Consider the following 72,089-nt stretch of genomic DNA (forward strand, 5'->3'; position numbering starts at 1 on the left):
TACTTTACGTTTCGCTACGTGTACTTTTGTCAAAATATAAACGTACATTACCAATAACTATATTACCTGAAGTGTATCTTGTACGTTCGAGTGTTTTGGTCATTTGCGTCTATAAATCAACTTCTCGTTATTTATTAAAAATATATTTAATAATATCGAAACGTTTTATATCTAATTTAATTCTATACATTATCACATTGTAAAATATATATTTTCATTTAAAAAAATATAAATTTGTATATAATATTTATTTATCAAACGGAACAATAAACGGGTGTTACTATCGTTTACAAAAATAATTTCGAACCTTAATATATATAATTATTTTTTATATACACGTTGCAAGTTATTTATATATTTAATTCAAATATAGTTAAAAAGGAAAGATTTCTTAAATCAAGGTGGACCCTTCAACAAAGACTTATCACAATACTTACAGGATTTATAAATGTTGAAATATCTACTAATCCAATCATTGGTATTATCTTCTAATTCCATAGATGAATATATTAAGCATATATTGAGACAAATACGTTTAATGTAAAATATTATACATTTAATACTTTGTTAACGTTTTCAAGTTATAATATATATACATATATATATTCATATCCATTTATATATTCGTTCGTGAATCATCGAAATTTGGTCGAGGTTAAAAGAATACATGAACATAGTTCAAAATTTTTGAGATTCAACTTAACAGACTTTGCTTATCGTGTCGGAATCATATAAGATTAAGTTTAAATTTGGTCAAAAATTTCCGGGTCGTCACAGTACCTACCCGTTAAAGAAATTTCGTCCCGAAATTTGATTGGGATCGTCATGGCTAACAATAAGTATGTTTTCATGACTCATACGAGTTGAAAATTAGAGTTTTATCATCATTGAGTAATATGGATAAAACAAATCGTTTATGTGAAGAGTACGAGTGAAGCTATCGCAAAAGAGTGAAATAAGAAAATAAAGTTTTGTCATATCTTTTGATGTAGATAGGGTTGATTTCCGGAGTTCAAGGGATTTAGAGAAAATCTTCGTAATAAGATTTGATTCTTTGGTAATTAAGGAAATTAGAATCCTCTTTGGTTAAATGCGATGATCTGTCTCGATTGCCCTATCTGATACTTCACTATAAATCCACCCTCTTTGTTTCCTTATTTCCACAACTCATACCTTCTATTCTTTCTCTCTCAATTCATACTTTAAAGCATTCGTCAATATGCTCCATCCAGTTCTGATTCTTGATATACTCCTAACTTTCATATCTGTCATTCTTCTTTTTCATCTACCGCCGGAAGAATCTATTTACTTCAACTATACTCTTGGTTTTATAGTGTTTTTAGTTATCCCGTGTCTTTATATTGCTATATGCATCGATATACATGGTTTGTAATTTCTGAGTTGTTGTTAGGTTTTATATCTTCCCTTATATTTCGATGTCCCTGGTTCTGTCTTTCCATAATCATTGACATCCACAGTTAGTGCTCTCTCTTATTTGCTGCAATTTATACTCCCATTTCTATTTCGGAGCTTCATGCTTTTGTTTTCTTTTTGCAAGTAATGGTCCAGAATTCGTAGGTATGGAGTTTCGAATGATCATAATATATAAAGCAGAAAGAAAAGATAATAACATGATTTGATTTGTCAAATTACCAGAATATCCGGAAAAGACCGAATCATCAAGAAAAATATTTTCTTGATATATTTAGAGGTTAAATAGAATGAAAGAGTTATGTAATATGGTTCATGATGAGGGTATGATCTGTGAATCATCACATTCCATTAGAAACTCAGCATGACTTACTGTAATATAATCACGTTGATCAAGTGTCATTATATTATAGTAACTCATGCTTCAATTCCCAACACTACTTCAAAAACATTCATATTTTAAATTCAAATTTTTCAGAATTTAGAAACAAAAACAGTTTCCTTTATGATATAACACAGATATCGCGAAGAGATAAATGATTTTAGGTAAGAATAGTTATGAAAATATCTTCAGAAATATCGAGGATATTTATAATAAAAGATACGATGATATCTTAGAATTTTTAATATCGAAGGATGATGAAGAAGTTTTGTCGTTAAAGGTTTAGAGTCAGAAGTAAGGTATTTGTTAATGACTTCAGCAGATACTGAATCATTTAGATTCTTTGAAGGCAGGCTTAGTCTTTGTGATTTTTCCACAGCCTCCTTCATATTTTGCTCAATCCGTTTTCCAGTACCAAACCTTCTCTTTTTTTGAGCTTTGCCAACACACTATTTTTTATCATTAAACTTTTGGCTGTTAAGGTCGTTTACAGTTTTTGCTGCTTCATCAGCATTTTTCAAAATTCAGGGTATTGATTCGTAGACTGGGTGCTTTTCAGAATTTCAGAATTGAAGATCATGATTCTAGGAGATAAATGTTATATGTATACATATAACTGTTGATGTAGAAATGCTGCGAGATTCGAAATACTAATTGCTGATTCTCGGTAATTGGTATGACAATTATCATTACAAGATGCAGATGAGTAGATGATGGGTTTTCAATGAGTACATATAATAATTTTTCGGAGAGGTTTACGCCAAAGAGTAACGAAGTTGCTGGTACATCTGCTGATAATGTGGTGGAATATAAAAGGTTTTCCGGTAACGATGACGAAAGAGCAAACGTGTATATCAAAGTTATAATGAGGCTTATTCGAATGAAAAATTGAAGTTGATTTACTGAATCAGAATCGAAGAATGTAATATATTAATTGTGAATTTATATATCTCTCGGGTATTACCTACCCGTTAAAAGTTTTACAAGTAATATTTTGTACCAGAGAATTTTATTACAGTCTTTATGAAAATATATATATGTATATTTTCTTCAGGTGTAATACATATTTGATGAGTTAATATTAAATTAAGCTCATTTGATTTTCGGCTAGAATTAGAAATGAATAATCTCTAAAACAATAGAGATTACATAATCTTCGCGGAGTATTTTACTAATGTAATCAATACTTTATTATTTATTCTTCTTGGCATTCCTTGGTGACGGATGTTGATGCTCGTGGAATGCTTATGAACTTTGTAGAGTACGAATAATGTTTTCGTAGAAAGTTTCGGGTACATCGAAGATGAAAGTGTAAAATCAAATATATAATTGAATAATACACTTGGTTTATTATAAAATGTAATTCATTGAGTTGAAACAGAGATTGTGGTTAACGATGGTTAAGTCGTTAATCGAAGGATTATAGCATATTAGTAATATGAATTTAACTGAGTAGTATCTACCTGTGACGATCCGGAAATTTCCGACCAAATTGAAACTTTAATCTTTAAATGATTTAATGTTTCCGACACGATAAGCAAGGTCTGATAAGTTAAACCTCAAACATTTTTGAACTGTGTTCATGTATTCATTTAAACTCGACCAAATTTCAACGATTCACGAACGATATTATATATATATATATATATATATATATATATATATATATATGTGTGTGTGTGTGTATGTGTGTGTGTGTGTGTGTATATGTGTGTGTGTATGTATTATAACTTGAAAACGTTAACAAAGTATTAAGTGTATAATACTTTACATTAAACGTATTTGTCCCAATATATGTTTTATATGGTCATCGACGGAATTAAAATATATTATCAAACGATCGAAGTAGAAGATATTTTGATAGCATCTAACAATCACATAACTATTGCGATTGTTACGGGTCTATGTTGTAAGGTCCACTTCGATTTAGAAAATCTTTCCCTTTTGACTATATTTGGAATTGGATATATAAAATAACCTGCAAGGTGTATTTAAAATAGATTTATATATATATTGTGTATATATATATATATATATATATATATATATATATATAGATTCAAAAATACTTTTGTTTGATAATAGCACTCGTTTATGGTTTTATATTTAAATAAATATTTCAATTACATATAAGATGTACAAAACTTATATTTTTTCTAATATATATATATATATATATATATATATATATATATATATATATTACAACATATAATAGTAACTTAGATATAAAACATTTCGATATTATTAAATATATGTTAATAAACAACGAGAAGGTAATTTAAGGAAACAAATGACCAAAACACTCATATGTTTAAGTTACATTTCATGAAATATAATTTATGAATGAATTAAGTCTATTTATTGATAAGAGTACATGTCGCGAAATGTAAAGTTTAAATTTTCTTAGCATACGAAAGGACGTTCGAAAAACCGGAACCGGGACATAAGTCGAGCGTCAACGTACAAGTTATCGGAACTAAAATTACAAGTCATCTTTACACGAGAATATAATACAATATATGTATATAATTAATATAAATTATATATATTATAATAATATGTCGACAAGAATAAAAACAAACAAATGTGAGCTAGAATAAGGGGCCATGCGATCGCATGGCCAGTGGCCTTCGAAACCATGCGATCGCATGGCCAGTGGCCTTCGAAACCATGCGATCGCATGGGATGGCTGGTCAGGTCAGGTTCTATAAATTCAGTCGAATTCGTTCCGCTTTTCACACACATACATATTGCACTCTCTGTAAACATATTTATATTATTATTATTATTATTATTATTATTATTATTATTATTATTATTATTATTATTATTATTATTATTATATAATTAAGATTAATATTATTATTAATCTTATAGTTAGGAGTATTATTATTAGTATTATTATACATAAAATATTACGACGAGGTTATACTCAAATGATTTCAAAACAAGCTTTTCGAGCGGGATAAAGCTAAGGAAAATTATGGGTTATAGCCAATGAGATTATGAGTATTGCTTGGGGGTTATGATCATGAGTCAAAGGTCAACCTAGCGTTTATCATCTCCGTTGCGTCTACGTACTTTCCTGCAATATTGAATCACAATATTGATACGTGAGCATTCATATCTTATCTTTTATATATTTAATAGTGTATCCATGTCTAATGCTCGAGTATATATGTTTATACATGCTTGTATGCTAAATTTTGTCGTTAGATAGTTTTACGATGAATCACGAATTTAATACATATACTACTGATATAAGGTATATGATATGCATGTTATTGGAAAGCTGGCGAAAAATTAATAACTTTTCATTTAGAGATCGCGTGATTTCGATGAACGGATTAAAAGATATGGTCAACTGAATTATGGTTAACGTTAATTGAAATTGTGTTTGAAACTGTAAATTAATATTTAAACAACTTGTCTATGAGATTGATAAATGAGATTTTTATATATTACTAATCGAGTAAATGAATTTCTATATAAGGCACGTTTTGTTTTGTTGATTAATTGTCAAAATTGACTGTCTTATCATGTTTTAAAGCTTTATAAACACTATAATTTGATTTTACAAGTGTTGAAAAACTATGTGAAATAATAAAATATATTCGATTGCCATAATAATTCAAATATAATATAGCTCCTGAAATAAATAATGTTTTGAGTTTGTTAAACTGTAAATTCGTTCAACTATCAAGATTTATACTATGTTAATATAATAAACATGTATAGATTTAAAGATCATATTGGTCAGGTGGACTTTTGAAATAACTTTTGTTAACTTTTGCATGTCGGTCTCGAGCATTAGGATTGTGATACACTATGACCTGACCTAGCTTGTTAGACATGTATTGACCAACATATGTTCTCTAGGTTGAGATCTACGGTTATTTTGCATTCCGAGTTTCGGTCATATTTTGGTGAATGACCTTATGTGCTGCTAAGGTGAGTTTCATATGCTCCCTTTTTAATTGCTTTTGCAATCTATATTTTTGGGCTGAGAATAAATGCACTTTATTTTAAACGCAATGGATACAAGTACATACTAAATTCAACACTGAGTTTGAACCGAAAATCCCTTAACTTTGGTAACTAGTAACTGCCAGTTATAAGAACTGGTGGGCGCGAATAGTGGTATATGGATCCATAGGGATTGACATCCCCGTCTGTTCCAGGTATAGAAACCCTAACCTGAACTATAAAACAGACATATGCTATTTGAGTTTAGTACACATTGGTTTGCGTGTATTGTACATGTTGGTTGCATGTATGTTAAAATAGGGGTACTTATTATATAGACGTTAAAGTTTAGTTACCAGGGTGCTCAATCTTGTAGAATATTTTGATAAACGTTTCTGGATGAAACAACTGAAATCTTGTGATCCACCTTTATATACAGATTATGCGCAATATTAAAACTATGAACTCAGCAACCTTTGTGTTGACACTTTTAAGCATGTTTATTCTCAGGTTCCTAGAAGTCTTCCGCTGTTTGCTTATATGTTATACAAGCTATGTGCATGGAGTCATACATGCTTTATTCGAGAAAACGTTGCATTCACAAAATCATCACCATGTATCTTATTTTGACTGCATTATCAACGGATGTAGTATTGTAAACTATTATTTACGGTGATTGTCTATATGTAGAAATCATCAATCGTCAAAAACCTTGGAATTTGATATTCAATTATGGTGTGCCTTTTCAAAAGAATGCAATGTTTACAAAACATATCATGTAGAGGTCAGTACCTCACTGTGAAATCAATGAATGATGGATTCGTCCAAAGGGATTTGGACGGGTCATCACACTACCCTTTTTCAATTCATACATAATAGCTTAGTACAAAAAGATTTATGATGGTTTCAAAATTTATATATATAAGATATACATATAAATTCTTCAGAGGAATTGAGTTAATACTTCATAACTCATTGATACAATATACTCGTTGATGATTCGTAATGATGTCCACGGTGATTCTTGAACTGGCGAAGCTTGTGATGTTATAGGTGCTGCTGATGCTGACGGTACTGTTGATGCTGTTGGTAAAACAAGTCTAGCTTGTAAATCGTGCACCATCCCTTGCCAGGGTTTCTACTCTTCCTGTATCATCTCTATCCATCCACTTATCTTGGTTTACGGTTATGATTAGAATAAATAATCTCTAAAACTTTAGAGATTACATAATCGCCGTAGAATATTTCTCCAATGAAGTTATGAATCAATACTGCATCGGTTATTGTTGTTGGTACTCCTTGGTATCTATGGTGAGTATGACGTTGATGCTCGAGGTACAGATTGTGATGTTGAGGTGTGGGATGCGGATGTTGTTGTTGGTGGTGGTAATGGTACTGTTGGCGTTGATGATGGTGGTACTGTTGATGCCGGAGATGTTGCTGGTACTTGTAACCTTTGCACCATATTCTCCAAAGCTACTACCCGAGCGCGAAGCTCGTTAACTTCTTCTATTACACCGGGGTGATTTTCGGTTCGGACGAGCGGATAAATAAGATCCAAAATTTGAGATATTATATAGTCATGACGAGATACTCTAGAAATGAGAGAGAAAATGGTATTATGAACAGGTTCGCCGGTAAGTGCTTCAGGTTCCTGGCCAAGAGGGGAATGTGGTGGATGGAAGGGATCACCTTCTTCTTGTCTCCAATGATTAAGTAGACTACGAACCCATCCCCAATTCATCCAGAATAGATGATGGTTAATTGATTGATCCATTCCGGTCACACTGCTTTCGGAGCTCGAGTGAAAATCCATATCGGAATAGTTGTCAGAATCAAAGGAATTTGAACTAGATACGTGATCCATCTTGTATAATCAGGGAATTGATTTTTGATATGAAATAGATTATATGACTTAGATTGGTATTATTCAACACATAATTTACATATGTATATATAATACCAAAATTCCATAAATTACGGAGAAATTTTTGGAAGATGTCAGGAAAATCTTACAGTAACAGATACGCTAAGATATGAATTTTGTCTATACACTATTCATGCAATAAATAAAGGCAAACGTGTCTAGACTTAAGAATGATAAGCATGTAATTTCCGACAAGAAATGATAAGCAAAACTCGGTAAAAACAGATACGGTCATAGTCCAGACTCACTAATGCATCCTAATAATTACCAGTTAAACACACTAATGCAAATTCTGGTTCCCTATGACCTCAAGCTCTGATACCAACTGTGATGATCCGTCCAAATTCTTTTGGACGAATACATCATTCATCGATTTCACAGTGAGGTACTGACCTCTACATGATACGTTTTGTAAACATTGCATTCTTTTGAAAAGACACACCATAAATGAATATCAAATTTCAAGGTTTTTAATGTTTGATGATTTCTACATATAGATAATCACCGTAATTAATAGTTTACAATACTACATCCGTTGATAATGCAGTCAAAATAAGATACATGGTGATGATTTTGTGAATGCAACGTTTTCTCGAATAGAGCATTTATGACTCCATGCACATAGCTTGTATCACATATAAGCAAACAGCGGAAGACTTCTAGGAACCTGATAATAAACATGCTTAAAAGTGTCAACACAAAGGTTGGTGAGTTCATAGTTTTATTGTTGCGCATAATCTGTATATAAAGGTGGATCACAAGATTTCAGTTGTTTCATCCAGAAACGTTTATCAAAATATTCTACAAGATTGAGCACCCTGGTAAATAAGCTTTAACGTTATAATAAATACCCATGTTTTAACATACATGCAACCAACATGTACAATACACGCAATCCAACGTGTACTAACCTCAAATAGCATACGTCTATTTTATAGTTCAGGCTAGGGTTTCTATACCTGGAACAGACGGGGATGTCAAACCCTATGGATCCATATACAACTATTCGCGCCCACCAATTCTTATAACCGAAGTTACTAGTTACCAAAGCTAAGGAATTTTTGGTTCAAACTCAGTGTAGAATTTAGTATGTACTTGTATCCATTGCATTTAAAATAAAGTGCATTTATTCTCAGCCCAAAAATATAGATTGCAAAAGCAATTAAAAATGGAGCATCTGAAACTCACCTTAGCAGTACATAAGGTCATTCACCAAAATGTAATCGAAACTCGGAATGCAAAATAACCGTAGATCTCAACCTAGAGAACATATTGTAGTGACCCGAACTTTTCCATGTTTATATATATTAATTGAGATTGATATTTACATGATTAAATGTTTCCAACATGTTAAGCAATCAAACTTGTTAAGACTTTATTAATTGAAATATGTTTCATATAGACAATTGACCACCCAAGTTGACCGGCGATTCACGAACATTAAAACTTGTAAAAACGACATGACGATATATATATGGATATACATATGGTTAACATGAGATTATGATAAGTAAGTATCTCCATAAGTATATTAACAATGAGTTATATACATATAAACAAGACTACTAACTTAAGGATTTCGAAACGAGACATATATGTAACGATTATCGTTGTAACGACATTTAAATGTATATATATATATATATCATATTAAGATATATTAATATATCATAATATCATGATAATATAATAATTTAACATCTCATTAGATATAATAAACAATGGGTTAACAACATTAATTGAGATCGTTAACTTAAAGGTTTCAAAACAACACTTACATGTAACGACTAACGATGACTTAACGACTCAGTTAAAATGTATATACATGTAGTGTATTTAGATGTATTAAAATACTTTTGGAAGACTTCAAGACATATATCAAAACACTCATACTTAACGAAAATGGTTACAGTTACTTTTCCATTCTTTTCTTTCATCAAGAATTCTAGTCGTATTCTTACCCGTATTATACACAGCTTCAAAACGTACTTACTATGAGTATATACCAATAGGAACTAGCATGGGATTCCACTCTTGATTATGTCATGTATGACTAATCAATTTTAACTTCTACCATGAGCTAGTCAACTAACTAGAACTCCTTTTAACCCCACTCACCACTCACCAATTACCACTCATCATTCACTCCATTTCACTTCCAATTCTCTTTCTAATTCTCTCTCAACACACACACACACTATTATGAACGTATTTTTCCAGTAGTTAATCATCATCTTCATCAAAAATCACTTCAAGAATCAAGCTATAATCATCATAGGAAGAACACTTCAAGAACACTTCAAAAATCCCTTCAAGTTTACTAATTTACTTCCAAGCTTTCTAATCCATTCCAAGTAATCTTCTAAGATCAAGAAACCTTTGTTATATACAGTAGGTTATCTTTCTTATTCAAGGTAATATTCATATTCAAACTTTGATTCAATTTCTATAACTATAAACTATCTTAATTCGAGTAAAAATCTTACTTGAACTTGTTTTTGTGTCATGATCCTACTTCAAGAACTTTCAAGCCATCCAAGATCCTTTGAAGCTAGATCATTTCTTGTCACTTCCAGTAGGTTTACCTACTAAACTTGAGGTAGTAATTATGTTCATAACATCATTCGATTCATATATATAAAACTATCTTATTCGAAGGTTTAAACTCGTAATCACTAGAACATAGTTTAGTTAATTCTAAACTTGTTCGCAAACAAAAGTTAATCCTTCTAACTTGACTTTTAAAATTAACTACACACATGTTCTATATCTATATGATATGCTAACTTAATGATTTAAAACCTGGAAACACGAAAAACACCGTAAAACCGAATTTACGCCGTCGTAGTAACACCGCGGGCTGTTTTGGGTTAGTTAATTAAAAACTATGATAAACTTTGATTTAAAAGTTGTTATTCTGAGAAAATGATTTTTATTATGAACATGAAACTATATCCAAAAATTATGGTTAAACTCAAAGTGGAAGTATGTTTTCTAAAATGGTCATCTAGACGTCGTTCTTTCGACTGAAATGACTACCTTTACAAAAACGACTTGTAACTTATTTTTCTGACTATAAAATTATACTTTTCTGTTTAGATTCATAAAATAGAGTTCAATATGAAACCATAGTAATTTGATTCACTCAAAACGGATTTAAAATGAAGAAGTTATGGGTAAAACAAGATTGGATAATTTTTCTCATTTTAGCTACGTGAAAATTGGTAACAAATCTATTCCAACCATAACTTAATCAACTTGTATTGTATATTATGTAATCTTGAGATACCATAGACACGTATACAATGTTTCGACCTATCATGTCAACACATCTATATATATTTCGGAACAACCATAGACACTCTATATGTGAATGTTGGAGTTAGCTATACAGGGTTGAGGTTGATTCCAAAATATATATAGTTTGAGTTGTGATCAATACTAAGATACGTATACACTGAGTCGTGGATTGATTCAAGATAATATTTATCGATTTATTTCTGTACATCTAACTGTGGACAACTAGTTGTAGGTTACTAATGAGGACAGCTGACTTAATAAACTTAAAACATCAAAATATATTAAAAGTGTTGTAAATATATTTTAAACATACTTTGATATATATATGTATATATTGTTATAGGTTCGTGAATCAACCAGTGGCCAAGTCTTACTTCCCGACGAAGTAAAAATCTGTGAAAGTGAGTTATAGTCCCACTTTTAAAATCTAATATTTTTGGGATGAGAATACATGCAGGTTTTATAAATGATTTACAAAATAGACACAAGTACGTGAAACTACATTCTATGGTTGAATTATCGAAATCGAATATGCCCCTTTTTATTAAGTCTGGTAATCTAAGAATTAGGGAACAGACACCCTAATTGACGCGAATCCTAAAGATAGATCTATTGGGCCTAACAAACCCCATCCAAAGTACCGGATGCTTTAGTACTTCGAAATTTATATCATATCCGAAGGGTGTCCCGGAATGATGGGGATATTCTTATATATATGCATCTTGTTAATGTCGGTTACCAGGTGTTCACCATATGAATGATTTTTATCTCTATGTATGGGATGTGTATTGAAATATGAAATCTTGTGGTCTATTGTTACGATTTGATATATATAGGTTAAACCTATAACTCACCAACATTTTTGTTGACGTTTAAAGCATGTTTATTCTCAGGTGAATACTAAGAGCTTCCGCTGTTGCATACTAAAATAAGGACAAGATTTGGAGTCCATGTTTGTATGATATTGTGTAAAAACTGCATTCAAGAAACTGATTTCGATGTAACATATTTGTATTGTAAACCATTATGTAATGGTGATGTGTAAACAGGATATTTTAGATTATCATTATTTGATAATCTACGTAAAGCTTTTTAAACCTTTATTTATGAAATAAAGGTTATGGTTTGTTTTAAAAATGAATGCAGTCTTTGAAAAACGTCTCATATAGAGGTCAAAACCTCGCAACGAAATCAATTAATATGGAACGTTTTTAATCAATAAGAACGGGACATTTCAGTTGGTATCCGAGCGTTGGTCTTAGAGAACCAGAAAATTTGCATTAGTGTGTCTTATCGAGTTTGTTAGGATGCATTAGTGAGTCTGGACTTCGACCGTGTTTTCTTTAAAAAATGATTGTTTAACATTTTTGTTGGAAACTATATATTTTTAACATATGAATATTATGTGATATATTAATCTCTTAACGTGTTTGATATTATGTGATAGATGTCTACCTCTAGAACAAGTCCCATTAACTCACCTAATAATAATGAAGAGTCAAATGTGAATTGGAATGATTCGTGGACTGATTCACAAGTTCCCGAAGAGGAACCGGAAGAAGAGTCGGAACCAGAAGAAGAATCGGAACCGGAAGAAGAATCAAAACCGGAAGAAGAAATAGAACCGGTGGGGGAAATAATAAAACGGTTAAGTAAAAGAGAATCCTCAACCAACCGACCAAGGTTAATTATGGTCAATGGTGTTTCCGCCAAGGAAGCAAAATATTGGAAGGATTACCAATTCTCCGATGAATCGGATTCGGACGAGAATTCCGATGATGTTATAGAAATTACCCCAACTGAATTTAAAAAGGCAAAAGAAAATAATAAGGGAAAGGGCATAAAAATAGAGAAATCTAATTCCAACCTCGATGAACTTTATATGTATCGTTAACCCCCGAAGTCCTTAAGTTGTAACAATGACCCGGGAACCTCTAAACCACCAGGTTTTTCTAAACCAATGTGGACAACGACGGCTCGTATTAGGGGAACATCATATATCCCTAGAAACTTGGCAAAACAAACCAAAACCGAATAAGAAGAAATGAGCGAGTCGGAATAAGATAGTTGTATTCGTGTGGTGTAATATATGTAATATAGTGTGCTTATGCTTTATGATATATGTAAAAATTGCTTGTATTAATAAGAATTTTTTTTATGAATCTAACTCTTGTTTATTTTACAGTATAAAAACACAAAATGGATAGACAACCCAATATTTTAAGAGACCTACCCGGAGACATGATTGATGAAATCTTGTCTAGAGTCGGTCAGAATTCCTCGGCACAACTATTTAAGGCGAGATCAGTTTGTAAGACATTCGAAGAACGTTCCAAGAATGCCTTGGTTTATAAAAGGCTTTCGTTCGAAAGATGGGGGATATCACATTGGGAAATCCATAAGTTACGGTGTTTTTACTTTGACGCATATATTGCGGGGAACCCAAATGCTATTTTACGCAACGGGTTAAGAAATTATTTTGACTCAGCATATCCGAATATAGGACTTCGTGATTTAGAAAAAGCGGCTAACATGCAACATAAAGAAGCATGTTATGCTTACGGGTTAGTAATGTTCGCTTCTCACCAAAGTGAGAACAAGAACATCGGGCTACAACTATTAAACAAAACGTTCCCACAAGTGACGGAGTCGGTAATTGGGGTAAGAAATGAGGTTTTTAGGTTATTACGAGACTGTTGGTCATTACGTAACTCTCGTCCCTTTGACGATGTTACAACACGCTGTCTTATCAACGGCCATAACGGTTATGTTCCACAAGACCAAGGATGGGAAGTAGTCCTAGTAAAACCAGAATGCATGACTTGTTTCTGGACGTATGAATTACGTGTCTTTATTGCCTTTGCTGAACGACTTATGTACTAGCTAGAATTATCTTCACAACTATCTTGTATCAAAGTTATTGTGTGCTATATTTCATGCTTTATGTAAAATAAGCGGTATTGTAAGTTTGTAAAATATTGTATAAAAGTTTGAACGCGAAATATTATTACAATCAGTTTTTCATATAGAATTGTAGTAGTTGAATTGTATATTAGCTACTAAGTATGAACTTAACGGGTAGGTACTACCCGAATTTAAACTTATAAAACGCTAATATGAAGAAAAAGCTTTTATAAATGAGTTCATATTATGCTACGAAATACTATTAACTACTCTTAATATTCTGTATGATTAACTTGTTCCATTTGACTATTTTGAAGGAAATGGCACCGACTACTCGACACACCGTGAATATGAATGAAGAGGAATTCCGTACTTTTCTAGCTTCAAACATAGCCGCAGTACAGGCTGTGCTACATACCAACAATAACCTTGGATCTGGCAGTACAGGAAATCGTGTAGGATGCACCTACAAAGAATTCACTGCCTGCAAACCTTTGGAATTTGATGGAACCGAAGGACCGATCGGATTGAAACGGTGGACCGAGATGGTCGAATCGGTGTTTGCCATAAGTAAGTGTACTGAAGAGGACAAAGTGAAGTACGCTACGCATACCTTCACAGGTTCTGCGTTAACATGGTGGAATACCTATCTAGAGCAAGTGGGACAAGATGATGCGTACGCACTACCGTGGTCAGCATTCAAGCACTTGATGAACGAGAAGTACCGTCCCAGAACCGAGGTCAATAAGCTCAAGACAGAACTTAGAGGGTTACGAACCCAAGGATTTGATATTATCACGTACGAAAGACGATTCACAGAATTGTACCTATTGTGTCCGGGAGCATTCGAAGATGAGGAAGAGAAGATCGACGCATTTGTGAAAGGATTACCGGAAAGAATCCAAGAAGATATAAGTTCACACGAGCCCGCCTCCATACAACAGGCATGCAGAATGGCTCACAAACTAGTGAACCAGATTGAAGAAAGAATTAAAGAACAGACTGCTGAAGAGGCCAATGTGAAGCAAGTCAAAAGAAAGTGGGAGGAAAACGGTGATAAGAATCACCAATACAACAACAACAGCAATTACAACAATAATCGCAACAATTATCCCAACAATCGCAACATCAATCGCAACTACAACAAACGGCCCAACAACAACAACAACAACAACAGCAACTACAACAATCATCCCAACAACAATAATAACCGCAACAACAACAACAATCAGAAGCAGCTATGCCAAAGGTGTGAAAAGTATCACTCGGGGTTCTGCACCAAATTTTGCAACAAGTGTAAAAGAAATGGTCATAGCGCGGCGAAGTGTGAGGTCTACGGACCAGGGATTAATAGAACGAAAGGAACAAATGGTGTCGGAACGAGTAATGGCGGAGCAAGTAGTGTCGGAGCAAGTTATGCCAATGTAGTTTGTTATAAATGTGGAAAACTGGGCCACATTATTAGAAATTGCCCGAACCAGGAGAACACGAATGGACAAGGCCGCGGAAGAGTTTTCAATATTAATGCGGCAGAGGCACAGGAAGACCCGGAGCTTGTTACGGGTACGTTTCTTATTGACAATAAATATGCTTACGTTTTATTTGATTCGGGTGCGGATAGAAGCTATATGAGTAGAGATTTTTGTGCTAAATTATGTTGTCCATTGACGCCTTTGGATAGTAAATTTTTACTCGAATTAGTAAATGGTAAATTAATTTCAGCAGATAATATATGTCGGAATCGAGAAATTAAACTGGTTAGCGAAACATTTAAGATTGATTTGATACCAGTAGAGTTAGGGAGTTTTGATGTGATAATCGGTATGGACTGGTTGAAAGAAGTGAAAGCAGAGATCGTTTGTTATAAAAATGCAATTCGCATTATACGAGAAAAAGGAAAACCCTTAATGGTGTACGGAGAAAAGGGCAACACGAACTACATATTATTAGTAATTTGAAGGCACAAAAACTAATAAGAAAAGGTTCCTATGCTGTTCTAGCACACGTCGAGAAAGTACAAACTGAAGAAAAGAGCATCAATGATGTTCCCATTGCAAAAGAATTTCCCGATGTATTTCCGAAAGAATTACCGGGATTACCCCCACAGCGATCCGTTGAATTTCAAATAGATCTTGTACCAGGAGCTGCACCAATAGCTCGTGCTCCTTACAGACTCGCACCCAGCGAGATGAAAGAACTGCAAAGCCAATTACAAGAACTTTTAGAGCGTGGTTTCATTCGACCAAGCACATCACCGTGGGGAGCTCCTGTTTTGTTTGTCAAGAAGAAAGATGGTACATTCAGGTTGTGTATCGACTACCGAGAGTTGAACAAACTTACCATCAAGAACCGCTACCCACTACCGAGAATCGACGACTTATTTGATCAACTACAAGGCTCGTCTGTTTATTCAAAGATTGACTTACGTTCCGGGTATCATCAAATGCGGGTGAAAGAAGATGATATTCCAAAGACTGCTTTCAGAACATGTTACGGTCATTACGAGTTTATGGTCATGCCGTTTGGTTTAACTAATGCACCAGCTGTGTTCATGGACCTTATGAACCGAGTGTGTGGACCATACCTTGACAAGTTTGTCATTGTTTTCATTGATGACATACTTATTTACTCAAAGAATGACCAAGAACACGGTGAACATTTGAGAAAGGTGTTAGAAGTATTGAGGAAGGAAGAATTGTACCCTAAGTTTTCAAAGTGTACATTTTGGTTGGAAGAAGTTCAATTCCTCGGTCACATAGTGAACAAAGAAGGTATTAAGGTGGATCCGGCAAAGATAGAAACTGTTGAAAAGTGGGAAACCCCGAAAACTCCGAAACACATATGCCAGTTTTTAGGACTAGCTGGTTACTACAGAAGGTTCATCCAAGACTTTTCCAGAATAGCAAAACCCTTGACTGCATTAACGCATAAAGGGAAGAAATTTGAATGGAATGATGAACAAGAGAAAGCGTTTCAATTATTGAAGAAAAAGCTAACTACAGCACCTATATTGTCATTGCCTGAAGGGAATGATGATTTTGTGATTTATTGTGACGCATCAAAGCAAGGTCTCGGTTGTGTATTAATGCAATGAACGAAGGTCATTGCTTATGCGTCTAGACAATTGAAGATTCACGAACAAAATTATACGACGCATGATTTGGAATTAGGCGCGGTTGTTTTTGCATTAAAGACTTGGAGGCACTACTTATATGGGGTCAAAAGTATTATATATACCGACCACAAAAGTCTTCAACACATATTTAATCAGAAACAACTGAATATGAGGCAGCGTAGGTGGATTGAATTATTGAATGATTACGACTTTGAGATTCGTTACCACCCGGGGAAGGCAAATGTGGTAGCCGATGCCTTGAGCAGGAAGGACAGAGAACCCATTCGAGTAAAATCTATGAATATAATGATTCATAATAACCTTACTACTCAAATAAAAGAGGCGCAACAAGGAGTTTTAAAAGAGGGAAATTTAAAGGATGAAATACCCAAAGGATCGGAGAAACATCTTAATATTCGGGAAGACGGAACCCGGTATAGGGCTGAAAGGATTTGGGTACCAAAATTTGGAGATATGAGAGAAATGGTACTTAGAGAAGCTCATAAAACCAGATACTCAATACATCCTGGAACGGGGAAGATGTACAAGGATCTCAGGAAATATTTTTGGTGGCCGGGTATGAAAGCCGATGTTGCTAAATACGTAGGAGAATGTTTGACGTGTTCTAAGGTCAAAGCTGAGCATCAGAAACCATCAGGTCTACTTCAACAACCCAAAATCCAGGAATGGAAATGGGAAAACATTACCATGGATTTCATCACTAAATTGCCAAGGACTGCAAGTGGTTTTGATACTATTTGGGTAATAGTTGATCGTCTCACCAAATCAGCACATTTCCTGCTAATAAGAGAAGATGACAAGATGGAGAAGTTAGCATGACTGTATTTGAAGGAAGTCGTCTCCAGACATGGAATACCAATCTCTATTATCTCTGATAGGGATGACAGATTTATTTCATGATTCTGGCAGACATTACAGCAAGCATTAGGAACTCGTCTAGACATGAGTACTGCCTATCATCCACAAACTGATGGGCAGAGCGAAAGGACGATACAAACGCTTGAAGACATGCTACGAGCATGTGTTATTGATTTCGGAAACAGTTGGGATCGACATCTACCATTAGCAGAATTTTCCTACAACAACAGCTACCATTCAAGCATTGAGATGGCGCCGTTTAAAGCACTTTATGGTAGAAAGTGCAGGTCTCTGATTTATTGGAGTGAAGTGGGGGATAGACAGATTACGGGTCCGGAGATTATACAAGAAACTACCGAGAAGATCATCCAAATTCAACAACGGTTGAAAACCGCCCAAAGTCGACAAAAGAGCTACGCTGACATTAAAAGAAAAGATATAGAATTTGAAATTGGAGAGATGGTCATGCTTAAAGTTGCACCTTGGAAAGGCGTTGTTCGATTTGGTAAACGAGGGAAATTAAATCCAAGGTATATTGGACCATTCAAGATTATTGATCGTGTCGGACCAGTAGCTTACCGACTTGAGTTACCTCAACAACTCGCGGCTGTACATAACACTTTCCACGTCTCAAATTTGAAGAAATGTTTTGCTAAAGAAGATCTCACTATTCCGTTAGATGAAATCCAAATCAACGAAAAACTCCAATTCATCGAAGAACCCGTCGAAATAATGGATCGTGAGGTTAAAAGACTTAAGCAAAACAAGATACCAATTGTTAAGGTTCGATGGAATGCTCGTAGAGGACCCGAGTTCACCTGGGAGCGTTAAGATCAGATGAAGAAGAAATACCCGCATATATTTCCAGAAGATTCGTCAACACCTTCAACAGCTTAAAATTTCGGGATGAAATTTATTTAACGGGTAGGTACTGTAGTGACCCGAACTTTTCCATGTTTATATATATTAATTGAGATTGATATTTACATGATTAAATGTTTCTAACATGTTAAGCAATCAAACTTGTTAAGACTTGATTAATTGAAATATGTTTCATATAGACAATTGACCACCCAAGTTGACCGACGATTCACGAACGTTAAAACTTGTAAAAACGACATGACGATATATATATGGATATACATATGGTTAACATGATATTATGATAAGTAAGTATCTCCATAAGTATATTAACAATGAGTTATATACATATAAACAAGACTACTAACTTGAGGATTTCGAAACGAGACATATATGTAACGATTATCGTTGTAACGACATTTAAATGTATATATATCATATTAAGATATATTAATATATCATAATATCATGATAATATAATAATTTAACATCTCATTAGATATAATAAACAATGGGTTAACAACATTAATTGAGATCGTTAACTTAAAGGTTTCAAAACAACACTTACATGTAACGACTAACGATGACTTAACGACTTAGTTAAAATGTATATACATGTAGTGTATTTAGATGTATTAAAATACTTTTGGAAGACTTCAAGACATATATCAAAATACTCATACTTAACGAAAATGGTTACAGTTACTTTTCCATTCTTTTCTTTCATCAAGAATTCTAGTCGTATTCTTACCCGTATTATACACAGCTTCAAAACGTACTTACTATGAGTATATACCAATAGGAACTAGCATGGGATTCCACTCTTGATTATGTCATGTATGACTAATCAATTTTAACTTCTACCATGAGCTAGTCAACTAACTAGAACTCCTTTTAACCCCACTCACCACTCACCAATTACTACTCATCATTCACTCCATTTCACTTCCAATTCTCTTTCTAATTCTCTCTCAACACACACACACACACTATTATGAACGTATTTTTCTAGTAGTTAATCATCATCTTCATCAAAAATCACTTCAAGAATCAAGCTATAATCATCATAGGAAGAACACTTCAAGAACACTTCAAAAATCCCTTCAAGTTTACTAATTTACTTCCAAGCTTTCTAATCCATTCCAAGTAATCATCTAAGATCAAGAAACCTTTGTTATATACAGTAGGTTATCTTTCTTATTCAAGGTAATATTCATATTCAAACTTTGATTCAATTTCTATAACTATAAACTATCTTAATTCGAGTAAAAATCTTACTTGAACTTGTTTTTGTGTCATGATCCTACTTCAAGAACTTTCAAGCCATCCAAGATCCTTTGAAGCTAGATCATTTCTTGTCACTTCCAGTAGGTTTACCTACTAAACTTGAGGTAGTAATGATGTTCATAACATCATTCGATTCATATATATAAAACTATCTTATTCGAAGGTTTAAACTCGTAATCACTAGAACATAGTTTAGTTAATTCTAAACTTGTTCGCAAACAAAAGTTAATCCTTCTAACTTGACTTTTAAAATTAACTACACATATGTTCTATATCTATATGATATGCTAACTTAATGATTTAAAACCTGAAAACACGAAAAACACCGTAAAACCGAATTTACGCCGTCGTAGTAACACCGCGGGCTGTTTTGGGTTAGTTAATTAAAAACTATGATAAACTTTGATTTAAAAGTTGTTATTCTGAGAAAATAATTTTTATTATGAACATGAAACTATATCCAAAAATTATGGTTAAACTCAAAGTGGAAGTATGTTTTCTAAAATGGTCATCTAGACGTCGTTCTTTTGACTGAAATGACTACCTTTACAAAAACGACTTGTAACTTATTTTTCTGACTATAAACCTATACTTTTCTATTTAGATTCATATAATAGAGTTCAATATGAAACCATAGCAATTTGATTCACTCAAAACGGATTTAAAATGAAGAAGTTATGGGTAAAACAAGATTGGATAATTTTTCTCATTTTAGCTACGTGAAAATTGGTAACAAATCTATTCCAACCATAACTTAATCAACTTGTATTGTATATTATGTAATCTTGAGATACCATAGACACGTATACAATGTTTTGACCTATCATGTCGACACATCTATATATATTTCGGAACAACCATAGACACTCTATATGTGAATGTTGGAGTTAGCTATACAGGGTTGAGGTTGATTCCAAAATATATATAGTTTGAGTTGTGATCAATACTGAGATACGTATACACTGGGTCGTGGATTGATTCAAGATAATATTTATCGATTTATTTCTGTACATCTAACTGTGGACAACTAGTTGTAGGTTACTAACGAGGACAGCTGACTTAATAAACTTAAAACATCAAAATATATTAAAAGTGTTGTAAATATATTTTAAACATACTTTGATATATATGTATATATTGTTATAGGTTCGTGAATCAACCAGTGGCCAAGTCTTACTTCCCGACGAAGTAAAAATCTGTGAAAGTGAGTTATAGTCCCACTTTTAAAATCTAATATTTTTGGGATGAGAATACATGCAGGTTTTATAAATGATTTACAAAATAGACACAAGTACGTGAAACTACATTCTATGGTTGAATTATCGAAATCGAATATGCCCCTTTTTATTAAGTCTGGTAATCTAAGAATTAGGGAACAGACACCCTAATTGACGCGAATCCTAAAGATAGATCTATTGGGCATAACAAACCCCATTCAAAGTACCGGATGCTTTAGTACTTCGAAATTTATATCATATCCGAAGGGTGTCCCGGAATGATGGGGATATTCTTATATATATGCATCTTGTTAATGTCGGTTACCAGGTGTTCACCATATGAATGATTTTTATCTCTATGTATGGGATGTGTATTGAAATATGAAATCTTGTGGTCTATTGTTACGATTTGATATATATAGGTTAAACCTATAACTCACCAACATTTTTGTTGACGTTTAAAGCATGTTTATTCTCAGGTGAATACTAAGAGCTTCCGCTGTTGCATACTAAAATAAGGACAAGATTTGGAGTCCATGTTTGTATGATATTGTGTAAAAACTGCATTCAAGAAACTGATTTCGATGTAACATATTTGTATTGTAAACCATTATGTAATGGTCGTGTGTAAACAGGATATTTTAGATTATCATTATTTGATAATCTACGTAAAGCTTTTTAAACCTTTATTTATGAAATAAAGGTTATGGTTTGTTTTAAAAATGAATGCAGTCTTTGAAAAACGTCTCATATAGAGGTCAAAACCTCGCAACGAAATCAATTAATATGGAACGTTTTTAATCAATAACAACGGGACATTTCACATATGTTGGTCAATACATATCTAACAATCTAGGTCGGGTCATAGTGTATCACAATCCTAATGCTCGAGACCGACATGCAAAAGTTAACAAAAGTCATCTCAAAAGTCAATCTGACCCAATATGATCTTTAAATCTATACATGTTTATTGTGTTAACATAGTATAAGTTTTGATAATTGAACGAATTTATAGTTTATCAAACTCAAAATATTATTTATTTCAGGAGCTATATTTGAATTATCATGGCAATCGAAAATATTTTATTATTTCACATAGTTTTCCAATACTTGTAAAATCAGACTATGGTGTTTATAAAGCTTTAAAACCTGATAAGACAGTCAACTTTGACAATTGTTCAACAAAATGAGACTTGCCTTATATAGAAATTCATTTACTCGATTAGTAATATCTAAAAATCCAATTTATCAGTCTAATAGACAAGTTGTTTAAATATTAATTTACAGTTTCAAACACAATTTCAATTAACGTCAAACAAAATTCAGTTGACCATATCTTTTAATCCGTTCATCGAAATCACACGATTTCTAAATGAAAAGTTATTAAATTTTCGATAGCTTTCCAACGACATGCATATCATATACTTTATATCAGTAGCATATGTATCAAATTCGTGATTCATCATAAACTATCTAACGACAAAATTAAAGCATACAAGCATACATAAACATATATACTCGAGCACTAGACCTGGATATACTATTAATATATAAAAGATAAGATATGAATGCTCACGTATCAATATTGTGATTCAATATTGCAGGAAAGTACGTAGAAGCAACGGAGATGATAAACGCTAGGTTGACCTTTGACTCATGATCATAACCCCCAAGCAATACTCATACTCTCATTGGTTATAACCCATACTTTTCCTTAGCTCTATCCCGAACTCGAAAAGCTTGTTTTGAAATCGTTTGAGCATAACCTCGTCGTAATATTTTATGTATAATAATATTAATAATAATACTCCTAACTATAAGATTAATAATAATATTAATCTTAATTATATAATAATAATAATAATAATAATAATAATAATAATAATAATAATAATAATAATAATATAAATATATATTGAGAGCATAGAGAGATGAGAGGATAGAATGTGAAAGAATTCGACCAAAATGATCGAGCTTTATACAACTCCCCTGACTTCAGACCCCATGCGATTGCATGTGACTGAAGGCTAAATGCCATGCGATCGCATGACTCACCTATCCAGCTCATTTTCGTTTTGTTTGCTAGTTCGTCGACATATTATTTAATTATATATATAATATATATATAATATATATTAATTATATATATATATATATTATATTATATTCTCGTGTATAGGTGTCTTGTAATTTTAGTTCCGATTACTTGTACGTTGTCACATGACTTATGTCCCGGTTCTGGATTTTCGAATGTTACTTCGTATGCTTTAATAACTTGTACTTTACGTTTCACGACATGTATCTTTGTCAAAATATAGACTTACATTACCAATAACTATATTACCCGAAGTGTATCTTGTACGTTCGAGTGTTTTGGTCATTTGCGTCTATAAATCAACTTCTCGTTATTTATTAAAAATATATTTAATAATATCGATACGTTTTATATCTAATTTAATTCTATACATTATCACATTGTAAAATATATATTTTCGTTTAGAAAAATATAAATTTGTATATAATATTTATTTATCAAACGGAACAATAAACGGGTGTTACTATCGTTTACAAAAATAATTTCGAACCTTAATATATATATATATATATATATATATATATATATATATATATATATATATATATATATATATATATATATATACACACACACACACACAATATATATAAATACTTTTTATATACACGTTGCAAGTTATTTATATATTTAATTCAAATACAGTCAAAAAGGAAAGATTTCTTAAATCAAGGTGGACCTTTCAACAAAGACTTATCACAATACTTACAGGATTTATAAATGTTGAAATATCTACTAATCCAATCATTGGTATTATCTTCTAATTCCATAAATGAATATATTAAGCATATATTGAGACAAATACGTTTAATGTAAAATATTATACATTTAATAATTTGATAACGTTTTCAAGTTATAATATATATACATATATATATTTATATCCATTTATATATTCGTTCGTGAATCGTCGAAATTTGGTCAAGGTTAAAAGAATACATGAACATAGTTCAAAATTTTTGAGATTCAACTTAACAGACTTTGCTTATCGTGTCGGAATCATATAAGATTAAGTTTAAATTTGGTCGAAAATTTCTGGGTCGTCACATGATTACTGAATTATCAAAATTTAAATATTAATAGTTAGATAAATTTATAATTATAAATTTCAACTATTGATTCGAATTATGATGTTATATTTGTCTTTCTTCAAATCAATAATAAATTTAAAATTCAATTTTTAGAATTGATTTAAATTGTAGTTATTGATTTGGTAATTGTTAATGCAGATAAAATGGATTTATTATCCTTATTATTCATTTTCATTTATTATTGTTATCTTTTGTCAAATATTAATATTAATTATTCATTATAATTATAAAAGGTACATATATAACTGACTTCGGAGTCCCGCCCAATGGTGGCATGCAACCGGAGGGTTTAAATTCTGATCGTTTCTTACTCTTTCCTTCAATCGGAGAACGTTTTCGGTCTTCTTCGCTTCTCCTTCTCCGTTTTCCCTCTTCAATCTACGTTTCTAGCGATCTATTCTCTTAATTTCTTTTGTCTCGCGTAGTAACCCCAACCCTAATTTCATACTCAACATGTCCGATACAATTTTTATTGAAAGATTGTAAAGGATTTCTCACAATTTGCTCAAAGATATCTTCAGTAAGTTTGGACCGATCAAGGAGATCAAATCGTGGTCGTTCAGGAGTTTTGCTTTCATATCTTTGAAGAAATTGACGATGCTACTTCACCAATTGAAGAGATGAACGATTCGAAGATTTTCGGTAAACCGATTTTTGTTGGACGGACATGTAAACAATACAGTGGTCAGTCCGGCCGTGGAGTTAGGTCTGAATCGTTTGTGACGATTGATCCCAATCGTTCTGTTGTCGATAGGATGGATTTGTGTGTTCTAATTGTTGATTCAACTCCTCTGTTGGAGGATAAGGTTTTGAATTTCCTCTTAATTTGTAAGGCTGCTATTTATAATTTCAAGAAGTTATGAGCCTTTGTTGGGGTGATTGAGCGTAAAGATTTAGAATCTTATTCCAACATTCTTACAAAGGGGTCGAGGTCAGGTTTTGACATGGTGATCCTTTTTTCTCCTAAGGCGGGTGAGTTTTTCAGGTTTGTTTGAGTGGAACTGAGGGGTTTTCCAGCCAAATTTGTCTCCGAGGAGAACATTAGGACTATTACGGGTAGGGTGGGCACGGTGGTTAAGGTGACTCAGCCTTCGTCTGGATGTTTAAGCTATGGTTCTGTTTTTGTCTTTGTAGAAACTTCACGTGTTAAGCATATCCATAAACTTATTCCGGTGACGATGATTTCAGATTCTCTTGCTAAAGGGCATATTTGGGTCAACGAGATATCATACGTGTCGGTTGTAGAGAGAATTCAAGCGATGTCTTTTTCACGTAACTTTGTGCAGGTTTCTAACGATGCGGTTTTGAAAGTGGGTCCTTCAGGTGGTGGTCAAATTGAAGCGGTTAATCAGAATGGTCCCTCTGTTTTTGATGGTAGTGTTGGTTTTGGTCAAAATGATGGAGGTATGGGAAATGGAGTGTTTGAGTTTGGTTTTGCGTCTCCGGTGATAGCGGGTCCGAAGACGGGTGGCAACGACAACTCCTCGGTTAAAGTTGGATTGAGTTTTGTTAGGGCACCATCGGTTTCTTTCTCTTTAGATAAGGTACAAACTGCTCTTGATTCTCATGGTTTTCGTAATCGTAAACGGGCAAGGGTTTTAAGTTCAGATGACGGGTCGGAGGGTCTTGAGAAGGGTAAAGGGGTGTGTGGGTCGGATCGAATGGTTGATTTGGGGAGGTCAAGGGTGGTCAAAATGTGGATGATGAGTTGGATGATGATGGTGTCGTTCGGGTCGAGCTAGATTAAAGAATAGATGGGTTGAAGACGGGTCGTGACGCTGTTTTGAGTTGTGACAGGGCTGTTGGGCCTAGGCCTGGGCCTGTGTCGGATGTGGGTTTAGGTGAGGGTAGCTCATTGGGTAAAGCTTATAGTTTTTTTTAGGAGGCGCTTGAGGGTCTTGAAGGTTTGGTTAGGGTGGAGGGCAAATTGATTGGTTCGAAGATGCAAAAAGAGTGTAAGAGGTCTCAGGCAAAGAAAGGTAAAAGGGTGGTGGTTCAAAAGGCTAATGTCGATGGTTCGTGATGTCTTAGTTTCGTTTCTTCGCCTTTTGGTTGGTTAAGTTCGTTATGTTATTTTAGTTTGTGTGATTGTGTTTTGATTGCATTTTGTGTTGGTGTTTGTTTATTTGCTTTTGGGTTTTTAGGCCTCGTTGCCTTTGTTTGTATCCGTGTTTCGAGTCTTCCTTTTTTTTGATGAAGTCCTCGTGTTTTTATATAGTTTCAATTTTTGGCAAAAAAAAAAAAAAAAGTAATCATTAATCATTAATTTTGCAAAATTACAAGTTATAAACTAATTAAATGATGTTTTTAAATAATACTAATTGAATAAAAAGCATAAAGAATAAGGGATGAACTATATAAATGTGAATCACCATGTATGAATGCAAATGACTCCAAGTTGTTTTCTAGATTAAATATTGAGTTACCGGGGTTTAAGAGTATTCCAACCCGACCGTAAAACATGTTAAGATAGAAGTTAAAGATATAAGTTGCTAATTCAAAATCATCAACTCGATCCAACCTAAATTGCCACTTCTACAATTACAATTACACCCGCATCATGTTACTAGAAAACTGTGAATGAGTTTTTTACGAAAATATTTTCTAGGGGTCATAGTTGTCAATGTCGTAAAACTGAAGTCAAAGTAAAGAAAAGTGAGTAAAAATACAGGGATGTTAGGGCAAATACATATAAACATGTAATGTATAGTTGTATACTACTATCCTCACTGGTGCGTAGTTTATTTCCTGTTGCCCTTTCCAAACAAACAAACAAACCCCTCATTTTCTCTCTCTCTCTCATACACTTGCTCTCTCTCATGATCAACCATGTTTACAGTTCGTCACTCCAGGTATGCAAAAGATACTATTTTTCATACCCCCTTTTTGATTTTTATGCTATTTTCATTTGGTTACAAATCTTTAGGGCTTCTAATGTCAGCTCTATTATGATGCTACATTCATCTTTAATTTGGGTAAATCAAGTTTCTATCTTTTTTCATATTTGGATTTGAATGTGGGAAAGAACAATACCCAGTTGCCAAAAGTTTGATTTTGAAACTCAATACAATGTATCTTATTTGAAAAATGGTGTATTTTGCTGTGTATGTGTTTAATTTACCTTTTGATATTCATTCTGGATCTATGAGATGGGACTAATTGCTTTTGAATATATGAATTATATTCTAATCTATTGGTGTATTTTGAATTTGTAGTAGCTTTTGTACTGCTGCAACTTGGATCTGGATTTGAGTTGAGTTCACCTAATTAGGTGAGAATTTGCCTTTTCTGCTAAAAAGGTCAAAAAGGTTCTAAAATTTCTGATATCATATGATTTCTAGTTTTGTTAATAAGTTTTCATTAATAAGACTAATATGTAGTATTTGTTAGGAATCTACTGTACATTTTAAAAAATATTTATTTTAGTAAATTATTTTAGCCCTTCTTCTTGTTTGAATCTGTGAAGTATAATCACTCCAGTGAATGTAATACATTGTAACACTGATTTATGGGTTGTTTAAATGTTCAAGAGCAATGCTTATTATGTAATATTATTGTGTAGGTTTGATCATACATAGAAACTGTAAGCTCCCTAATTCCAATCGTCTTTTGCTACCCAAGATCTTCAACAATGAGTTCTAGATTTCCGTCTCATCAGTTAAGCAGTGGCTTATACGTATCGGGCCGACCCGAACCGCCAAAAGAAAAGGCAACTCCGACATTGTCCTCCACTGCGGTTCCTTACACTGGCGGGGACATAAAAAAATCCGGTGAACTAGGCAAGATGTTCGAAGGGCCAAGAAAATCTGGACAGCTAACAAGTGGGCCCTTAAGATCAGGGCCCATTACCAGTGGTTCCACGGCTCACTCGGGCCAAATATCATCAAATTCCATGAACCGAATGGGTTCTTTATCAGGTGGTGTTCCCGGGTCAAATTCAATGAAAAAGACCAATTCTGGTCCGTTAAATAAACACGGTGAACCGATGAGAAAATTGTCTGGGCCTCAAGGTGGTGGGGTAACTTCTCGACAAAATTCCGGGCCTCTCCCTCCGGTTCTCCCTGCCACGGGCTTAATAACATCCGGGCCAGTTTTGTCTGGCCCACTTAACTCATCAGGTGCACCTCGAAGGTCATCGGGTCCTCTTGACTCATCCGGGTCAATCAAATCACGCAGCACATCGATGGTTAAAAACCCGGCTGTTACTCATTTGAGCCAAGAGTGTTCACATTCGTTCTTCAGGAGTTTTCCAAGGATAGTATTTTGGTCAATGGTTCTGTTGTTTTTGATGGGTTTTATCGCTGCGGTTTTTATACTTGCAGCTGTTGGTAATCCAATTCTTCTTGTTGTTGTCGTCGTTCTTTTTGCTATTGTGAGTCTTGCTTTCTCTTGGAACGTTTATCGAGGTAAAAAAGCTGTCATTAAGTTTATCGCGCAGTATCCCGATGCTGAGCTTCGAACCGCAAAAGATGGCCAGTTCGTCAAAGTTTCCGGGGTAAGTTACATTCACACATATGGTTATGGCAATCAAATATATCATATTCTTATTCATTATCTTCTTATATATAGGCTATGTTTGATTTGAACTTAATGAGCTTAATATAATGGAACTTAATTTGGAGAGTAGTAAAGGGGTCTTTGTTTTTAACTTATTAAATAAGACGTGTCTTAATAATAAAATATTCGAGCTAATTAACTTATTGTTATTATGGTAGTTGTAACCGCTTTTACAACTACCCCACATAGAGGTTAATTTGGTAATTTCAGTTATTCAGACGGTGATTCAACACATAAAACAAAAAATAATTATTTATTTATCACTTATTCGTCACAGACATTTCTATATAAATTCAGACAACATGACCTAATAACTGAAAAAACAAACAAGCGAGCCGATAGTATAACAAAAACAAGCTAATGGATACTAAATGTGTACATGTTAGTAACATTTGTGTAAAGATACTTATGTTTTTTAAGTAAATCTTGGTTTCTTGAAGGTTGTTACTTGTGGAAATGTACCTTTAGAGTCATCATTTCAACGGGTTCCTAGATGTGTATATACATCGACAAGTTTATATGAATATCGAGGATGGGATTCAAAAGCTGCTAACCCGACACATCGCCGTTTCACCTGGGGTGTTCGTTCTATGGAGGTGACTAAAAAGATCATATTTTAACGTTTTTTTAAGTACGAAAGTGACTCATACTTGTTAAATTTTTATCTTTTGAATGACATTTTGTTAATATTTGTAGAGGCATGTTGTGGATTTCTATATATCTGATTTCCAATCTGGGTTGAGGGCATTAGTTAAGACTGGCTATGGTGCGAGGGTAACTCCGTATGTTGAGGAATCTGCTGTTATTGATGTCGATCAGTCCAACAAAGATGTGTCCCCACAATTCGTTAGATGGTTAGCCGAGAGAAACCTCTCGAGTGATGATCGTGTAATGCGACTCAAAGAAGGGTATGTAACTTAACAACCATTCCTTTTTGCAATTATAGATTTGTGTGCTCTTGAGTTGAAAAAATCATCAAGAACGCAAAAAAGCTTGGATTTTTTTGGCGCATTTCAATCTTTCTCGTTATTGTCACTTTTAAATTCTCAGAAAAATATCTGTATTGAAGTGAATTGGACGATAACTTGCAGAATTCTTCAGTTTTTCAATAACTTTCACCTCATTTTGATCCTTTTCCATATAGGTGGCAATTTTGAACCGTTTACTTATAAAAATGGTTGATTCATGTTATGTTCATCTATAATGAGTTAACAGAGTAGAATATAATAGTTTAGAGGGAAACAGGTCAATGGGCTGAAAGTCGCTTTGTACCTTTTTAAAGCATAAATCCTCCAAGTTCATTATAATAGTAAAAAAAAAAAAAAAAAAAAATTCAGGGTACAGGGTATAGTTTTAGTAATCATACTTAAAACACTAATTTTTTCAAAAAGAAATTAAAAACATTTGGACAAAAAATGTTTCTAATCAACCCGACCACACTAGTTTTGGCACTACCAAATAATGCTTGACCCGCCCATTTTGTATTCTATATAATTTTTTTCATTCTCCTGTTTTCTGTTTTGCTTGTAAACTGAAACATAGGTACATTAAAGAGGGTAGCAGCGTGAGCGTGATGGGAGTAGTTCAAAGAAACGATAATGTATTGATGATTGTACCGCCACCAGACCCAGTTCAAACCGGTTGTCAGTGGACTAGCTGTACGCTTCCTGCAAGCCTCGACGGTATCGTATTAAGATGTGAAGACTCGTCAAATAATGACGTTATTCCCGTGTAGCCTTTTGTGTTGCTACTGGTAAAGTAAACTTTATGAGTGAAAAAGATGATTATGATTATTAGGTGTATAGTTTGGTTTTATTACGTTCCCCAGTATCTTGTTTGGGAGTGTTTTCTTAACATGTTGTGTGATTATATGGAGCTTTTGGGGTTATTTTTATACTTTTCTTCTTTTTCGGTTAGTAATGGTTTATGGAATTGACATTTTTGTGGTATTATATGGTTCATCACTTATGGAATTTATGTATTTGTGGGACTGGGCTGAGCTGAAATAGGTCATATGTGTAATAACCTTGTAAGTTTGTTTTGATAGTCTTTGTCTTCGAATCCTATAGGCGTTATTCTTTTTTATGGTTAACTTTTTCTTGTTAATTGTTATATGCCTTATGTTAGTTGTGTATATATATTCAGCCCTTGAGGGTTATCAGCAGCAACTGTTATTTATTTATTTATTTATTTATTTATTTATTTTTTTTATTTTATTTTTTATATGGTTTTTTGCTGTAGGCATTGTGGTTTTGATGTAGAATGGATGGACTGAAATGAGGATAGTTTCAAGTGCTAAAATGTACATGTATTTTGAAATATCATTGTTATTCTTTTACTTTGATGCATAAGTTTGGTAGTTCTCGTAAAACTCTGTACAATTTTTATCTATAAATACCAAAACACTTGAGTCATTTTTCATTCAACAAACAATTTCATTCTCCAATTCCAAGTTTTATTTAAAAGGGAATCGTACGATATCATTTTCCAATCCGACGAAGAAGACAAAGTTATTACAGACTTCATTCAAGAATATATAATAGATGAATCGAGCGTATCCCAAGACCCCGAATCTACATTATTGAGAGGGAGTTTGAGGTTGCTGCCCAATAATTATGGGATAGTTATTTTCCGGAGATGAATATACACATACACAATTTAAAAGACGTTTTCGTATGCGGTCTCGATTGTTACTCCGAATTTTAGAAGGTCTATATTAATACTCTGATGAAAATACTCCTAAACATTTTAAATTTTTTATGGAACGTCGTGATGCAACCAGTAGATAACCTTTTACTACGTTACAAAAGTGTTCCTCTGATATATGCCATTTGGCATATGGAACAGTCGTGGATCTAGTCGAGCACATCTGAAACCTCCACCTTCTTTCTGCACTATGCATTAGTTTTTATCTAATTTCATCGTCACAGTCAGGAAAACCTACCTCCACTTCACAATTACCATTACGAGTGGTCTCATATGTAGTATTTACGGGCGGTCTTATACGTAATATTTACTCGTTACACTATTGTTCTCTGGCAGTGTTTCAAGATAGCACTCACGGATGTTACAAAATTCTTGTTATAAAATGTCATATGACTTTCACACGAAAGTATAACTTCAAATCCTTTCTCCCCCAACCTTTAGGGGGTTTATAAAAAAGAGACTTTCTACCTATACTAAGGAGAATTTTAGAATCACAATATTTAGAGAGCTTTGAAAAAAATAACATACATGAACATTTTGTTAGTCAGTAGAGGTATTCAGGCATATGATTCTTACAAGGTGGGTTGCCAAAGGCAACACAAGGTTTGTGTGTCCCTGTCCGTCTACACGTTTTGAGAAAGTGTTCTTTCGTCCGACCGACTACACTTTGGGGTTGCCTTTTAACCAGGATGAGACTATTATAAGTATTAATGTATAATTCTTTGAACTTTATACCACATATTTACAGTCAAAAACCAGCAGCTACAGAGACAAAATCCAAGGACAGATGAAACTTTAATTGTTCAAAGCAAACATGTGATAAGAAACAACTTATGGCTCATATAGTACTGAACATAAGATAATATAAATCAGCTTATGCCCCCAATATACGTCAAGACCAATAAGAGAATGAAAGGCACATCATACATATAATATGATACACCAAATAAAAGCACATCGATGGACTCTGATAGTATAACCTAAGACAAGTGAAACCAAGTGTAAATTTTACAACGATACTACATTAGTTTTTGATATTGTGATCAGAAAACATGCTGAGGCGTCGTAGGAAACGAAAAGCTTATAGAGAGTCGGGGGATGATTTTTTTTATTACTATAATGAAAGACACACCAAACATGTCGACTTCCTCAGTTTCCATAAATAAATGACAAAAAATTGGATAGCCCACGATGCCCGGCCATGAATATTAACTTAATTATCACCTATAAATGTCTAATTATAGATTGTTAAAAAGATACTCGTGGTCAACCAAATATGAGATTCATTACCATTAAGGATGCAAACTATATCTCACAGATCACACAAGCATCAATGCATAAACAAGAAAGTAATATTTATGAATATAACACTTAATGATCTGTTTCCATACAACTAAGTAAATTTGTCATTTCTTTGTCACTTAATCTTCTGAAAATTGGTCTATTTCTTAAAAAACATAGAATCAAACAACCTTCCCAAACAGAGGCATATGAAGACAAAACTTATATAGAAAAAAAGTAAACAACAATCTTTTACCCAGATACACCTTTCTTGCATTCTCCAAAACTCAGCCATGAGTAGATTTCATCTCTCGCGATCTCCAAATCTTGCAATGTTGGCATCATGTACTCTCATCGTCATGTAGTGTATATGATTTATCAAGTAGAAGTAGTGATTCCGTGTATGAGGTTAAAGAAGGTGAATAGTAATCAATATAAATCCCAAGATTTTTGAGGTGGTTCGAGTAGGGTTTATAAGCTACAAGGTCTTTTGACGTACCACTCCTTTCAATAAGTATAAGTTGGCTATCGTCCCTAAAGCCCAGTACTCTATATACCGACAATTCAGGCATGTTAATAGTGAAGAGCTTGAACAACGATTTTGTAACATGATCCATTAACCACACCTTATAAACTTCTTGTGATCCCTTACTTTTTATTCGAACCACACCAAGAGACTCTCTTAACTTAAACATGTTAAAATTATAATTATATAACTTTTTATGTGGAACCTGTATTTTAGTGAACTCTTCACTTGTCAAATCAAACGATATGATCACTGATAAAATTAGAATTGAAAGTTGAATTTGTTGTAAATAATTGATCAATGATTGTTTTTCATTCACTTGAATTGATTTTTACAATGGCTGAGAGTTTCATTTTATACACAAATATTCTAACAGCTATTTCTTAATATGGGATGGCTCCAAGACGACTTTGGAACCCCCATGTACAAATGAGGAAAACTGCTGTTTTGTTGCTGTAGTTGAACCGTTGGATTGGCTGTTTGTGACATGTTTAAAAAAGGAAATGATGAAGTCAACAACTTCTGATCCTAAAGTCAAATTACCAAAAAAGGTAATTTGACTTTTATTGACCAAGTTGTTGTTTCTTTGTTCCAGGTTTCTAACACTCCCCCTCAAGTTGAATAGTGGGGTTTCCAATATTCAACTTGCCGAGAACATCGCTGAAGAGTCTTCCGTTGACTGATTTGGTGAGAATGTCAGCTAGTTGATCTTCTGATCTGATTGAAGGAAGAGAAATAATTTCATTATCTAGCTTTTCTCTGATAAAATGTCTATCTATTTCAACATGTTTGGTGCGGTCATGTTGAACGGGGTTTTCTGATATCGCAATTGCCGCTTCATTGTCGCAGAATATCTGAATAGCTTCTTGTGGTGGAAAACCAATCTATGTCATCAACTTCTTGATCCATAAGGCTTCGACTACTCCTTTTGCTATCCCTCTAAATTCTGATTCGGCACTTGAAAGTGAGACAACCTTTTGTTTCTTACTTCTCCATGCAACTAAATTACCCCCGACAAGTGTGAAGAATCCGGATGTAGATTTTCTATCCCCTTTTTCTCCGGCCCAGCTTGCATATGTATATATTTGAGTCTTTAGGTGTCCGTGTCTCTTAAAAACAACTCCATGATCCGCTGTTTTCTTCAAATATCTGATGATTCTCATTACAGCTTCCATATAGTGAACCTGTGGTTGATGCATGAATTGACTCACAAATCCAACTGCATGTGCTATATCAGGTCGAGTGTGAGCAAGATAGATGAGTTTTCCCACCATCCTTTGGTATTGCCCTTTATCAGCAAGATCAGCTTCATCTTCCATATATAGCTTCTGGTTCGGAATCATTGGAGTATCAGCTAGTTTACAATCAATCATACCTGTTTCTGCAAGAAAATCAAGAACATACTTCTTTGGACAGATAAATATTCCCCGTTGGGATCGTAATACCTCAATCCCCAAAAAATATTTAAGTCTGTCCAAGTCTTTCATTTCAAATTCTTTAAATAAGTTTATTTTTAAGTTAGAAATTTTCTCTTTATCATTTCCTGTTATTATCATATTATCAACATAAATGATTAAGCATGTAATTAGTTTTCCTTTTCGTTTAAAAAAGAGAGTATGATCCGAGTTACTTTGTTTGAAATCATGTTTTTTCATAAATAAGGTAAATCTCCCAAATCAAGCCCGTGGGGATTGATGTGCGAGAAGTGTCGTATAAATTGTCGTATAAAATAATATGGAAAAATACCGATTAAAGATTTCTACACACTAACGGGCAGTGTACCCGATCGTGTAGTAGTATAGTAACTGGTTTAGTTCCGTGTATCGTTCCAAGGACAGTTGTATTAGCCAAACTAGAATTAGAAACTATATTATGATTAACTAAGTAAATGAAACTTAAAGGTACAAGTTTTATGTTTTGGTGGCCATTTAACGATTTAGCCAAATCAGAGAAGGTTAAATGTAAAAACAATATTTTTGGTCTTTTAAATTTATAAGATGAAAATAAATGCAAAGAAAGCAAGTAAGATAGTTTTGATTTAAATCAAAGAGACGAAATGTTCATCTAGATATTTTACCCTCGGTATTGGATGTAAGTTTTGAAATTAAGGCCTGATTGAATAATTATGTGTGTAAGTTATCTAATAGGTTCACTAAAAGTTCTCTTGAATAAACACGCAAACACAATCACAAGATCAAGGGTTCCCTTTTCACTATGGTTCTTGTATTTGTAATCAAATAACTATTATAAGCATGCTAATCACCTAAATCGACCCGCCAAGAGTTCTCTTTAGCGAGTACTCAAACTAGAATTACTAAGTGAGGGTTCCCTATTACTTAGACCTTTTCGTTTGTGACTAGTTGATTAGCTAGATCAAAGACTTGAATAACAATTGTCTTTGCGTTCGCTCTACACAATTCATTCCTATTTTGTTTAACCATTTTAATCTAGTTTACCCCTTGGTCCGGTTTAGTAAACAATCAATCTAAGACAAGTTGATTGTAAATCAATATGATACATCAATAAGAGTTCTCTTTATCAACAACATATCAATTAACTAGATACAAATGATTTTAACAGCAATAAGCATGGTTCTTAATTCAAGCTTTAATCTATCACACATAATACATTCAATCAATAAGATTACATCCAATACCTTGGTTATTAATCTAGACAAACATTATAGAAACTAGCCAACAATCATGGTAACAGACAACATAACAATCAGATTAACAACTGAAATCATTGTTTTAGAACAAGGAATAACCTACAAGAACAAGGAGTTCTTGGATGATGAAGGTTTTGATATTTGATGTCTTGATGTTGAGCCTCTTCCAAGAGCTTGGAGTTCTCCAATTTTGCTCCTAAAAATCGTCTCTGTACTCTCTGGTTCGTAAGTTATGAAACAGTCCCTCAAAACAGTAGTTTTAAAGTGGAGAAAGTAGGTAAAAAGCACAAAAGTCGGCTGAAACCTACTACGGGACGGCGTCCAAAAAGTCTGGACGGAGTCCCGTCCTTAATAGCTAGACGGCGTCCTCAAATACAGGACGGCGTCCTGATTCAAGAGGCTGGACGGCATCCTATAACCCCGGACGGCGCCCAGATATGCTGAAATCCACTGTTTCGCTTTCTTTTCAATCCTCTTTTATTTGGACGAAGCCTAACACCTTGGAAGCTTTGTTTTACCATTTTAGAGCACTAAATAGACCTTAAGTCGTATCGGGATCAACCAATGTCATAAATCATCAAAACTCTTTGTAAATCACTCTTCCGATACAAATTTGCGCATCTTGGATTATCACTTGTAGAAACGCCTTCATTATCCTCAATTCTAGAGCATTTTACACGATATTGCGATAGATATATATGATGTTATTGAGCAATATCAAAACACCCCACACTTAAACCTTGCTTGTCCTCAAGCAATTCTTTCTTTACAAAGTAGAACAATATCAAACATAATCACACAATATAGATTACAAACATTACATGAATCACTCGAAGCACACGAAACACACACGTTGATATGAAACACAACTCACGCTATATACACAATGGAAACATACGCTTTAAGTATAGCACACTTTTATTGAAATCACACGCACGCTATATACACAATGGAAACACACACACACACATTTTTGGGAGATTAGAGTCAAGTATCTGAAAAATTTGACCCTAGGAAAATCAGGATCTTATGAAAACGTTTTATGGTTTTGAAAATATCATGCTAGTTTTTAATACTATGCACGTTTTCCGATTTTGATCAATTTTTAAAAATGAGTGCGGGTTTCCCGCTATTGGTCAAGCCAATCCCTCCCACGGTACCTAACATTACGAGATGTCGGTAGAAAATAATGTGCTTTAGGAGGATACACATTACGTCCGGACATCATTGACAATTATGAGGTAATCATCTAATCCGTTAAATCAATCATGAAGATTGAGGTTTATCAGTCTTAAAAGCTGATATTTTACCTTTCTGGAGGTTATCCTTCCGGGGATCTGATAAATCACTAACATTTTGTGTATACATGGTGCCCCCCCGTTTTACTAGTTAATCTCCCTCATTGAGATAAACTTTGACTACCAGTTTCCCTGTTTGACGTTGAGGCCTGGTAGATTTCCAGTCGATGTCAGTAATGACTTTTCAAGAGTTTTTGTCACCCTACAACTGGTCTGGACTACATCTTCTGAATTGAATCAGTAAGTGTGTCATTCGGAAGACTTTACTTCCTTGAGGATGGAAAAGATACATCCTATTGGTCATATCAAGTGGTCGGACGCAACATTGTCCTTGTTAGGAGAAACAATGAGGACCGTCCTTAGGGTTTTCGATCTGGCGCGAGATCCGGTTTCCGACCACGCTATACAATCACCGCTCTCTCACGGTTTACACTCGTTTTGGTACAAGTGACCTACAAGTTAGCTTACTAAACTAGTAGGATTTTCATTCAAATAATTGAATGATAGTGCAACTTCAAAGACTATTAATAATGTAAACCAACATTTATTTTCTAGATTTTAAGATCATAATGCGTATAACATGGTTTTTGGACTTTTAATCGTTTTTAAGGCTACTTGAAAATTTTAAAATTTTTTTATAATAAACGCCTTAATTTTAGTGAAACGAGTTCCCGATAAATTTCTATTTCCCACCCCACACTTGAGATCATGCAAGACCCTCATTGCATGAAATCAGAAAAAGGATTAAATTTAGAGGGTAAAGCGATAGGGTGATTGTAGAAATTTTCAATTTTTTTAACCTGCAAATCGTGGAACATGTAGACGGATGCCGCTGAACTTACTGCCAGCATAAGAGCATCGTCCATTCCGCGATTATCATCATACACACATCATAATATCAAATGTCGCTGAACTTAATGCCAGTCTTTGAAGTTCAATCACGCTGCACAAATTAACAAACCACACAATTTATAATAAAAAGAACGGTGTTTTTATAACCACAACCGTTCATAAATCCACACAATTAGCCAGTTATTACAAACCAAATATTGTCTAAAATCACACCACACAAATTAAATTGTCTCAAAACAAAGTACAAAATGATCAAAGGCACGCAGGCCTAGTTATCATACAGCCAAAAATAATTACCCGAACCATCTCTGTACGGGCGTCCCTGTGGATATTCCTGATCAAACCGGTTCCTAGCGTCCTGCATCGCAGCGTTATTATCATAAATCGGGTGAGGCGGAGGTGGGTTTTGAGGATCCGTGTAATATTGGGGTGTCAGACGTGTCGTCCCATAGTACTGCTCGGGGTTGGAATAAAACAACTCTGAGTTATGGTTATTCCAATTAATACCATAACTCATCCATCCCGGATCTTGCACTTGAGCAATCTGTCGTTGCTCCATTCGCTGCTGACTATCCCACATTCGATCGTTGTGTGTCCTTTGCTCGTTCGGGCTCAACCTCATGTTATTAACACTACCAACCAAACTGTCCCAACTTGATTGGGATGGATGCCACGGAACCTGATCACCAACGTTAGTCTGTGCCTCCATTTCCGCCTCTTCTTCCTATTGCTGTTCTTGCTGCACGCCACTGCCACTCGCGCCACCTGCGCCAAAAGGTACCAAATGCCCATTTCTATCTTTCATAAGAATTTCAGCATTAATATAAGAAACCTTTTTTAATGGTTTCATGACGTTCGTACACTCCTGTAATCTACTGAAATCTATGTTAAAATGTCGAGCAAGTCGGGTGATGTAGTGGCCTCCCAGAAGTGGCTTCTGTTGCCGTGTCTCGGTAGCAATGGCCAGGAAATAATTACCGATCAACCCAGGAATGTCGGTATAGCAACCCCGCTTTATTTGGTCCATAATCCATAAATCCAACGTTTTCACTTTCTCGTGACCCTCAACCCTCGCATTAAAAGTGCATGCGATAAGTCTATGAAGCAGTTTATCATCCCGGGCTGCGATTTCGTTGTACCTGTGCCTGCTTGATCTAAACTGTGCAGCCGCATTCGGCCTACAAATCCTTCGCCAATAAGAAACATCACTAAATTCATGCCGGCCAACATAATCGGAGGCCCGCAAGTATTCACCTAACTGGGTATCGGTGAGTTCCTCAAAAATACCCAAAACTCGGCATAGCTCAAAACTACTTATACCCCTGTACTCACCCCCTAAACGAAATCGAAGAAAGTCATTTGACAAATAATCGCTGACATTGTTAAACCGCACAGTTGAGTAGAATTCTTTAAGCAGCACCGGATAAATTGGTTCATTGATGCTGAAAACTTGCTCCCAAGCGTGGGTGACTACTCTACCATAGGGGATGGCGAGTAAGTTAGAAACATGGCGGCGCATACCCGCCTCTTCCAATGGGCCCCAGATAAAATACCAAGTGGCATTAATAGGCCTACGGTTTATCGTCTCAAATGTTTCTGTGTAGTCTTCGTCGTTTTGAACCTGTGTCAACCAAACTCGAGGATCATTTCGATCCTCCTCTTCTTCTTCTCCTGACGATGATGATGAATGATGTTGCTGTTGTGGTGGTGGTTGTCGTGGTGGAGCCAAATCTGCTGTCCTTCCTCTCTTTGCCGGTCCTCCTCGGCTTGACTGTCCCTGCAAAACATTAACACCAGACCAAAAGAACATAGAAACCGTTGTGTTAATGTTAGCTAAAACATAACCGAGTAGCAAGAGAACTTAATCATTCCATTTCAAGTTCATGACTCATTTAAGCAAAAGCGTATGTTCACAATTTTAAACCAAAGTCAACTATAGTCAACATAAACCCGTTAATAACTTTTCAAAAATGAAAATCACAACTTCACAATGTAGCATCAACTTATGACTCAAGGATTCAAGCATGTGGTGTTATAGGTCATAACATTTAAATTTGCATTCTAATGATATTTATCACAAATCATAACACATTTTTCGCAATTTTAGTTCAAATGACCTATTATAACATCATACATTATGGCATTCCATTCCATCAATTTACTTCAACAGGCCCATACAAATGAAAATCAAGCATACATACTTCATAAGTTCATTACAATTCAACAATATGCTAAAAAAATTCAAGAACATTCAAAAATGACCCGGCCAATTTGACATCAATATCACCAACACAATTAAATACTTCACAAGATTCATTAACATCATACACAAACTCAACATCATGAACTAATCACCCTAAATTCGGATTCAAATTCCACAAACCCTAAAATCATGAACAAACCCTTAAAAGCATTTAATCTTTGCAAAATAAACACATTATGAGCAATTAAACTACTAAGGCATGTTAATCTTAACAATAATCATGCAAATCAAACACCCCACACTTATCCTTCACCAATTTATAGATATAAACATACAATTCAAGTAATCGACAAAGAAAAGTGTAAAAATGGAGTATCCATACCCTAGAAAACATGATTTGAAGAAGAAATCGCGAAATTGAGGTAGAAATTAGGGTTTTTGGAGTGTGTTTCGTGTTTGGCAGAGAGAAATGGATAAAAATGTGTTTTTGTGGTTAAGAAAAGGGGTTGGATAGGTATTTAAAACGTATTTTTTTCCGAGTCAGTCACTCTAGACGGCGTCCAGAAAGGAGGACGGCGTCCAAGGTTTCATCTTGGGACGGCGTCTAGAAAAAGAGGACGGCGTCCAGCTCTTTAAATGGGGACGGCGTCCAGGAAAATGGGACGGCGTCCAGGTCTTTATATGGGGACGGCGTCCAGGAAAATGGGACGGCGTCCCATTGCACTAAAACTCACTGACCTGTTTTTCTGAGTCGCGCGTGTTTAAATGCCAAACGTAAATCATTTTGTACAAAACTAAAATTTATCGTGCACACATTTCAAACCTATTTACAATTGTGAACCATTTTTTAACGAGTCGTTCACCAAACTCGTCCCCATTTTGATTTATGCTTTGTTCTTGAAGTTGAGGCTAACCTCATCCTCAATTTCTAGGGGACCATCAACATAGTGTTTGACCCGGTGGCCATTCACTTTAAAAGTATCACCCTTCCAGTTCACCATTTCAATTGTACCATAAGGGTACACCTTTCTAACCACAAATGGTCCCGTCTATCGGGACTTAAGCTTTCCTGGTGATAACTTGAAACGGGAATTGTAAACAAGGACACGATCTCCTTCCATGAATTCTTTTGGATGTTTCAATCTTTTGTCGTGCCATTGTTTGGTTTTTTCTTTGTAAATTAGAGAGTTGTCATAGGCTTCGAGCCTCAACTCATCTAATTCGTTTAGTTGGGTCAAACGTAACCGACCCGCTTCTTGGTAATCCAAATTGCATGCCCTTAGCGCCCAATGCGCTTTGTGTTCAATCTCCAACGGGAGATGGCATACTTTTCCGTATACCATACGGAAAGGAGTTGTTCCAATTGGTGTTTTGTAGGCCGTGCGAAAGGCCCACAATGCATCGTTTAACTTGATTGACCACTCTTTTGGATTTGCACCAACGGTCTTTTCAAGTATGCATTTTAATGACCGGTTGGTGTTTTCTACTTGCCCACTTGTCTGGGGATGATAGGATGTTGAAATTTTATGGATTACTCCATATCTCTTCAACACCTTTTCCAATTGCTTATTGCAAAAGTGGGTGCCCCGGTCACTTATAAGAGCTTTTGGCGTGCCAAACCTAGAGAAAAGTTCCATCAAAAATTTTACCACAACTCGGCCATCATTTGTTGGTAGAGGTTTTGCCTCCGCCCATTTGGAAACATAATCTATGGCAACAAGTATGTATAGGTAAGAATGAGATTTTGGAAAGGGCCCCATAAAGTCAATTCCCCAAACATCGAACACCTCGCATACTTGGATGCTTTGTTGAGGCATTTCATCCCGTTTAGTGATTTGACTGGCCCGTTGGCACGCGTCACAAGCCTTACAAACAGTGTAGGCATCTTTGAATATTGTAGGCCAATAGAAACCGACCTCGTAAACTTTCCTCCCCGTGATTTGGGGACCAAAGTGCCCACCTGTTGGGCCAAGGTGACAGTCAAGCAGAATTTCAGTGCATTCTTTCCCCGAAACACACCGACGAATAATTCCATCCGCACATCGCCTAAATAGATAAGGGTCTTCCCAAAAATAGTATTTTAGGTCACTAAAGAATTTCTTTCTTTTATGATGTGACCAACCGGTTTCTAGGAATCCACCCGCAAGATAGTTGGCTATGTCTACAAACCATGGATCATCAATTTTCTCAATCTTCATGAGATTTTCGTCTGGAAAGTTATCTTGGATAACAGTCTCATGGAGAACCCCAAGATTCGGGTTCTCAAGTCGAGAAAGGTGATCGGCAGCTAGGTTTTCGGCCCCCTTTTTGTCTTTAATATCGATGTCGAATTCTTGCAAAAGCAAGACCCAACGTATTAACCGGAGTTTAGCATCTTGCTTAGCAAGCAAGTACTTCAATGCCGAGTGGTCTGTATAGACAACTGTCTTTGCTAGTACCAAATAGGATCGGAATTTATCAAACGAAAAGACAATTGCCAGGAGTTCCTTCTCGGTGGTAGTGTAATTAAGTTGGGCTCCTTGCAATATCTTGCTAGCATAATAAATGGGCTTGAAATGTTTTTCAATTCTTTGCCCCAAGACGGCACCAATAGCAAAGTCACTAGCGTCACACATAAGTTCGAATGGTATTGACCAATTCGGTGATATGAGAATGGGTGATTGTGTGAGCTTTGCTTTAAGTAGGTTAAAGGCGGTAAGACACTCGTCCGTAAAGACAAATGGAGCATCTTTCTCAAGAAGTTTGTTCATGGGGGTTGCAATTTTGGAAAAATCTTTAATGAACCGCCGGTAAAAACCGGCGTGCCCCAGAAAACTTCTTACGCCTTTTACATTTGACGGTGGTGGTAATTTGGCTATGACTTCCACTTTAGCTCTATCCACCTCCAGACCTGCACAAGAAATTTTATGACCCAATACAATGCCCTCTTTTACCATAAAATGGCATTTTTCCCAGTTTAGCACAAGATTTGATTCTTCACACCTAATCAACATACGCTCAAGATTATGAAGACATGAGTCAAAAGAATCACCGAAGACTGAAAAGTCATCCATGAATACTTCCATAAAGTCTTCAGTCATATCATGAAAAATAGCTACCATACACCTTTGAAAGGTAGCAGGAGCATTGCATAAGCCAAAGGGCATACGTCGATAGGAGAAAGTACCATAAGGGCATGTAAAGGTCGTTTTCTCTTGGTCCTCTGGTGCTATAGGGATTTGGAAATATCCCGAGAAACCGTCAAGAAAACAATAAAAGTTCTTTCCTGCCAACCTTTCCAACATTTGATCAATGTAAGGAAGAGGAAAATGGTCTTTTCGGGTAGCATCATTTAATTTTCTGTAATCAATACATACCCTCCAACCCGTGATAGTCCTGGTAGAAATTAATTGGTCGTCTTCATTTGTGACAACGGTCATGCCACCCTTTTTGGGCACGCATTGGACCGGACTCACCCAAGGGCTATCCGAAATTGGATAAATGAGACCTGCATCTAGGAGTTTGACAATCTCCTTTTTAACAACTTCTTGCATATTAGGGTTGAGTCGCCTTTGTCTTTGTACACATGGCTTATAGTTATCTTCTATTAATATCTTATGCGTACAATAAGAGGGACTTATACCCTTGATGTCATGAATTTTCCATGCTAGAGCCGTTTTATGGGCTTTTAACATGGAAACAAGTTTAGACCTCTCACTTACAGAGAGTTCGGATGAAATGATAACCGGGAGAGTAGAACCTTCTTGTAGGTAAGCATATTCCAAGTGTTTTGGAAGTGGCTTGAGTTCTAAAACGGGAGGTTCTTCAATCGATGTTTTACATCGGCACTCATTTCCTAAATCCAACTTTCTGTATTCTTCATCATTTGGCTCATTACCGTTAGCCATCAAGGTGGTCAACATCTCTACTTCTTCCAACATATTCTCTTCATCACCTTCCGCAAAAATGCATTCTTGCGTACCTTGCAATTCTGGAAATTCCTGCAACAACTCCGAATATGTGTCTATGGTTTGCACATAATAGCATTGATCATCAGTAGACTCGAGGTATTGTAGGGCATGGTCAACGGAAAAGGTAACCTTCATTTCCTCAATACTAAGGGTCAATTTCTGCCCGTGAACATCTATCATAGCTCTAGCGGTATTGAGGAAAGGTCGACCTAATATAAGAGGCACACGTGTGTCCTCCTCCATGTCCAAAATTACAAAGTCAGCCGGAAATACTAGGGTACCTACTTTTACCAACATATTCTCTAAAATTCCACGAGGGAATTTAACAGAGCGGTCCGCTAGTTGAATTGCCATTCGGGTTGGTTTTAGTACCCCGGGGTTTAGCTTAACATATAATGAATAAGGCATTAAATTTATGCTAGCCCCTAAATCCGCTAATGCTTTAATGCATTCCAAATCTCCCAGGAGACATGGTATGGTAAAACTTCCAGGATCTGCTAATTTCTTTGATATTTTGTTCATCAAAATTGCTGAACAATTAGCATTCATGGTGACGGATGAAAGTTCCTCCATTTTCTTCCGATTAGTAAGTAAGTCTTTTAAGAACTTAGCATACTTGGGCATACCTGAGATTACATCAATGAAAGGCATATTTATGTTAATTTGTTTAAACATATCTAGGAATTTTAACCTTTCGGCCTCTAGCCTTTCTTGTTGTTGTTTTCTTGGGTATGGGAGCGGTGGTTGATATGGTTTCACTACGGGTTTTTCCCGTTCTTCCTTTTCAACCACTTTTTCCGGCTCCTTAACCGGTTCATCATTTCGGTTCAACGGAACACTAAAATCAGAATTTTCGGGCATTTTTGGAGCATCGTATGCTAAACCACTCCGTGTGGTGATAACATTGGCGTGCTCATTTCGAGGGTTCTTATTTGTATCGCCCGGTAAACTACCTGGTTTTCTCTCACTAAGTAAATTAGCTAAACCACTCATTTGTTTCTCCAAATTCTGAATTGAGGCTTGTTGATTTCGAAACTGGTGTTCATTTTTCTCGTTGGTTTGGTTTATATTTGTGACAAGCTGAGTTTGTGATGAAATCAACTTTTCCAACATACTCTCCAAATTTGACTTTTTTTCTTCCTGTTGGGGTTTTTGATAAAAACCCGGAGTTTGTTGTTGGAACCCACTACTTGACCCTTGTTGGTAATTGGAATTTTGACCTTGAGGGTTGTAGGGGTTGTTAAAGTTCCGGTTAAATTGGGCTCTTCCTTGAAATTGATTGTTATTTCTTTGGCTTACGAAAGCCACTTCTTCTTTTTGAGCCATTGTTAAACCGGCATCACAATCTTTTCCTAAATGAAGACCACCACAGTATTCACAACCTACTTTCATACTATGAATTTCTTGGTGATTTTATCCATGGTTCGAGCAACACCGTCTATTTTAACACTTAGGGAACTAAGGTCATTGAAATGTCCCGTTCTTATTGATTAAAAACGTTCCATATTAATTGATTTCGTTGCGAGGTTTTGACCTCTATATGAGACGTTTTTCAAAGACTGCATTCATTTTTAAACAAACCATAACCTTTATTTCATCAATAAAGGTTTAAAAAGCTTTACGTAGATTATCAAATAATGATAATCTAAAATATCCTGTTTACACACGACCATTACATAATGGTTTACAATACAAATATGTTACAACAAAATAAGTTTCTTGAATGCAGTTTTTACACAATATCATACAAGCATGGACTCCAAATCTTGTCCTTATTTAAGTATGCGACAGCGGAAGCTCTTAATAATCACCTGAGAATAAACATGCTTAAAACGTCAACAAAAATGTTGGTGAGTTATAGGTTTAACATATATATATCAAATCGTAACAATAGACCACAAGATTTCATATTTCAATACACATCCCATACATAGAGATAAAAATCATTCATATGGTGAACACCTGGTAACCGACAATAACAAGATGCATATATAAGAATATCCCCATCATTCCGGGACACCCTTCGGATATGATATAAATTTCGAAGTACTAAAGCATCCGGTACTTTGGATGGGGTTTGTTAGGCCCAATAGATCTATCTTTAGGATTCGCGTCAATTAGGGTGTCTGTTCCCTAATTCTTAGATTACCAGACTTAATAAAAAGGGGCATATTCGATTTCGATAATTCAACCATAGAATGTAGTTTCACGTACTTGTGTCTATTTTGTAAATCATTTATAAAACCTGCATGTATTCTCATCCCAAAAATATTAGATTTTAAAAGTGGGACTATAACTCACTTTCACAGATTTTTACTTCGTCGGGAAGTAAGACTTGGCCACTGGGTGATTCACGAACCTATAACAATATATACATATATATCAAAGTATGTTCAAAATATATTTACAACACTTTTAATATATTTTGATGTTTTAAGTTTATTAAGTCAGCTGTCCTCGTTAGTAACCTACAACTAGTTGTCCACAGTTAGATGTACAGAAATAAATCGATAAATATTATCTTGAATCAATCCACGACCCAGTGTATACGTATCTCAGTATTGATCACAACTCAAACTATATATATTTTGGAATCAACCTCAACCCTGTATAGCTAACTCCAACATTCACATATAGAGTGTCTATGGTTGTTCCGAAATATATATAGATGTGTCGACATGATAGGTCGAAACATTGTATACGTGTCTATGGTATCTCAAGATTACATAATATATAATACAAGTTGATTAAGTTATGGTTGGAATAGATTTGTTACCAATTTTCACGTAGCTAAAATGAGAAAAATTATCCAATCTTGTTTTACCCATAACTTCTTCATTTTAAATCCGTTTTGAGTGAATCAAATTGCTATGGTTTCATATTGAACTTTATTTTATGAATCTAAACAAAAAAAGTATAGGTTTCTAGTCGGAAAAATAAGTTACAAGTCGTTTTTGTAAAGGTAGTCATTTCAGTCGAAAGAACGACGTCTAGATGACCATTTTAGAAAACATACTTCCACTTTGAGTTTAACCATAATTTTTGGATATAGTTTCATGTTCATAATAAAAATCATTTTCTCAGAATAACAACTTTTAAATCAAAGTTTATCATAGTTTTTAATTAACTAACCCAAAACAGCCCGCGGTGTTACTACGACGGCGTAAATCCGGTTTTACGGTGTTTTTCGTGTTTTCAGGTTTTAAATCATTAAGTTAGCATATCATATAGATATAGAACATGTGTTTAGTTGATTTTAAAAGTCAAGTTAGAAGGATTAACTTTTGTTTGCGAACAAGTTTAGAATTAACTAAACTATGTTCTAGTGATTACAAGTTTAAACCTTCGAATAAGATAGCTTTATATGTATGAATCGAATGATGTTATGAACATCATTACTACCTTAAGTTCCTTGGATGAACCTACTGGAAAAGAGAAAAATGGATCTAGCTTCAATGGATCCTTGGATGGCTCAAAGTTCTTGAAGCAAAATCATGACACGAAAACAAGTTCAAGTAAGATCATCACTTGAAATAAGATTGTTATAGTTATAGAATTTGAACCAAAGTTTGAATATGATTATTACCTTGTATTAGAATGATAACCTACTGTAAGAAACAAAGATTTCTTGAGGTTGGATGATCACCTTACAAGATTGGAAGTGAGCTAGCAAACTTGAAAGTATTCTTGATTTTATGAAACTAGAACTTTTGGAATTTATGAAGAACACTTAGAACTTGAAGATAGAACTTGAGAGAGTTCAATTAGATGAAGAAAATTGAAGAATGAAAGTGTTTGTAGGTGTTTTTGGTCGTTGGTGTATGGATTAGATATAAAGGATATGTAATTTTGTTTTCATGTAAATAAGTCATGAATGATTACTCATATTTTTGTAATCTTATGAGATATTTCATGCTAGTTGCCAAATGATGGTTCCCACATGTGTTAGGTGACTCACATGGGCTGCTAAGAGCTGATCATTGGAGTGTATATACCAATAGTACATACATCTAAAAGCTGTGTATTGTACGAGTACGAATACGGGTGCATACGAGTAGAATTGTTGATGAAACTGAACGAGAATGTAATTGTAAGCATTTTTGTTAAGTAGAAGTATTTTGATAAGTGTATTGAAGTCTTTCAAAAGTGTATAAATACATATTAAAACACTACATGTATATACATTTTAACTGAGTCGTTAAGTCATCGTTAGTCGTTACATGTAAGTGTTGTTTTGAAACCTTTAGGTTAACGATCTTGTTAAATGTTGTTAACCCAATGTTTATAATATCAAAAGAGATTTTAAATTATTATATTATCATGATATTATGATGTACAAATATCTCTTAATATGATATATATACATTAAATGTCGTTACAACGATAAACGTTACATATATGTCTCGTTTCAAAATCATTAAGTTAGTAGTCTTGTTTTTACATATGTAGTTCATTGTTAATATAATTAATGATATGTTTACTTATCATAATATCATGTTAACTATATATATAACCATATATATGTCATCATATAGTTTTTTTACAAGTTTTAACGTTCGTGAATCACCGGTCAACTTGGGTGGTCAATTGTCTATATGAAACCTATTTCAATTAATCAAGTCTTAACAAGTTTGATTACTTAACATGTTGGAAACATTTAATCATGTAAACATCAATCTCAATTAATATATATAAACATGGAAAAGTTCGGGTCACTACAGTACCTACCCGTTAAATAAATTTCGTCCCGAAATTTTAAGCTGTTGAAGGTGTTGACGAATCTTCTGGAAATAGATGCGGGTATTTCTTCTTCATCTGATCTTCACGCTCCCAGGTGAACTCGGGTCCTCTACGAGCATTCCATCGAACCTTAACAATTGGTATCTTGTTTTGCTTAAGTCTTTTAACCTCACGATCCATTATTTCGACGGGTTCTTCGATGAATTGGAGTTTTTCGTTGATTTGGATTTCATCTAACGGAATAGTGAGATCTTCTTTAGCAAAACATTTCTTCAAATTCGAGACGTGGAAAGTGTTATGTACAGCCGCGAGTTGTTGAGGTAACTCAAGTCGGTAAGCTACTGGTCCGACACGATCAATAATCTTGAATGGTCCAATATACCTTGGATTTAATTTCCCTCGTTTACCAAATCGAACAACGCCTTTCCAAGGTGAAACTTTAAGCATGACCATCTCTCCAATTTCAAATTCTATATCTTTTCTTTTAATGTCAGCGTAGCTCTTTTGTCGACTTTGGGCGGTTTTCAACCGTTGTTGAATTTGGATGATCTTCTCGGTAGTTTCTTGTATAATCTCCGGACCCGTAATCTGTCTATCCCCCACCTCACTCCAACAAATCGGAGACCTGCACTTTCTACCATAAAGTGCTTCAAACGGCGCCATCTCAATGCTTGAATGGTAGCTGTTATTGTAGGAAAATTCTGCTAACGGTAGATGTCGATCCCAACTGTTTCCGAAATCAATAACACATGCTCGTAGCATGTCTTCAAGCGTTTGTATCGTCCTTTCGCTCTGCCCATCAGTTTGTGGATGATAGGCAGTACTCATGTCTAGACGAGTTCCTAATGCTTGCTGTAATGTCTGCCAGAATCTTGAAATAAATCTGCCATCCCTATCAGAGATAATAGAGATTGGTATTCCATGTCTAGAGACGACTTCCTTCAAATACAGTCGTGCTAACTTCTCCATCTTGTCATCTTCTCTTATTGGTAGGAAGTGTGCTGATTTGGTGAGACGATCAACTATTACCCAAATAGTATCAAAACCACTTGCAGTCCTTGGCAATTTAGTGATGAAATCCATGGTAATGTTTTCCCATTTCCATTCCGGGATTTCGGGTTGTTGAAGTAGACCTGATGGTTTCTGATGCTCAGCTTTGACCTTAGAACACGTCAAACATTCTCCTACGTATTTAGCAACATCGGCTTTCATACCCGGCCACCAAAAATGTTTCTTGAGATCCTTGTACATCTTTCCCGTTCCAGGATGTATTGAGTATCTGGTTTTATGAGCTTCTCTAAGTACCATTTCTCTCATATCTCCAAATTTTGGTACCCAAATCCTTTCAGCCCTATACCGGGTTCCGTCTTCCCGAATATTAAGATGCTTCTCCGATCCTTTGGGTATTTCATCCTTTAAATTTCCCTCTTTTAAAACTCCTTGTTGCGCCTCCTTTATTTGAGTAGTAATGTTATTATGAATCATTATATTCATAGATTTTACTCGAATGGGTTCTCTATCCTTCCTGCTTAAGGCATCGGCTACCACATTTGCCTTCCCCGGGTGGTAACGAATCTCAAAATCGTAATCATTCAATAATTCAATCCACCTACGCTGCCTCATATTCAGTTGTTTCTGATTAAATATGTGTTGAAGACTTTTGTGGTCGGTATATATAATACTTTTGACCCCATATAAGTAGTGCCTCCAAGTCTTTAATGCAAAAACAACCGCGCCTAATTCCAAATCATGCGTCGTATAATTTTGTTCGTGAATCTTCAATTGTCTAGACGCATAAGCAATCACCTTCGTTCGTTGCATTAATACACAACCGAGACCTTGCTTTGATGCGTCACAATAAATCACAAAATCATCATTCCCTTCAGGCAATGACAATATAGGTGCCGTAGTTAGCTTTTTCTTCAATAACTGAAACGCTTTCTCTTGTTCATCATTCCATTCAAATTTCTTCCCTTTATGCGTTAATGCAGTCAAGGGTTTTGCTATTCTGGAAAAGTCTTGGATGAACCTTCTGTAGTAACCAGCTAGTCCTAAAAACTGGCGTATGTGTTTCGGAGTTTTCGGGGTTTCCCACTTTTCAACAGTTTCTATCTTTGCCGGATCCACCATAATACCTTCTTTGTTCACTATGTGACCGAGGAATTGAACTTCTTCCAACCAAAATGCACACTTTGAAAACTTAGCGTACAATTCTTCCTTCCTCAATACTTCTAACACCTTTCTCAAATGTTCACCGTGTTCTTGGTCATTCTTTGAGTAAATAAGTATGTCATCAATGAAAACAATGACAAACTTGTCAAGGTATGGTCCACACACTCGGTTCATAAGGTCCATGAACACAGCTGGTGCATTAGTTAAACCAAACGGCATGACCATAAACTCGTAATGACCGTAACGTGTTCTGAAAGCAGTCTTTGGAATATCATCTTCTTTCACCCTCATTTGATGATACCCGGAACGTAAGTCAATCTTTGAATAAACAGACGAGCCTTGTAGTTGATCAAATAAGTCGTCGATTCTCGGTAGAGGGTAGCGGTTCTTGATGGTAAGTTTGTTCAACTCTCGGTAGTCGATACACAACCTGAATGTACCATCTTTCTTCTTGACAAACAAAACAGGAGCTCCCCACGGTGATGTGCTTGGTCGAATGAAACCACGCTCTAAAAGTTCTTGTAATTGGCTTTGCAGTTCTTTCATCTCGCTGGGTGCGAGTCTGTAAGGAGCACGAGCTATTGGTGCAGCTCCTGGTACAAGATCTATTTGAAATTCAACGGATCGATGTGGGGGTAATCCCGGTAATTCTTTCGGAAATACATCGGGAAATTCTTTTGCAATGGGAACATCATTGATGCTCTTTTCTTCAGTTTGTACTTTCTCGACGTGTGCTAGAACAGCATAGCAACCTTTTCTTATTAGTTTTTGTGCCTTCAAATTACTAATAAGATGTAGCTTCGTGTTGCCCTTTTCTCCGTACACCATTAAGGGTTTTCCTTTTTCTCGTATAATGCGAATTGCATTTTTGTAACAAACGATCTCCGCTTTCACTTCTTTCAACCAGTCCATACCGATTATCACATCAAAACTCCCTAACTCTACTGGTATCAAATCAATCTTAAATGTTTCGCTAACCAGTTTAATTTCTCGATTCCGACATATATTATCTGCTGAAATTAATTTACCATTTGCTAATTCGAGTAAAAATTTACTATCCAAAGGCGTCAATGGACAACTTAATTTAGCACAAAAATCTCTACTCATATAGCTTCTATCCGCACCCGAATCAAATAAAACGTAAGCAGATTTATTGTCAATAAGAAACGTACCCGTAACAAGCTCCGGGTCTTCCTGTGCCTCTACCGCATTAATATTGAAAACTCTTCCACGGCCTTGTCCATTCGTGTTCTCCTGGTTCGGGCAATTTCTAATAATGTGGCCTGGTTTTCCACATTTATAACAAACTACATTGGCATAACTTGCTCCGACACTACTTGCTCCGCCATTACTCGTTCCGACACCATTTGTTCCTTTCGTTCTATTAACCCCTGGTCCGTAGACCTCACACTTCGCCGCGCTATGACCATTTCTTTTACACTTGTTGCAAAATTTGGTGCAGAACCCCGAGTGATTCTTTTCACACCTTTTGTCATAACCCGTCCTTAACCATAAGAACGCGTTAGATAACGTATGATTTCATTGCGAGGTATTGACCTCTATATGAGACATTTTTGAAAGAAAACTGCATATATTATACATTACAAACCATAACCATTATTTTTGTTACAAGCTTAAGACAATAAAAAGAAGATTAACGTTTAGCGATAATCTTCGACTTACAAACTTTACAAATGATGACAACAACACGGTTTCTAGCATATTTTACAATACAACATCTCGGATATGCAGTTTTATTTTTGACACAAACATGCGTACGCAAGATCCTGGTTAGATCCAACATGATGCAGCGGAAGCTTTAGAAATCACCTGAGAATAGACATGTTTTAAAAAGGTCAACATAAAGTTGGTGAGATATAGGTTTAGTGCCGGCAGCAATATATATATATAGACCACAAGATTTCGTATATATAAACAGTTTCATAAAAGTATTCTAAGTGGTTGAGCACTTGGTAACCATACTTAACATTTTCACGTCGCATATTCCCTTTAATATGAAATCTTACTACACCGTACCAAGTGTAGTCACCAAACGAAGTACTGTGCAACCGTTGAATACTGGTCGTCCAGTCCGGTTGGGGTTGTCAGGCCCGATAGATCTATCAACAGGATTCGCGTTTACAATACCGCTGTAAATATTAGTTACCAAGCTACAGGGAAGTATGCCAGTGGTACAACTCAACGTAGAATATATTTTTCAGTTACTTGTGTCCATAATGTAAAACATAAAATACATGTATTCTCATCCCAAAATATTTAGAGTTTAAAAGTGGGACTATATACTCACTCTTGTCTTGATGATATAAATAATTTGACTCGGTCTTCCGGTTGATATCACGAACCTATCCATATATAATATATCAATATGTTTTCATTTTTAAACAAACGTTATAAATATATACTTGTTATACTTTTAATACTTTGAATAATTCCTTAGTCCGTAGTTAGCAGTCCGATGTTAGTAATTCAATTTTAATGGTTCATTTTTAGATGTTTAATATACCCGCAATGAAATAAATAAAACCCCCAACGAAATCAACAAAACCCCATCGTATATGTGTTGGTCGAGATTAATCTTGACCCACGGTACCGGTGTTGTCAAATGACGTGTTGCGTACATAAAGTACCGGTGTTGTCAAATGACGTGTTGCGTACAAACATGGGATCTTATGATTAATCTTCTCGTATTGTTTACGGGTGATCCTGAACCATATAAAATTGAATTATAAGTACATATATATAAAATATCATGTTATCTTAGAAATATGTGATTTATATCATTTTTTCCAATTGATCCCGTAGTTGAAATGATCTAGGATAACCAATTTTGTTTCGGTCATAGTTTCTTCGTTACAAATCCGTTTTCGTTGATTCAAATTGCCATCTTCTTGGATCGAGTTCTTCTTTAAGACTATGAACTGTAAATACCTTGGTTTGTATTCAAAATCATACGGCATAAGTGAAACATTAGTGAAACATATGAAGTTAAACATTTTTGTTACAACAAAATCATTTAATGACCATTTTTCTAAAAATACTTATACTTTGAAAAACCAAGTTTTACCTTGTTAAATTAGCATATACATAAGTTATATTACAGGTCTTGAAGTATTTTAAAATTTAAGTTAGAAGGATCTATTTAGTTTGCAAACAAGTTTGAAAACATTCAAACTATGTTCTTGTTGTTAAACTTTTGTACCACAAAATAAGATAGCTATATATATATGAATTGAATAAGGTTATGAACATAGATTCTACCTCAAATTCCTTGGATAAAGTTGCTGTAAAAGAGAAGTAAGAAGCTAGAATCAAAAGGGTGCTAGAGGTGGATGAAAGATTGGAAGTAAGTTGGTGTTCTTGGAAGGATTTCTTGAAGTGTTTTTGTATGGTTTTCTTATGGTGTTTTAGTATGGTTTTTGAAGCTAGATCTTCTTGGTAAGTTGCTGAAGTGTTATGGAGTTTAGAGTTCTTGAAAGAGTGTGTGTTTTTGCTAAGATAATTGAAGTGAAAGTGAATCAAAAATGGGAAATGAATGGAAGTATTTAAGGTGGTGATGGTGGCGTTTTTGATGGTGTACAAAGACAAAAGTTTTAGTTGTTTTCTTGTATAATTAGTCAAGTAATCATCCAAAAGTAATTACCTAGCTCTAAGGGCATGAATAATGGCTGGTTAGGTGGTGATTTTGATGTGTATTTACTATTAGTAAATACGTATAGGAGCTAGGTATGATACGAGTACAAATACTCTAGGTATACGTATAGAAATTTTGTGAAAAATGAAATGAGGATTCAAATATAGCTATCTTTTGTGAATACACTTATATGGTTTTATGTATTTAAGTTCTTTAAAAGTAATTAAATACATTACTTATACAATATATGTATAACATTATAAGTCTTAAGTATTTATGTCAAATAACGTTACGTATAGTTATTGTTTTGAAAACTTAAGTTAGTAGTTTCAAAATACACATATAACTTGTTGTGATTAATACAAAATGAGATATTAAAACATTTATTAATCATGTTAAATATGTATATATACATTTATATACACAAACGTATAATTATCATATATTGTATAGTTCGTGATATCATCGGTCAAACTAGACGGTCAAACGTTGTGTAAAACTCTTTTCGGAAATATAAGTCTCGACAATTTGGATTGCTTATCATGTTGGCAAAGTTTAATTTATGTAAATATTAATCTTATAAGTATAGTATGATCGAAAAAGTGCGGGTCGTTACATTACCTCCCCGTTAAATAAATTTCGTCCCGAAATTTTAAAATTGTACCTATTTTGCGTCATCGAGAAACAAGTGTGGATACTTTTGCTTCATCTGATCCTCTCGTTCCCAAGTAAACTCGGGACCTCTTCTAGCATTCCAACGAACCTTAACAATCGGTATATTGCTCTGTTTGAGCTGTTTAACTTCACGGTCCATGATTTCGATTGGTTCTTCGACGAATTGTAGTTTCTCGTCGACATGGATTTCTTCAAGAGGAATGGTGAGGTCTTCCTTTGCAAGACACTTCTTAAGGTTTGAGACGTGGAAGGTATTATGTACTCCGGCGAGTTGTTGCGGTAACTCGAGTCGATAAGCTACCGGTCCAATGCGTTCGATGATCTTGAACGGGCCTACGTACCTTGGGTTTAGTTTACCCCTTTTGCCGAAACGTATCACACCTTTCCAAGGTGACACCTTTAGCATAACCATGTCCCCGACCTGAAACTCTAATGGTTTCCTTCGGACATCGGCGTAGCTCTTTTGGCGACTACGGGCTGTTTTCAATCTCTCCTTGATTTGTACTATCTTCTCGGTCGTTTCGTGTATGATCTCGGGACCAGTTAAATGTCGATCTCCTACTTCATTCCAACAGATAGGAGATCTACACTTCCTTCCGTATAATGCTTCGAATGGCGCAGCTCCAATGCTCGCATGATAACTATTATTATACGAGAATTCTGCTAACGGTAGATATTTATCCCATCCGTTTCCAAAATCGATCACACATGCCCTGAGCATGTCTTCGAGAGTCTGAATCGTTCTCTCACTCTGTCCATCGGTTTGTGGATGATATGCGGTACTCATATCCAAACGAGTTCCTAGTGCCTCCTGTAGTGATTGCCAAAACTTTGAGGTAAATCTACTATCACGATCGGATATAATGGAAATAGGTATCCCATGCCTTGAAACAACTTCCTTTATATACAATCGTAATAGTTTCTCCATTCTATCCGTTTCCTTTATAGGCAAGAAATGTGCAGACTTGGTGAGACGATCAACAATCACCCAAATGGTGTCGTATCCCCAGGCAGTCTTTGGTAACTTCGTGATGAAATCCATAGTAATACCATCCCATTTCCATTCTGGAATTTCTGGTTGTTGAAGTAACCCTGACGGCTTTTGGTGTTCTGCTTTGACTTTGGAACAAGTCAAACATTCCCCAACATATGTTGCAACGTCGGTCTTTAAATTTGGCCACCAATAACGTGTCTTAAGATCTTGATACATCTTTCCAACTCCAGGATGTATCGAGTATCTTGTCTTATGTGCCTCATTCAATATCAACTTCCTTAATCCACCCAACTTCGGTACCCAAATACGATTTGCAAAATACCGAATTCCATCTTCCCGTACAACAAGTTGTTTCTCGTACTTTTTCATTATTTCATTCTTTATGTTTTCTTTATTGAGTGCTTCTCGTTGAACTTCTTTGATTTGTGAGTTGAGATTCATGCGAATTTTTATATTCATTGCTCGAACTCGAATTGGTTCTCGTTCCTTTCTGCTTAAAGCATCGGCCACCACGTTCGCCTTTCCGGGATGATAACGAATTTCACAATCATAGTCGTTTATTAACTCGACCCACCTACGTTGCCTCATGTTCAATTGTTTCTGATCAAAAATATGTTGAAGGCTTTTATGATCAGTAAACACAGTGAATTTAACCCCATACAAGTAGTGTCTCCACATCTTCAATGCAAACACGACTGCTCCCAATTCTAGATCATGCGTCGTATAATTCCGCTCGTGAATCTTCAATTGTCGGGATGCAAATGCAATAACTTTCTTCCGTTGCATAAGAACGCAACCAAAACCTTGTCGCGAAGCGTCACAATATATTTCAAAATCATCGTTCCCTTCTGGTAACGATAAAATAGGCGCCGTAGTCAATTTCTTTTTCAGTAATTGAAATGCACTCTCCTGCTCCGAGGTCCATTCGTATTTCTTCCCTTTTTGCGTTAATGCTGTCAACGGCTTAGCTATTCGGGAAAAATCTTGAATAAACCTTCTATAATAACCGGCTAAACCCAAAAATTGGCGTATCTGTGTTGGTGTCTTAGGAGTCTCCCATTTTTCAATAGCTTCAGTTTTTGCTGGATCAACCTGAATTCCTTCGCTATTAATAACGTGACCAAGAAATTGCACTTCTTTCAACCAGAAAGCACACTTAGAAAATTTAGCATAAAGTTGTTCTTTTCTCAACAACTCCAGTATCAACCTTAAATGCTCTTCATGCTCTTGCTCACTCTTGGAATAGATAAGAATATCATCAATGAAAACGATAACAAACTTATCTAAATACGGACTACAAACTCGATTCATGAGGTCCATGAATACAGCTGGCGCATTCGTCAATCCAAACGGCATAACCAAAAATTCGTAATGACCATAACGTGTCCGAAAAGCAGTTTTCGGAATGTCCTCTTCTTTGACGCGTAGTTGATGATAGCCCGATCTTAAGTCGATTTTCGAATAAACACATGATCCTTGCAATTGATCAAATAAGTCATCAATTCTCGGTAGTGGATACCGATTCTTGATAGTTAACTTATTTAATTCACGATAATCTATACACATCCTGAAAGATCCATCTTTCTTCTTAACAAACAAAATTGGAGCTCCCCACGGTGAAGTACTTGGTCGTATGAATCCACGGTCCAGTAATTCTTTTAACTGACTTTGAAGTTCTTTTAACTCGGACGGTGCAAGTCTATATGGAGCACGAGTCACTGGTGCAGCTCCTGGTACTAAATCTATTTGAAATTCTACCGATCTAAATGGAGGTAATCCCGGCAATCTTTCCGGAAAAACTTCAGGAAAATCTCTTGCCACAGGCACGTCGTTGATGCACTTTTCTTTCTTTTCGACTTTATTAACATGTGCTAAAATAGCGTAACATCCCTTTTCTAAACACTTCTTGGCTTTCAAACAGCTAATGAGTTTTAGCTTTGAATTACCCTTCTCTCCATAAATCATCACCGGTATTTTATCCTTACCAGGAATACGAATTGCCTTCTTGGCACAAACAACTTCCGCTCCTATTTTGGACATCCAGTCCATGCCGACTATTACATCAAAACCTCCTAATTCTACGGGTATTAAGTCGATTTTAAACGTTTCTCCGGCTAGATTTATTTCACAATCACGACAAATTTTATCGGCTTTGATTAGTTTACCATTAGCTAACTCAATCAAGTACTTAGCATCTAGAGGTAATGATGAACAATTCAATTTAGTGTAAAAATTTATACACACGTAACTTCTATCGGCGCCAGTATCAAATAAAATAGATGCTGATAAGTTATTGATGGTAAACGTACCCGTAACAAGCTCCGGGTCTTCACGTGCCTCTCTAGCATTAATAACAAACGCTCTTCCACGTGCAGATCCGCCATTCTTTTCTGGATTCGGGCACTGACTCTTATAATGACCTTGTTTTCCACACCCAAAACAAGTAACGTTAGCCAAAGCAGTTCTATTTGCGTTGGTAGCAGGAGTCTTGTTACCATTCGTAACGAGAGCCTTACAATCTTCAGCAAGATGACCCTGTCGATTGCATTTGGTGCACAACACACTACAGTAACCAAAGTGATGTTTGTGACAACGGTTGCATAAAGGACTTTGTCCTTTGTAACCAAAGCCTGAACCACTACCCGCACCTTTCGTGGTTTCTTGTTTCTTATAAGGTTGTTGTTGGTTACCTCGATCATAACCTCCATTCCACTTTTTCTTGTTCCCCAATACCTTCACCTCAGTATTGAATGCTTTCTTGTCCAAAATGACCTGATCCATTAGCTCGTTCGCCATGGTTATAGCTTCATGAATTGTTTTAGGTTTCGATGCCGTAACGTTTGCCTTGACCTTTTTGGGCAAACCACCTTTGTACATTTCAATCTTCCGTGCTTCGGTTGGAACCAATTCAGGACATAGTAAAACCAATTCCATGAATCGCTGATTGTAGTTGGTGATTTCAGTACCAACCACCTTCAAACTTCGTAACTCATCTTCTAACTTAATAACCTCATTCCTTGGACAATACTCGGTGATTATCATTGCTTTGAATTCTTCCCATGGAGTATCATAAGCTACATCTCCTCCTACCGCCTTCACATAATTCTTCCACCATGTGAGTGCACTATCTTGTAAAGTGCACGATGCATACTTGGTCATGTCTTTTTCATCACAACCACTGATTTTGAACACCGTCTCCATCTTTTCTATCCATCGGGTTAAACTGATCGGTCCTTCCGTTCCACTGAATGATGAGGGCTTGCAAGCTTGAAAAGTTTTGTAAGAGCATCCTACACGAGGATTTGGATTAACTGCAGCAGCTCTTGCAGCTTCGACCCATAGCATTCTATCGTTCACTCGCTGGTTGATGAAGTTCTCGACTTCTTGTTCCGTCATTCGGTTCAATCGCGCCATTTCCTAATGAAAGAAAATAATTATTCACATGGGTTATTATAGATGTAGTATGTATTTATAGTACATTATAGCTTGTTAATAATATGAACTAGGTATTATTATAAAAGCCTTTTCTTCTTATTAGCGTTTTATAATTATATCTAGGGTAGTACCTACCCGTTAATGTTCATACTTAATAGCTTAGTACAGAACCAATTACTACAATCTAAATAATACTTAACCATGGAAAATTATTGCATTTCATACTTCGCTATTTTACATATGCTTACATCAAACAAACCACACTAATAATATTATACAAAACATTATGTGATTCCATGGTTTAATACGGCAGCGCATCATTTGGTCTATTTCCCAAAACATTTATGTCCAGGAAATCCCCCAACGCGAATCCTAGCTGTCTCCCTACGTTTTGGCTGAGGAGCCGAAGAACTAGATGCGGGGATAGCACTAATAGGAATAGCGGGGATAGGGGTGGTAGTGTTGAGTGGAATTGGTGCCACATCATTCTCATTAAACTCGGGATTTGGATTTTCTAATTCATTAGCCTTTCGTTTCTTTCCTAGTTCGAACTCTTCTTTTGTAATTTCCTGTATTTCTTCCTCGGGTTCACTTTCCTCCTCGGGTTCACTTTCCTCTTCGGGTTCACTTTCCTCCTCGGGTTCACTTTCCTCCTCGGGTTCACTTTCCGATATTTCAATAGTTGGTTCATCCGGAAATTGTGAGTCTTCCCCAAAAATACCACTTTTGTCATCGGATATGTTAATGACTGAAACACAATCTGAAGGTTCTGATTCGGAGTCGCTGAATGTGATAATAAGTTTCGAGCCCGACATCTAACACATAACAACTAACCCATTAGTACTTACATAATATTTACACATAAATTTTAACCAACAGTGATAAGCAATGGTTTTTAAAATCAGACCCGGTCAAAGTCCAGACTTTACTAATGTATCCTAACGACTTCTCAGTTAGACACACTAATGCAAACCTGGTTCGCTAAGACCAACGCTCTGATACCACATGTCATAACCCGTCCTTAACCATAAGAACGCGTTAGATAACGTATGATTTCATTGCGAGGTATTGACCTCTATATGAGACATTTTTGAAAGAAAACTGCATATATTATACATTACAAACCATAACCATTATTTTTGTTACAAGCTTAAGACAATAAAAAGAAGATTAACGTTTAGCGATAATCTTCGACTTACAAACTTTACAAATGATGACAACAACACGGTTTCTAGCATATTTTACAATACAACATCTCGGATATGCAGTTTTATTTTTGACACAAACATGCGTACGCAAGATCCTGGTTAGATCCAACATGATGCAGCGGAAGCTTTAGAAATCACCTGAGAATAGACATGTTTTAAAAAGGTCAACATAAAGTTGGTGAGATATAGGTTTAGTGCCGGCAGCAATATATATATATAGACCACAAGATTTCGTATATATAAACAGTTTCATAAAAGTATTCTAAGTGGTTGAGCACTTGGTAACCATACTTAACATTTTCACGTCGCATATTCCCTTTAATATGAAATCTTACTACACCGTACCAAGTGTAGTCACCAAACGAAGTACTGTGCAACCGTTGAATACTGGTCGTCCAGTCCGGTTGGGGTTGTCAGGCCCGATAGATCTATCAACAGGATTCGCGTTTACAATACCGCTGTAAATATTAGTTACCAAGCTACAGGGAAGTATGCCAGTGGTACAACTCAACGTAGAATATATTTTTCAGTTACTTGTGTCCATAATGTAAAACATAAAATACATGTATTCTCATCCCAAAATATTTAGAGTTTAAAAGTGGGACTATATACTCACTCTTGTCTTGATGATATAAATAATTTGACTCGGTCTTCCGGTTGATATCACGAACCTATCCATATATAATATATCAATATGTTTTCATTTTTAAACAAACGTTATAAATATATACTTGTTATACTTTTAATACTTTGAATAATTCCTTAGTCCGTAGTTAGCAGTCCGATGTTAGTAATTCAATTTTAATGGTTCATTTTTAGATGTTTAATATACCCGCAATGAAATAAATAAAACCCCCAACGAAATCAACAAAACCCCATCGTATATGTGTTGGTCGAGATTAATCTTGACCCACGGTACCGGTGTTGTCAAATGACGTGTTGCGTACATAAAGTACCGGTGTTGTCAAATGACGTGTTGCGTACAAACATGGGATCTTATGATTAATCTTCTCGTATTGTTTACGGGTGATCCTGAACCATATAAAATTGAATTATAAGTACATATATATAAAATATCATGTTATCTTAGAAATATGTGATTTATATCATTTTTTCCAATTGATCCCGTAGTTGAAATGATCTAGGATAACCAATTTTGTTTCGGTCATAGTTTCTTCGTTACAAATCCGTTTTCGTTGATTCAAATTGCCATCTTCTTGGATCGAGTTCTTCTTTAAGACTATGAACTGTAAATACCTTGGTTTGTATTCAAAATCATACGGCATAAGTGAAACATTAGTGAAACATATGAAGTTAAACATTTTTGTTACAACAAAATCATTTAATGACCATTTTTCTAAAAATACTTATACTTTGAAAAACCAAGTTTTACCTTGTTAAATTAGCATATACATAAGTTATATTACAGGTCTTGAAGTATTTTAAAATTTAAGTTAGAAGGATCTATTTAGTTTGCAAACAAGTTTGAAAACATTCAAACTATGTTCTTGTTGTTAAACTTTTGTACCACAAAATAAGATAGCTATATATATATGAATTGAATAAGGTTATGAACATAGATTCTACCTCAAGTTCCTTGGATAAAGTTGCTGTAAAAGAGAAGTAAGAAGCTAGAATCAAAAGGGTGCTAGAGGTGGATGAAAGATTGGAAGTAAGTTGGTGTTCTTGGAAGGATTTCTTGAAGTGTTTTTGTATGGTTTTCTTATGGTGTTTTAGTATGGTTTTTGAAGCTAGATCTTCTTGGTAAGTTGCTGAAGTGTTATGGAGTTTAGAGTTCTTGAAAGAGTGTGTGTTTTTGCTAAGATAATTGAAGTGAAAGTGAATCAAAAATGGGAAATGAATGGAAGTATTTAAGGTGGTGATGGTGGCGTTTTTGATGGTGTACAAAGACAAAAGTTTTAGTTGTTTTCTTGTATAATTAGTCAAGTAATCATCCAAAAGTAATTACCTAGCTCTAAGGGCATGAATAATGGCTGGTTAGGTGGTGATTTTGATGTGTATTTACTATTAGTAAATACGTATAGGAGCTAGGTATGATACGAGTACAAATACTCTAGGTATACGTATAGAAATTTTGTGAAAAATGAAATGAGGATTCAAATATAGCTATCTTTTGTGAATACACTTATATGGTTTTATGTATTTAAGTTCTTTAAAAGTAATTAAATACATTACTTATACAATATATGTATAACATTATAAGTCTTAAGTATTTATGTCAAATAACGTTACGTATAGTTATTGTTTTGAAAACTTAAGTTAGTAGTTTCAAAATACACATATAACTTGTTGTGATTAATACAAAATGAGATATTAAAACATTTATTAATCATGTTAAATATGTATATATACATTTATATACACAAACGTATAATTATCATATATTGTATAGTTCGTGATATCATCGGTCAAACTAGACGGTCAAACGTTGTGTAAAACTCTTTTCGGAAATATAAGTCTCGACAATTTGGATTGCTTATCATGTTGGCAAAGTTTAATTTATGTAAATATTAATCTTATAAGTATAGTATGATCGAAAAAGTGCGGGTCGTTACACCTTTGGCATAGTTGCTTCTGATTGTTGTTGTTGTTGCGGTTATTATTGTTGTTGGGATGATTGTTGTAGTTGCTGTTGTTGTTGTTGTTGTTGTTGGGCCGTTTGTTGTAGTTGCGATTGATGTTGCGATTGTTGGGATAATTGTTGCGATTATTGTTGTAATTGCTGTTGTTGTTGTATTGGTGATTCTTATCACCGTTTTCCTCCCACTTTCTTTTGACTTGCTTCACATTGGCCTCTTCAGCAGTCTGTTCTTTAATTCTTTCTTCAATCTGGTTCACTAGTTTGTGAGCCATTCTACATGCCTGTTGTATGGAGGCGGGCTCGTGTGAACTTATATCTTCTTGGATTCTTTCCGGTAATCCTTTCACAAACGCGTCGATCTTCTCTTCCTCATCTTCGAATGCTCCCGGACACAATAGGCACAATTCTGTGAATCGTCTTTCGTACGTGGTAATATCAAATCCTTGGGTTCGTAACCCTCTAAGTTCTGTCTTGAGCTTATTGACCTCGGTTCTGGGACGGTACTTCTCGTTCATCAAGTGCTTGAATGCTGACCACGGTAGTGCGTACGCATCATTTTGTCCCACTTGCTCTAGATAGGTATTCCACCATGTTAACGCAGAACCTGTGAAGGTATGCGTAGCGTACTTCACTTTGTCCTCTTCAGTACACTTACTTATGGCAAACACCGATTCAACCTTCTCGGTCCACCGTTTCAATCCGATCGGTCCTTCGGTTCCATCAAATTCCAAAGGTTTGCAGGCAGTGAATTCTTTGTAGGTGCATCCTACACGATTTCCTGTACTGCTAGATCCAAGGTTATTGTTGGTATGTAGCGCAGCCTGTACTGCGGCTATGTTTGAAGCTAGAAAAGTACGGAATTCCTCTTCATTCATATTCACGGTGTGTCGAGTAGTCGGTGCCATTTCCTTCAAAATAGTTAAATGGAATAAGTTAATCATACAGAATATTAAGAGTAGTTAATAGTATTTCGTAGCATAATATGAACTCATTTATAAAAGCTTTTTCTTCATATTAGCGTTTTATAAGTTTAAATTCGGGTAGTACCTACCCGTTAAGTTCATACTTAGTAGCTAATATACAATTCAACTACTACAATTCTATATGAAAAACTGATTGTAATAATATTTCGCGTTCAAACTTTTATACAATATTTTACAAACTTACAATACCGCTTATTTTACATAAAGCATGAAATATAGCACACAATAACTTTGATACAAGATAGTTGTGAAGACAATTCTAGCTAGTACACAAGTCGTTCGGCAAAGGCAATAAAGACACATAATTCATACGTCCAGAAACAAGTCATGCATTCTGGTTTTACTAGGACTACTTCCCATCCTTGGTCTTGTGCAACATAACCGTTATGGCCGTTGATAAGACAGCGTGTTGTAACGTCATCAAAGGGACGAGGGTTACGTAATGTCCAACAGTCCCGTAATAATCTAAAAACCTCATTTCTTACCCCAATTACCGACTCCGTCACTTGTGGAAACGTTTTGTTTAATAGTTGTAGCCCGATGTTCTTGTTCTCACTTTGATGAGAAGCGAACATTACTAATCCGTAAGCATAACATGCTTCTTTATGTTGCATGTTAGCCGCTTTTTCTAAATCACGAAGTCCAATATTCGGATATATTGAGTCAAAATAATTTCTTAACCCGTTGCGTAAAATAGCATTTGGGTTCCCCGCAATATATGCGTCAAAGTAAACACATCGTAACTTATGGGTTTCCCAATGTGATATCCCCCATCTTTCAAACGAAAGTCTCTTATAAACCAAGACATTCTTGGAACGTTCTTCGAATGTCTTACAAACTGATCTCACCTTAAATAGTTGTGCCGAAGAATTCTGGCCGACTCTAGACAAGATTTCATCAATCATGTCTCCGGGTAGGTCTCTTAAAATATTGGGTTGTCTATCCATTTTGTGTTTTTAAACTGTAAAATAGACAAGAGTTAGATTCATAAAAAAAATACTTATTAATACAAGCAATTTTTACATATATCATAAAGCATAAGAACACTATATTCCATATATTACACCACACGAATACAACTATCTTATTCCGACTCGCTCGTTTCTTCTTCTTCGGTTTTGGTTCGTTTTGCCAAGTTTCTAGGGATATATGATGTTCCCCTAATACGAGCCGTCGTTGTCCACATTGGTTTAGAAAAACCTGGTGGTTTAGAGGTTCCCGGGTCATTGTTACAACTTAAGGACTTCGGGGGTTGACGATACATATAAAGTTCATCGGGGTTGGAATTAGATTTCTCTATTTTTATGCCCTTTCCCTTATTATTTTCTTTTGCCTTTTTAAATTCAGTTGGGGTAATTTCTATAACATCATCGGAATTCTCGTCGAAATCCGATTCATCGGAGAATTGGTAATCCTCCCAATATTTTGCTTCCTTGGCGGAAACACCATTGACCATAATTAACTTTGGTCGGTTGGTTGAGGATTTTCTTTTACTTAACCGTTTTATTATTTCCCCCACCGGTTCTATTTCTTCATCCGGTTCCGATTCTTCTTCCGGTTCCGATTCTTCTTCCGGTTCCGACTCTTCTTCCGGTTCCTCATCGGGAACTTGTGAATCAGTCCACAAATCATTCCAATTTACATTTGACTCTTCATTATTATTAGGTGAGTCAATGGGACTTGTTCTAGAGGTAGACATCTATCACATAATATCAAACACGTTAAGAGATTAATATATCACATAATATTCATATGTTAAAAATATATAGTTTCCAACAAAAATGTTAAGCAATCATTTTTAAAGAAAACACGGTCGAAGTCCAGACTCACTAATGCATCCTAACAAACTCGATAAGACACACTAATGCAAATTTTCTGGTTCTCTAAGACCAACGCTCGGATACCAACTGAAATGTCCCGTTCTTATTGATTAAAAACGTTCCATATTAATTGATTTCGTTGCGAGGTTTTGACCTCTATATGAGACGTTTTTCAAAGACTGCATTCATTTTTAAACAAACCATAACCTTTATTTCATCAATAAAGGTTTAAAAAGCTTTACGTAGATTATCAAATAATGATAATCTAAAATATCCTGTTTACACACGACCATTACATAATGGTTTACAATACAAATATGTTACAACAAAATAAGTTTCTTGAATGCAGTTTTTACACAATATCATACAAGCATGGACTCCAAATCTTGTCCTTATTTAAGTATGCGACAGCGGAAGCTCTTAATAATCACCTGAGAATAAACATGCTTAAAACGTCAACAAAAATGTTGGTGAGTTATAGGTTTAACATATATATATCAAATCGTAACAATAGACCACAAGATTTCATATTTCAATACACATCCCATACATAGAGATAAAAATCATTCATATGGTGAACACCTGGTAACCGACAATAACAAGATGCATATATAAGAATATCCCCATCATTCCGGGACACCCTTCGGATATGATATAAATTTCGAAGTACTAAAGCATCCGGTACTTTGGATGGGGTTTGTTAGGCCCAATAGATCTATCTTTAGGATTCGCGTCAATTAGGGTGTCTGTTCCCTAATTCTTAGATTACCAGACTTAATAAAAAGGGGCATATTCGATTTCGATAATTCAACCATAGAATGTAGTTTCACGTACTTGTGTCTATTTTGTAAATCATTTATAAAACCTGCATGTATTCTCATCCCAAAAATATTAGATTTTAAAAGTGGGACTATAACTCACTTTCACAGATTTTTACTTCGTCGGGAAGTAAGACTTGGCCACTGGGTGATTCACGAACCTATAACAATATATACATATATATCAAAGTATGTTCAAAATATATTTACAACACTTTTAATATATTTTGATGTTTTAAGTTTATTAAGTCAGCTGTCCTCGTTAGTAACCTACAACTAGTTGTCCACAGTTAGATGTACAGAAATAAATCGATAAATATTATCTTGAATCAATCCACGACCCAGTGTATACGTATCTCAGTATTGATCACAACTCAAACTATATATATTTTGGAATCAACCTCAACCCTGTATAGCTAACTCCAACATTCACATATAGAGTGTCTATGGTTGTTCCGAAATATATATAGATGTGTCGACATGATAGGTCGAAACATTGTATACGTGTCTATGGTATCTCAAGATTACATAATATATAATACAAGTTGATTAAGTTATGGTTGGAATAGATTTGTTACCAATTTTCACGTAGCTAAAATGAGAAAAATTATCCAATCTTGTTTTACCCATAACTTCTTCATTTTAAATCCGTTTTGAGTGAATCAAATTGCTATGGTTTCATATTGAACTTTATTTTATGAATCTAAACAAAAAAAAGTATAGGTTTCTAGTCGGAAAAATAAGTTACAAGTCGTTTTTGTAAAGGTAGTCATTTCAGTCGAAAGAACGACGTCTAGATGACCATTTTAGAAAACATACTTCCACTTTGAGTTTAACCATAATTTTTGGATATAGTTTCATGTTCATAATAAAAATCATTTTCTCAGAATAACAACTTTTAAATCAAAGTTTATCATAGTTTTTAATTAACTAACCCAAAACAGCCCGCGGTGTTACTACGACGGCGTAAATCCGGTTTTACGGTGTTTTTCGTGTTTTCAGGTTTTAAATCATTAAGTTAGCATATCATATAGATATAGAACATGTGTTTAGTTGATTTTAAAAGTCAAGTTAGAAGGATTAACTTTTGTTTGCGAACAAGTTTAGAATTAACTAAACTATGTTCTAGTGATTACAAGTTTAAACCTTCGAATAAGATAGCTTTATATGTATGAATCGAATGATGTTATGAACATCATTACTACCTTAAGTTCCTTGGATGAACCTACTGGAAAAGAGAAAAATGGATCTAGCTTCAATGGATCCTTGGATGGCTCAAAGTTCTTGAAGCAAAATCATGACACGAAAACAAGTTCAAGTAAGATCATCACTTGAAATAAGATTTTTATAGTTATAGAATTTGAACCAAAGTTTGAATATGATTATTACCTTGTATTAGAATGATAACCTACTGTAAGAAACAAAGATTTCTTGAGGTTGGATGATCACCTTACAAGATTGGAAGTGAGCTAGCAAACTTGAAAGTATTCTTGATTTTATGAAACTAGAACTTTTGGAATTTATGAAGAACACTTAGAACTTGAAGATAGAACTTGAGAGAGTTCAATTAGATGAAGAAAATTGAAGAATGAAAGTGTTTGTAGGTGTTTTTGGTCGTTGGTGTATGGATTAGATATAAAGGATATGTAATTTTGTTTTCATGTAAATAAGTCATGAATGATTACTCATATTTTTGTAATCTTATGAGATATTTCATGCTAGTTGCCAAATGATGGTTCTCACATGTGTTAGGTGACTCACATGGGCTGCTAAGAGCTGATCATTGGAGTGTATATACCAATAGTACATACATCTAAAAGCTGTGTATTGTACGAGTACGAATACGGGTGCATACGAGTAGAATTGTTGATGAAACTGAACGAGAATGTAATTGTAAGCATTTTTGTTAAGTAGAAGTATTTTGATAAGTGTATTGAAGTCTTTCAAAAGTGTATAAATACATATTAAAACACTACATGTATATACATTTTAACTGAGTCGTTAAGTCATCGTTAGTCGTTACATGTAAGTGTTGTTTTGAAACCTTTAGGTTAACGATCTTGTTAAATGTTGTTAACCCAATGTTTATAATATCAAAAGAGATTTTAAATTATTATATTATCATGATATTATGATGTACAAATATCTCTTAATATGATATATATACATTAAATGTCGTTACAACGATAAACGTTACATATATGTCTCGTTTCAAAATCATTAAGTTAGTAGTCTTGTTTTTACATATGTAGTTCATTGTTAATATAATTAATGATATGTTTACTTATCATAATATCATGTTAACTATATATATAACCATATATATGTCATCATATAGTTTTTTTACAAGTTTTAACGTTCGTGAATCACCGGTCAACTTGGGTGGTCAATTGTCTATATGAAACCTATTTCAATTAATCAAGTCTTAACAAGTTTGATTACTTAACATGTTGGAAACATTTAATCATGTAAACATCAATCTCAATTAATATATATAAACATGGAAAAGTTCGGGTCACTACAGTCATCATAGGCGCCGGCGCTTTGGACTTGAGAATTACGAGTAATTGGGTGTTCTTGATGCCACTCATGAGAATAATCGGCTAGCTTCTCGATTATTTCATAAGCCTCTTGCTCGGTTTTGTCCATAAGAGAACCACCGGCCGCTTGGTCAATTGAAATTCGGGTTGCTACATCACAACCTTTGTAAAAGATTTGGACCTTTTGAAAGGTATCCAAACCATGGTTTGGACAACCTCTTAGCATTTTGGAAAATCGATTCCATGCTTCGTACAGGGTTTCCATCGGCTTTTGACAGAATTGGGTAATTTCGTGTTGGAGTCTCGCGGACTTGGATGCTGGAAAATATTTCTTAAGAAATTTTTCCAACATACCATCCCACGTTTCTATCGTAGCCTCGGCCAATGAATCTAACCAACTTCGTGCTTCCCCTTGGAGTGTCCAAGGGAAAAGTCTTAATAATATGGCCTGGTCAGTTTCTAGTTTAAGTTTAAAAAGAAGACATATCTCTTGAAAGAGACGAATATGTTCGTTTGCATCTTCATTCGGACCACCACCAAATTGACACCTGTTATTAATTATTTGAAGAATAGGTCCTTTTATTTCAAAAGTTACCTCACCAGTAGGTGGAGTAATAGCACTACCTTGTCCGGTCCGGGTTGCTTTCATCTTTGCTGCCATTGATTGTCGTGGTACCAACGGTCTTTCTCCTTCCATTTCAAAATTTGGGGGTTGAAAGGGTTTACCAAAGTCTGAATATCAAGGCTTGGTCGTACTTGATTCTGAATCAAAGGTTTCTTGCTTTGATGAAGATTCAAAAATTTCAAGTACTTCTTTTGAAATCCTACCAAGCTTTCTATCAGGTTCTGTAAACGGTGTAAGTAATGGAGATTCTGAACTTCGGGTATGTGGCATATGTGACCTATAAACTGTCAATCACACAACTAACAAAAACTATTAAACATACCGATTCTACAAAATTAAAATCAAAGACTATTAATAATTTAAAAATAATTAAGAAACTACTTAATCACAAATTAGTTAATAATTCTATTTTGACACAAAACTGTCCCCGGCAGCGGCGCCAAAAACTTGATGTGCGAGAAGTGTCGTATAAATTGTCGTATAAAATAATATGGAAAAATACCGATTAAAGATTTCTACACACTAACGGGCAGTGTACCCGATCGTGTAGTAGTATAGTAACTGGTTTAGTTCCGTGTATCGTTCTAAGGAAAGTTGTATTAGCCAAACTAGAATTAGAAACTATATTATGATTAACTAAGTAAATGAAACTTAAAGGTACAAGTTTTATGTTTTGGTGGCCATTTAACGATTTAGCCAAATCAGAGAAGGTTAAATGTAAAAATAATATTTTTGGTCTTTTAAATTTATAAGATGAAAATAAATGCAAAGAAAGCAAGTAAGATAGTTTTGATTTAAATCAAAGAGATGAAATGTTCATCTAGATATTTTACCCTCGGTATTAGATGTAAGTTTTGAAATTAAGGCCTGATTGAATAATTATGTGTGTAAGTTATTTAATAGGTTCACTAAAAGTTCTCTTGAATAAACACGCAAACACAATCACAAGATCAAGGGTTCCCTTTTCACTATGGTTCTTGTATTTGTAATCAAATAACTATTATAAGCATGCTAATCACCTAAATCGACCCGCCAAGAGTTCTCTTTAGCGAGTACTCAAACTAGAATTACTAAGTGAGGGTTCCCTATTACTTAGACCTGACTAGTTGATTAGCTAGATCAAAGACTTGAATAACAATTGTCTTTGCGTTCGCTCTACACAATTCATTCCTATTTTGTTTAACTATTTTAATCTAGTTTACCCCCTTGGTCCGGTTTAGTAAACAATCAATCTAAGACAAGTTGATTGTAAATCAATATGATACATGATAAGGCTAAAAAGGAACATATATTTCATAGCATTATCCCTCAAGAAAGACAAGATTT

General features: G+C 35.0%; 1 protein-coding gene across 4 annotated transcripts; it reads left to right on the forward strand.

Annotated features, from left to right (window-relative positions):
- The first annotated feature begins 27,219 nt into the window (after window positions 1-27,219).
- LOC139890682 (uncharacterized membrane protein At1g16860-like) lies at window positions 27,220-31,094 on the forward strand. Of its 4 annotated transcripts, none has more exons than XM_071873587.1 (6): window positions 27,220-27,310; window positions 27,674-27,729; window positions 28,021-28,953; window positions 29,456-29,611; window positions 29,712-29,923; window positions 30,558-31,094. In XM_071873587.1, the coding sequence occupies exons 3-6, from the start codon at window positions 28,090-28,092 to the stop codon at window positions 30,748-30,750; spliced, it is 1,425 nt and encodes a 474-aa protein (XP_071729688.1). In that variant the 5' UTR covers window positions 27,220-27,310; window positions 27,674-27,729; window positions 28,021-28,089; the 3' UTR covers window positions 30,751-31,094. The 4 variants fall into 4 exon arrangements, with proteins under 4 accessions (XP_071729688.1, XP_071729689.1, XP_071729690.1 ...); XM_071873588.1 differs by having other exon boundaries at window positions 27,677-27,729; XM_071873589.1 differs by lacking the exon at window positions 27,674-27,729 and having other exon boundaries at window positions 27,250-27,310.
- The last annotated feature ends 40,995 nt before the right edge of the window (window positions 31,095-72,089 follow it).

This window comes from Rutidosis leptorrhynchoides, chromosome 2 (assembly GCF_046630445.1).
Source record: "Rutidosis leptorrhynchoides isolate AG116_Rl617_1_P2 chromosome 2, CSIRO_AGI_Rlap_v1, whole genome shotgun sequence".
NCBI lineage: Eukaryota > Viridiplantae > Streptophyta > Magnoliopsida > Asterales > Asteraceae > Rutidosis > Rutidosis leptorrhynchoides.

Excerpts from the sequence above, each read along its gene's own strand:
- LOC139890682 (XM_071873587.1), top strand. The coding sequence starts at position 28,090 with ATGAGTTCTAGATTTCCGTCTCATCAGTTAAGCAGTGGCTTATACGTA. Across the intron at positions 28,954-29,455 it reads AGTTCGTCAAAGTTTCCGGG|GTTGTTACTTGTGGAAATGT; the intron begins GTAAGTTACATT and ends GGTTTCTTGAAG. Across the intron at positions 29,924-30,557 it reads GTAATGCGACTCAAAGAAGG|GTACATTAAAGAGGGTAGCA; the intron begins GTATGTAACTTA and ends ACTGAAACATAG.